The sequence below is a fragment of the Durio zibethinus genome, chromosome 17 (assembly GCF_047325235.1).
Source record: "Durio zibethinus cultivar Kanyao isolate XHJ-2024 chromosome 17, ASM4732523v1, whole genome shotgun sequence".
NCBI lineage: Eukaryota > Viridiplantae > Streptophyta > Magnoliopsida > Malvales > Malvaceae > Durio > Durio zibethinus.
This window is the reverse complement of record NC_143178.1, coordinates 22,393,062-22,465,150: the sequence shown is the minus strand read 5'-3', so window position 1 is coordinate 22,465,150 and position 72,089 is coordinate 22,393,062. Positions and strand designations below refer to the sequence as shown.

The 72,089-nt window shown below is 31.0% G+C and overlaps 3 protein-coding genes and 4 pseudogenes across 9 annotated transcripts; 3 read left to right on the top strand and 4 right to left on the bottom strand.

Annotated features, from left to right (window-relative positions):
• Window positions 1-16,829: 16,829 nt before the first annotated feature.
• On the top strand, window positions 16,830-18,968 carry LOC111289433 (geranylgeranyl diphosphate reductase, chloroplastic-like; annotated as a pseudogene).
• A 1,722-nt stretch (window positions 18,969-20,690) lies between these two features.
• On the top strand, window positions 20,691-23,671 carry LOC111283663 (malate dehydrogenase, chloroplastic pseudogene; annotated as a pseudogene). 3 transcript variants are annotated; one of them, XR_016329324.1, is made up of 2 exons: window positions 20,691-20,819; window positions 22,189-23,671. The product of XR_016329324.1 is annotated as a malate dehydrogenase, chloroplastic pseudogene, transcript variant X3 (transcript). The 3 variants fall into 3 exon arrangements; XR_016329322.1 differs by having other exon boundaries at window positions 20,806-20,943; XR_016329323.1 differs by lacking the exon at window positions 20,691-20,819 and adding an exon at window positions 20,894-21,037.
• A 243-nt stretch (window positions 23,672-23,914) lies between these two features.
• LOC111274988 (glycine-rich RNA-binding protein RZ1A pseudogene) lies at window positions 23,915-26,539 on the bottom strand (annotated as a pseudogene). The gene is made up of 3 exons (XR_016328935.1): window positions 26,396-26,539; window positions 25,328-25,869; window positions 23,915-25,212 (listed from the first exon to the last, which is right to left on the bottom strand). The product of XR_016328935.1 is annotated as a glycine-rich RNA-binding protein RZ1A pseudogene (transcript).
• A 12,628-nt stretch (window positions 26,540-39,167) lies between these two features.
• Window positions 39,168-41,067, bottom strand: LOC149514119 (uncharacterized). The gene is made up of 2 exons (XM_089746624.1): window positions 40,657-41,067; window positions 39,168-39,719 (listed from the first exon to the last, which is right to left on the bottom strand). Exons 1-2 carry the CDS (start codon window positions 41,005-41,007, stop codon window positions 39,405-39,407), a joined length of 666 nt encoding a protein of 221 aa, XP_089602750.1. The 5' UTR covers window positions 41,008-41,067; the 3' UTR covers window positions 39,168-39,404.
• Window positions 41,068-46,420: 5,353 nt separating this feature from the next.
• On the top strand, window positions 46,421-52,003 carry LOC111283638 (uncharacterized). 3 transcript variants are annotated; one of them, XM_022872207.2, is made up of 8 exons: window positions 46,421-46,580; window positions 47,274-47,581; window positions 47,930-48,001; window positions 49,967-50,034; window positions 50,305-50,461; window positions 50,913-50,993; window positions 51,075-51,164; window positions 51,563-52,003. In XM_022872207.2, the coding sequence occupies exons 2-8, from the start codon at window positions 47,291-47,293 to the stop codon at window positions 51,683-51,685; spliced, it is 882 nt and encodes a 293-aa protein (XP_022727942.1). In that variant the 5' UTR covers window positions 46,421-46,580; window positions 47,274-47,290; the 3' UTR covers window positions 51,686-52,003. The 3 variants fall into 3 exon arrangements, with proteins under 3 accessions (XP_022727942.1, XP_022727955.1, XP_022727947.1); XM_022872220.2 differs by having other exon boundaries at window positions 46,423-46,580; window positions 47,285-47,581; XM_022872212.2 differs by lacking the exon at window positions 46,421-46,580 and adding an exon at window positions 46,843-46,867.
• A 4,765-nt stretch (window positions 52,004-56,768) lies between these two features.
• On the bottom strand, window positions 56,769-57,831 carry LOC111289426 (gibberellin-regulated protein 6-like). The gene is made up of 4 exons (XM_022880466.2): window positions 57,511-57,831; window positions 57,248-57,283; window positions 57,085-57,118; window positions 56,769-56,994 (listed from the first exon to the last, which is right to left on the bottom strand). The coding sequence occupies exons 1-4, from the start codon at window positions 57,571-57,573 to the stop codon at window positions 56,813-56,815; spliced, it is 315 nt and encodes a 104-aa protein (XP_022736201.2). The 5' UTR covers window positions 57,574-57,831; the 3' UTR covers window positions 56,769-56,812.
• A 6,050-nt stretch (window positions 57,832-63,881) lies between these two features.
• On the bottom strand, window positions 63,882-64,643 carry LOC111289415 (mini zinc finger protein 3 pseudogene; annotated as a pseudogene).
• Window positions 64,644-72,089: the final 7,446 nt, after the last annotated feature.

Here is a 72,089-nt window from a genome sequence, read left to right as displayed (position 1 = left end):
CTAGTTTTGGCCCAAAAGGAAAAGGAATTAGATATATTTTCGATAAAACTTAATAAAAATCGATTAAATCTTTTTCTGAGAACAAAGTCTCTTTAAAAAAATAAATGAGATTCTTAAATACTCTTAAGATGAAAAAATATTTTTTAAGAATTCTACTATATTGATGAAAAAATCTTAGAAGCTATTTCTAATATTTAAATATTAAAATTTAATAAAAGATCATCAGAACCAAGATGATTGTTAAGATAATTTAAAATTAACTAGTATCATCTTAGAATGGGCATATGAGAGTGTTATAACTTTCACAATATGTAATTGAACTCCCGAATCCTGTTCTGAAACACAAACTAAAAACTTGTTCTTTTAGAAGTCTAGGTCAAGCTTTGGATGACCATAAAAGAATACATTAATTAGGTGACCAATCATACATTAATAAAAGGATTCATGACGGCTTTTTAAGTTGTATCTAACTATGGGTTCATGGATCTATACGTTATGATACCATCAATATCTCCAATGACTAAGTAATCTTTCTAATTTAATTTTTTAGTCTTTCACATGACTAAGCAAACTTATCACTTTAGTTTTTCAAATGACTAAGCAAATTTATCACTTACTCATCTGTAAAAAAAAATGAACAAATCACAACTCAGCAAATATAGGCTCAATTCATAATTCGTTGTATAAAAATTAAAAGAAATTTCATAATTCCTCCCTATAGTTGTTGCTAGGTTGCCTGCATATTCTTAAGTAAAAATTAGACAACTTCTCATAAAAAACTCAAAATCAACTTCTGTTTATTTCATTGAAAAGTAAATTCAGCAAGCTTTCCAATAGTATATAATACTCATAGCAACATTTTATCTCTTAATGTAAAATATTATTTTAATACACCTTTGCAAACATCATGATTCATATAAAACAAAAATCTTTCTTTGTAACCCTATCCAATTTCTATTTTCTATTTCTACAGCTATAAAATCACATTACTAAACATTCTCAACACTTCATTAAACACTAATCAAAGTCTATATGATTTGCCTAAACCAATCTTGAAGCAAATAATGATTTCCTAAGATTTTAGGGCTCTCGATTACAAGTTAAACTTCAAGACTTAACAATTAAAATTGTTTCTCCAAAATTAAAAAAAAGTTATTTACTCACTTTTGAAAGACAACTTTCTTTGTTGATTTTGTTCTTGACATTCAACTAAAATCTTTCAACTTGTCTGCTCTATATATTGAACACAGGAGAAATATGCCTTTCTTTTCTTTTAATCAATTGTCGGTCAAACGAGAAGTCTAAGTTAACCCTATTAAAAATTTGAGATATTTATTAATAAGTCATTTGACTTTCTAACTCTTTATTAAAGAATCCCTTCTTTTATAAAATACTTAAAAATACTCTTTTTTTTTTTTTTTTTACGGGTATTACATCGTTGCTTTATTTTTGCCCCATCAAAGGCATTCTTCTTGTTTTCCCTAGCCAAAAAGATAGAACAATAGAACGTTACTCAATTCAAACACAGGAAGTTAGAAACAGAAGTTTAAGTCATGTTCTCCAGAATACAGGAACCTAGCTAGAATCCTGTTCTGAGAATGAGGAAGGCAATTCAATTGGGAGACGAGAATAATAGCTAATGACATCCATATGTTTGTCACATAGGTTTCATTTACTTTTAGTATCGGCCAAGCAGATTGCATCAAAAGCAATCTAGTTTAATGAATTTTGGCTGCAAGATACTTTGTTGATCCTGTAGTAAATAACAGCCCCCCTTCCCCCGGACCAAAAAAAAACAAATGAGTTCGCAACCTACAGTAACAAAGGGTTTTGATTTTGCAGAGGCTGAAGATACTAAGGCTCCATGCAAATAGCAAAATGGAAGCAAGCAAATCCGAGAAAAGATGAATTATCTTCCAACTTTTGTCAATGCCAACCTCATCCAAAGAAGCTGATTGTTTTAGGACAGATGCATGCTTAATATCACCACCAATGTTACAAAATGAAGTCATAAATAGCACAAAGGATCAGATGCTTCCACAATCAGAATAAACAGACATGTCATCGTCTTTGTTGTGAAATTGAGTTCATAAATTTCCCACTGCTAGTTATACACGTATGGACTGACAGAAGCCTAATTTGAACTGTCATCACGTAGAAAGATAAATCCATGGCCGGTTGTACTCAAACGGAATAAAGTTGTACAATTGCCTGAAAGCCTGAATTGATACTCGAATATGGATGTCAGAATTCCATTTTATACAATGTAAAAAGGCTAACAGAGGCCTGAATTTCTAATTATAGGGAGAAACTATAGAGATAGAAAGAAAAAAAAGAAAGGTGGCAATGGGAAGTTTTTACTTTTCAATAAGAATAACATTGTGAATGATCTGAATTATAGTAAAATATTTAATATTATTTTAAATTTTAAAAATTTTTAATATGATATTTAAATTATAAAATCTATTAATTGACTTAAATTATAAATCTATTAATTGATGTAATAATTGGAGTATCATTTGTCCGTTACATATTATTATTTGGATTTAACTAAATTAGAGGTAAGTATTATATTAATTAATAAATTTATAATTCAAATATCACATTAAAAATTTTTAAAACTTTAATATTACATTGAAGCTCTAATTTAAAAATTATTCATAATATTAATCCTTTTTAATACTATACTTTAAAAAGGATTATTTATACTAAACATTTGAAAATTGTCAAACAATTAAAATACTTAGGTCAAATTATATGATTAGTCCCTATACTTATATGGAATTTGAACTTTAGTCCCTATAAAATAATTCATCAAAATTAGATCCCCATGCTAATCTAATTTAATAATATTGATCCAATTAATAACATCGTTCTTCATCTCCGTTAAATAGCTAATATGATAGTTGACCATGCTGACGTGGTTGTTGATCATGTTGACATGGTCATTGATCATGTTGACATGGCATTGACTTGTTGACGTAACAATTAAAATTGATGAAATCAGTTATTAAATTATATAAATGGCCCATATATTATTTGTATGAAATTTGAAATTTAGTCTTTACACTTGCACGAAATTTAAAATTTAATCCCTCTAATATAAAAAATATTTAGAATTTTTTTATTTTTTCAAAATATTAAATTTTAAAAATATTTTAGTTCTTTAATATATTTGTTTTTATTATATATAATTAATTATTAATAATATCATATTAATAATATTATTATTATCATTTATATTAATCAATTATAATATTAATAATTTAAATTAATATATCAAAGTTAATATTATTTTAATTAGTATAAATATATCATAATAAGAACTTTTAATTTTTTTTATCTTCACAAAAAAAACTTTTTTAAATAATTAAGTTTGAATCTAACTTAATAGTCTTTTAACAAGATTAACAACATAAAATTAAAATAGTAAAAATATATTAAAATAAGTAAAAATTTATAAAAATAATATAACTAAAATTATATAATTTATTACTAAACACATTAAATATTTGCTGAAATTAATTTTAAAAATAATTTAAAAAAAATTTAATTATGAAATTTTCTTATTTTGTGAGTATTTAACTTATTTTAAGCTACAAAATCTCTAACATTTCACAATTTTTAATGACAAAGGAAAGCACAAATTTAAAGTAGAAATGTAATATTACAACTTAGAATTTTGTTTTAGCAAAAATAATTTTCAAAAACCTAAGTTTCATAAAAAATAGCACATATTAGTTTAACTTTTTGTGATAATTTGAAAAGTTTGGGCCATAAGTATCAAGACACTTCTTTTTCTCTCTTATATTTAAGTAACTTAAGGGTTTCCAAATTGTTCCTTTAAAAATCGAGATAATACTTCACATAAATAATAACTGTTGAGAGTTCTTCTATATTAGGTCAGATCTTAAAGGCTAAATTTATTAGGAATATTATTTTATTTTTAAAATATTTTTTCTTTAAAATCTCATTTATAAAACGTATGCATGATATGCATGACATAATAATAATAATAATAATAATAATAATAATAATAATAATAATAATATGAAGGCATGATAATTAAACATGAATAATAAAATATGAATGCATGACAATTCAAGAATGCATAGAATAACAAAGTAAAATGAGATGCAAATGCATGAATGGGATCAAGGGTCTATGTTAGTGTTTAAGGTTAAGGCTTATGGTTAGTTTAGGTTTTGGGATTAGTTTAGGATCTAGGTTGAGGCTTAAGGTTAGATTTAGAGTTTTTCTTTAGGGTTAAGATTTGGTTTAGGGTTTTGAGGGTTAGGTGTAAGGTTTTGGTTTGGGGTTTAAGTTTGGGGTTTAGAGTTTAGTTTAGGGTTTGGTTCAAGGTTTATGGTTTAGAGTTTGGTTTAGGGTTTAAGGTTTAGGCTTAGGGTTTAAGGGTTGGTTTAGTGTTTAGATTTTAGGTTTAAAGTTTAGGTTTAGAGCTGGAGTTTTGGTTTGAGGTTTAGGGTTTAGGTTTTAAGTTTTAAGTTTTACATTTAGAGTTTGGTTTAAGGTTTAAAGTTGGGTTTGGAGTTTGAATTTGAGGTTTCGATTTGAGGTTTGGATAGGAAGTGCATGTGACAAAAATAATAAGAATGCCGTTAATAAAAATGCAATCTTTGATGTATGAAAAATGCAAACCAATAATATGAAATTAATATAGTAAAAATTTGTTAAAAATAATATAACTAAAATTTATATAATTTATAACTAAACACATCAAATATTTGCTAAAAATAATTTTTAAAATAATTTAATTTTTTTCTTATTTTGAGATTTTAACATTTTATGAGCATTTGGCTTATTTTAAACCATAAAATCTCTAACTTAACATAATTTCTAATGACAAAAGAAAGCACGAATTTAAAGTAAAAATATAATACTACAATTTAGAATTTTATTTTGACAAAAATAATTTTCAAAAATTTAAGTTTTGGAGATCAAAATTTTGTAAAACATCACAAACATCATAAATGATAATAATATTATTAATATGATATTATTAATAATTAATTATATATAATAAAAACTAATATATTAGAGAAAATAAAATATTTTTAAATTTTAATATTTTGAAAAAACTAAAAAAAATCAATATATTTTTTAAATTAAAGGAATTAAATTTCAAATTTCATGTAAATATTGAGATTAAATTTCAAATTTTATGTAAATATAGAGACTAAATTTTAAATTTTATATGAGTATAAAGACTATTTGTATAATTTAACAACTGATTTCATTGATCATAATTGCCACATTAGCAAGTTAATATCATATTAGCATAGTCAACAACCATGTTATCTATTTAACGGAGATGAAGTAATGATGCTATCAATTGGACAAAATTATTAAATTAGATTATTACGAAAATCTAATTTCAACAAATTATTATGTAAGAACTAAAATTCAAATTTCATATAAATACAAAGACTAATAGTATAATTTGACCCAATGCTTATTAGATGACACCAACTCCCAATTAAATGAACCATTGATAGAACGCTGGACTCGTAACTGTGACCAAATGACAAAATTTTAAACCTGAAAACTTGTTACATTACACCAGCTCATACATTAAAGGAAGGGAGCAACTTTCATAGACATTTATAGTGATCCTAGCGCCATCAAGCTTGGATCAAGCCCAGCCCATTTTTTACTTGGCTATTTAATCTGTAATTAAATGCATTATTTAAAAATGATGAATTGTTTTTTTTTTTTTTAAATAAAAGAGGTAAGGATAAAATAATTAAAACATAATGAAATTATTAATTGAATAAATTAGATATTAAAATTAGTAATTATTTAAAAAAAAAAGGGTTACTAAGAAAAAATAGTATGCTAATGGGATAAAGGGTTTCTAATTAAAGTCATACCACCACGTTGAACGCTCAAGTTTAAAGCATGTTGGGTTGGTCAGTAGCCTTTATTCAAATGGCAGTAGCCCCTGATTGAAGTGCCGATCGCCAAGTGTTCTTCCCAACTTGAAAAGTCTAAACAACATTTACAATAACATAAATTTCATTTATGTTCTCTAAAATTTAACTTTATTCAACTTTAATTTTTAATTTTTAAATTGTTTCATTTTAATTCTTAAACTTTAAAGCGATTATATGTTGATTATTTTATTATATTTTTTCATTAATAATTAAAAAAAATTCAAATGACTAGTCATATGAACAACAACATGAGTGAAGGACGAAAATTGAAAAAAAAAAAAAAAGAAAGGCTTGAAACTTAAATGAAACAATTTATAGATTAAATATTAAAATAAAACGAAAATAAAAAACTCTAGAGTAATGAAAACCAAAAAGAAATTGAATCTTAAATTTTACAATAAAAAAAATTAAATTAAATTTTAGTTTTAATTTTAATTGATGAAAATTATGTATTTGAGATAATTATGAATTATGAATATTTGTTTGAAAATTTGACCACATTTTTCATTTTTATTCAACATATTTAGTTTACTCCTTTTTTACGTTTTTGGTTTTATAAGAAAAATGGAATAAAAAAATCCACTCGGTGTCACTCACGTGCAAAAGTACATGACGTGGCATAAAATTAGCCACAAAAAATCATTCAATTCGAGAGAAAAATCAAAATCTATCCCATATTGTCCAGAACAAAATCCTCACCGTCCACCTTCCTAATCCAATTTGCCACTCATATCCCTAACCATATCCGCCATTTTATTACAAAATCACTCCAAAGTTCTTCGCACGTTGCTGAACTTTGGAAACTCTCCCGTTCACTTTCTCAAACATGAGCTCCATTGCTTTTATTGCACCTGAAGCAATAATCACAACAATACAGAAGTAATAGACAACAATCAATAATCAAATGCACAAGAAAAATAAAGCACACCAAGATTTACGTGAAAAACCCTCCAGTGTAGAGAGAAAAATCACGGGCCACCAGAAAAATCTTCACTATCAAATAATAGTTATACAAAGTTCTTCTTTAGTTAAAACTAGAGCTAATCAACAACTAGAGAAACAATTAGAGAAATCTCACCAAATAAGTGACTCAACAAATACACCCTGGATTTGTTCCTAGAGAGCTTCAAACCCGATCTTCACCGTTCAGAATGTATAACTCTGAATCATAAACCTCCTGACAAGGTTCTAACTCAATCGGACCACGGATCGACTTCCGTTTAACCAACTCTCCCTTCTCATTTTTCTCTCTCTGCTTTTTTTGGCTTTTCTTCTTTCTCTGCTTGGTTGTCGACACACACATAAAACAACCCCACCTCTTTTTTATTAAGTAGCTAGGGCTCTGTGTAAAATAAAAGATCAAGGCCCATGGCCTTTACTTGGTCCAAAATCACTTACATGGGACTGGACCCCATTTTCCTAACAATCTCCCCCTCCAGCCCCATTAGGAGGAGATTCATCACCATAGCAGTTTCATTTGGAACTCACTTTGGCCAAGAAACTCATTCCGGCCAAGTTACTGCAAAGCTCAAGCTTTTTCCTGGGAAGTATCTTAGTCAACATATTTGCCACATTTTTATCAGTATGGACTTTCTTCAATAGCATCTGCTGTTCTTCAATCACTGAACGTAACCAATGATATCTAACATCAATATGCTTTGTTCTAGCATGGTACATGGTATTCTTACTCAAATCTAAAGCACTCTGGCTATCACAAAATACCACATACTCTTTCTGATTCAACCCTAATTCAAGAAGAAAATGTTTCATCCAAAGCATTTCTTTACATGCTTCAGTTGCTGCAATATACTCAGCCTCTGTAGTTGACAAAGCAACACACTTCTGCAACTTAGACTGCCAAGATACAGCTCCTCCTGCAAAAGTGAACAAATACCCTGAAGTAGATTTCCTACCATCAAAATCGCCTGCCATGTCAGCATCAGTAAACCCTTCTAGAACTGGTTGTGAAACTCCATAAGTCAAGCACATTTTTGAGGTACCCCTCAAATATCTAAAAATCCATTTCACTGCTTCCCAGTGAACCTTTCCTGGATTAGAAAGAAATCTGCTCACTACACCAACTGCATAAGCAATGTCAGGCCTTGTACAAACTATAAGATACATTAAAGAACCGACTGCAGAAGAATAAGGAATACTAGACATAGCTAGTTGCTCTTCCTTAGACACTGGACAAGATTTTTTACTTAGGTGAAAATGGTTGGCAAGTGAACTACTAACTGATTTAGCATGTTGCATGTTGAATCTACCAAGCACTCGTTCAACATACTTTTCCTATGACAACCACAGCTTTCCAGCTCTCCTATCCCGGATAATGTCCATACCAAGAATCTGCTTTGCTGGACCTAAATCTTTCATATCAAAAAACTTAGACAATTGTTCTTTCAACCTGCAAACCATACTAGCATATTGTCCTACAATCAACATATCATCAACATATAATAATAGAATAATGAAGTTACCATTAGGGAATTGTTTAACATACACACAAGAATCCGCTGCTGTTCTTTTATAGCTATGACTCACCATAAAAGAATCAAACTTCTTGTACCACTGTCGTGGAGCTTGTTTCAAGCCATACAAGCTTTTCTTTAATTTGCAAACTAAGTGCTCTTTCCCTTTCACTTCAAAACCCTCAGGCTGATTCATATAAATGTCCTCTTGTAAATCACCATGCAAAAATGCAGTTTTAACATCAAGTTGCTCAAGTTCAAGATTCAAACTAGCTGTCAATCCCAGTACCACTCGAATAGAACTCATTTTTCCAACTACAGCAAAAATCTCATCAAAATCCATGCCTGGTTTCTGAGAAAAACCTTTTACTACCAATCGAGCTTTGTACCTCACTAGTTTGTCACCATCCTTTTTCAACTTGAACACCCATTTATTCTTTAATGGCCTCTTCCCTGTTGGAAGTTTAACAAGATCATAAGTACCATTCTTTCGCAATGACTCCATCTCTTCTTTCATTGCTTTTAACCAGTGCTCTCTATCCGGAGTAGCCTGCACATCTTGAAAGCTTTCTGTCTCCCCTTCACTAGTAACTAAAATAAAATCTGAACTTGGATACCTGGTAGATGGCCTGCGCTCTCTAGTAGATCTCTTAGGCTGAGACTCTACATCACTTGATGCCGAAGGTAGCTCCCCCTGCTCAACACTCTCAGGTAGAGAGGATTGCTCCCCCTGCTCAAAACTAATAGCATCTGGCTCATCACCAACTGTAGCTGGCTCATCCATATCCCCAAGTTCTGTTTCTGGCTCATTTTCACCATCTGTGACTCTTTCCTGTGAAATCTCTGTCGGTGTTGAAACATCACACTCAACAGTAACTCGTGTAGTCTTCTCATTTTTCTCAAGGTCTACTATGGTTTCTTTTTCATGAAAGATCACATCTCTGCTTCTGACTGTCTTTCTCTTTACTGGATCCCATACCCTGTAGCCAAATTCCTCATCACCATATCCTACAAACACACACTGTGTAGCTTTACTGTCAAGCTTTGATCTCTGCTCTTTCGGCACATGCATGAATGCTTTACACCCAAAAATTTTCAAGTGAGAGTATGAAGCATCTTTTTCTGTCCACACTCTTTCTGAAATGTTAAAGCCCAAAGGAACTGATGGTGACCTGTTAAGTAAATAACAAGCTGTGTTGACTGCTTCACCCCAGAATGGCTTTGGTAATTTTGCCATCCTCAACATACATCTGACTTTTTCCACAATGGTGCGATTCATTCTTTCAGCTATACCATTATGCTGCGGTGTTCCAGGTTCTGTCCTCTCATGCCTGATCTCATGCTTTAAGCAATACTCTTCAAAGCTTTTAGATGTGTATTCCCCACCATTATCAGTTCGAATACACTTCAAGGGTAACCCTGTCATCCTTTCAACCATGGCATGAAATTTTTAAAAATACTGCAGTACCTGACTTTTATATTTCAACATATACACCCAAGTCTTACGTGAAGCATCATCAATAAAAGTAACAAAATATCTGCTACCACCTAATGACTCAACCTCAATGGGACCACATACGTCAGAATAAATTAATTCCAATCTATTTTCTTTTCTCTGAGAACTTTTGCAAAAAGAAACTCTATGATGCTTACCAAACAAACAATAATCACATGAATCGAGATACATACCTTTGATCAAGGGAATGAGAGAGTGCCTTGCCAAAACCTGTAACCCTTTTTCACTCATGTGTGCCAGCCTCCTGTGCCACAAGTTTGCTGAAGCATCATTTTCAACGGTATTTACCTGGTTACCGTTCAATTGCATCCATGTCTTATACATTGTGCAGCATAGTTTTTCCCTTGCAACTACCATAGATCCTTTGAGAAGCTTTCACTGTCCATTTTTTTGTCGGCTTTCATATCCCTCCTTATCAAGGACATTAATAGCAAGCAAGTTCATTCTCATATCTGGAATGTGTCTGACATCCCTTAAAGTCAACATGCAGCCTGTACTAGTTTGTACACTAATATCACCAATCTCAACAATCTGCGACACACTCTTGTTTCCCATCTTGGTATAACCAAAGTCTCCTGCTTTGTAAGTTGTAAACAACTCTCTCTTAGGAACACAATGATATGCCGCTCCTGTGTCAACTATCCACTCAATATCGGGATCACTAACATGATTACAATCACCATGTGTACAAATCAAAGTAACTGAATCACTATCTTAATTCACTGCTGCAATATTGCCATCATCTGAACTCTTGCCTTGCTTATCTTTTCGCTCTTGCTTCAAGATTTTACAATTTCGTTTTATATGACCCGCCTTACCACAATGGAAACACTTCACTTTACCTCTAGATTTGGATCTATGTTTAGACTTACCACGGCCTTTTGAGTCCTGACCTCTGTCGATGTTTCTACCCCTGTTCTCTGTGACCAGAGCTTGATTCCCAGGGTCTACATCTTTTCGCCTCGCTTCTTCATTAAGCATACTGTCTTTTACCATCTCCAATATCACCTTATAATCAGGAGCTGAATTAAGAACAGTCACAACTAGAGTATTCCAGCTGTCTGGCAATGAACCCAAAAGAAATAATGCCTTCATTTCATCATCCATCTTAAGTTCCATAGTAGTCATCCGATTAAATATATCTTGAAAATCACTCAAGTGCTCTGTAACAGATCGTCCATCCCTGTACTGTAAAGTTGCAATCTTCTTAACAAGAATAACTTTATTCATACCTGTTTTTCTCTCATACAATGCTGCCAATTTTTCTCAAACAATGTGAGCATCTGACTCCTGCGCTACATGATGAAACACGCTGATATCAACCAATTTTCTGATTGTAGCCAGCGTCTTTCTACCTAGCTTCTTTCAGCTTTCATCTTTCATATCTGCTGGTTTAGCAGAATCACCCAATACTGGCTCATACAAATCTTTGCAGTATAGATGATCCTCCATCATAGGCTTCCAAATTGAATAATTTGATGCTGTCAATTTTATCATGGAACCTGTATCACCCTCCATGATCTCAAACAGAATTTACTTCTATCCTGGGTTGCTTCTGTATCGATGTCTCAAAATAACTCTCGCTCTGATACCACTTGTTGCGCCTGAAGCAATAATCACAACAATACAGAAGCAATAGACAACAATCAATAATCAAATTCGCAGGAAAAATAAAGCACACCAAGATTTACGTGGAAAACCCTCCAGTGTAGAGAGAAAAACCACGGGCCACCAGAAAAATCTTCACTATCAAATAATAGTTATACAAAGTTCTTCTCTAGTTAAAACTAGAGCTAATCAACAACTAGAGAAACAATTGGAGAAATCTCACCAAATAAGTGACTCAACAAATACACCCTGGATTTGTTCCTAGAGAGCTTCAAACCCGATCTTCACCGTTCAGAATGTATAACTCTGAATCATAAACCTCCTGACAAGGTTTCAACTCCATCGGACCACGGATCGACTTCCGTTTAACCAACTCTCCCTTCTCCTTTTTCTCTCTCTGTTTTTCTTGGCTTTTCTTCTTTCTCTGCTTGGTTGTCGACAAACACATAAAACAACCTCACCTCTTTTTTATTAAGTAGCTAGGGCTCTGTGTAAAATAAAAGATCAAGGCCCATGGCCTTTACTTGGTCCAAAATCACTTACATGGGACTGGACCCCATTTTCCTAACAATCTCCCCCTCCAGCCCCATTAGGAGGAGATTCATCACCATAGCAGTTTCATTTGGAACTCACTTTGGCCAAGAAACTCATTCCGGCCAAGTTACTGCAAAGCTCAAGCTTTTTCCTGGGAAGTATCTTAGTCAACATATTTGCCACATTTTTATCAGTATGGACTTTCTTCAATAGCATCTGCTGTTCTTCAATCACTGAACGTAACCAATGATATCTAACATCAATGTGCTTTGTTCTAGCATGGTACATGGTATTCTTACTCAAATCTAAAGCACTCTGGCTATCACAAAATACCACATACTCTTTCTGATTCAACCCTAATTCAAGAAGAAAACGTTTCATCCAAAGCATTTCTTTACATGCTTCAGTTGCTGCAATATACTCAGCCTCTGTAGTTGACAAAGCAACACACTTCTGCAACTTAGACTGCCAAGATACAGCTTCTCTGCAAAAGTGAACAAATACCCTGAAGTAGATTTCCTACCATCAAGATCGCCTGCCATGTCAGCATCAGTAAACCCTTCTAGAACTGGTTGTGAAACTCCATAAGTCAAGCACATTTTTGAGGTACCCCTCAAATATCTAAAAATCCATTTCACTGCTTCCCAGTGAACCTTTCCTGGATTAGAAAGAAATCTGCTCATTACACCAACTGCATAAGCAATGTCAGGCCTTGTACAAACCATAAGATACATTAAAGAACCGACTGCAGAAGAATAAAAAATACTAGACATAGCTAGTTGCTCTTCCTTAGACACTGGACAAGATTTCTTACTTAGGTGAAAATGGTTGGCAAGTGAACTACTAATTGATTTAGCATGTTGCATGTTGAATCTACCAAGCACTCGTTCAACATACTTTTCCTGTGACAACCACAGCTTTCCAGCTCTCCTATCCCGGATAATGTCCATACCAAGAATCTGCTTTGCTGGACCTAAATCTTTCATATCAAAAAACTTAGATAATTGTTCTTTCAACCTGCAAACCATACTAGCATATTGTCCTACAATCAACATATCATCAACATATAATAATAGAATAATGAAGTTACCATTAGGGAATTGTTTAACATACACACAAGAATTCGCTGCTGTTCTTTTATAGCTATGACTCACCATAAAAGAATCAAACTTCTTGTACCACTGTCGTGGAGCTTGTTTCAAGCCATACAAGCTTTTCTTCAATTTGCAAACTAAGTGCTCTTTCCCTTTCACTTCAAAACCCTCAGGCTGATTCATATAAATGTCCTCCTGTAAATCACTATGCAAAAATGCAGTTTTAACATCAAGTTGCTCAAGTTCAAGATTCAAACTAGCTGTCAATCCCAGTACCACTCGAATAGAACTCATTTTTACAACTAGAGCAAAAATCTCATCAAAATCGATGCCTGGTTTCTGAGAAAAACCTTTTACTACCAATCGAGCTTTGTACCTCACTAGTTTGTCACCATCCTTTTTCAACTTGAACACCCATTTATTCTTTAATGGCCTCTTCCCTGTTGGAAGTTTAACAAGATCATAAGTACCATTCTTTCGTAATGACTCTATCTCTTCTTTCATTGCTTTTAACCAGTGCTCTTTATCCGGAGTAGCCTGCACATCTTGAAAGCTTTCTGGCTCCCCTTCACTGGTAACTAAAATAAAATCTGAACTTGGATACCTGGTAGATGGCTTGCGTTCTCTAGTAGATCTCTTAGGCTGAGACTCTACATCACTTGATGCCGAAGGTAGCTCCCCCTGCTCAACACTCTCAAGTAGAGAGGATTGCTCCCCCTGCTCAAAACTAATAGCATCTGGCTCATCACCAACTGTAGCTGGCTCATCCATATCCCCAAGTTCTGTTTCTGGCTCATTTTCACCATCTGTGACTCTTTCCTGTGAAATCTCTGTCGGTGTTGAAACATCACACTCAACAGTAACTCGTGTAGTCTTCTCATTTTTCTCAAGGTCTGCTATGGTTTCTTTTTCATGAAAGACCACATCTCTGCTTCTGACTGTCTTTCTCTTTACTGGATCCCATACCCTGTAGCCAAATTCCTCATCACCATATCCTACAAACACACACTGTGTAGCTTTACTGTCAAGCTTTGATCTTTGCTCTTTCGGCACATGCATGAATGCTTTACACCCAAAAATTTTCAAGTGAGAGTATGAAGCATCTTTTTCTGTCCACACTCTTTCTGAAATGTTAAAGCCCAAAGGAACTGATGGTGACCTGTTAAGTAAATAACAAGCTGTGTTGACTGCTTCACCCCAGAATGGCTTTGGTAATTTTGCCATCCTCAACATACATCTGACTTTTTCCACAATGGTGCGATTCATTCTTTCAGCTATACCATTATGCTGCGGTGTTCCAGGTTTTGTCCTCTCATGCCTGATCTCATGCTTTGAGCAATACTCTTCAAAGCTTTTAGATGTGTATTCCCCACCATTATCAGTTCGAATACACTTCAAGGGTAACCCTGTCATCCTTTCAACAATGGCATAAAATTTTTGAAAATACTGCAGTACCTGACTTTTATATTTCAACATATACACCCAAGTCTTACGTGAAGCATCATCAATAAAAGTAACAAAATATCTGCTACCACCTAATGACTCAACCTCAATGGGACCACATACGTTAGAATAAATTAATTCCAATCTATTTTCTTTTCTCTGAGAACTTTTACAAAAAGAAACTCTATGATGCTTATCAAACAAACAATAATCACATGAATCGAGATACATACCTTTGATCAAGGGAATGAGAGAGTGCCTTGCCAAAACCTGTAACCCTTTTTCACTCATGTGCGCCAGCCTCCTGTGCCAGAAGTTTGCTGAAGCATCATTTTCAACGGTATTTACCTGGTTACCGTTCAATTGCATCCATGTCTTATACATTGTGCAGCATAGTTTTTCCCTTGCAACTACCATAGATCCTTTGAGAAGCTTCCACTGTCCATTCTTTTGTCGGCTTTCATATCCCTCCTTATCAAGGACATTAATAGCAAGCAAGTTCATTCTCATATCTGGAATGTGTCTGACATCCCTTAAAGTCAACATGCAACCTGTACTAGTTTGTACACTAATATCACCAATCTCAACAATCTGCGACACACTCTTGTTTCCCATCTTGGTACAACCAAAGTCTCCTGCTTTGTAAGTTGTAAACAACTCTCTCTTAGGAACACAATGATATGCCGCTCCTGTGTCAACTATCCACTCAATGTCGGGATCACTAACATGATTACAATCACCATGTGTACAAATCAAAGTAACTGAATCACTATCTGAATTCACTGCTGCAACATTGCCATCATCTGAACTCTTGCCTTTCTCATCTTTTCGCTCTTGCTTCAAGATTCTACAATTTCGTTTTATATGACCCGCCTTACCACAATGGAAACACTTCACTTTACCTCTAGATTTGGATCTATGTTTAGACTTACCACGGCCTTTTGAGTCCTGACCACTGTCGATGTTTCTACCCCTGTTCTCTGTGACCAGAGCTTGATTCCCAGGGTCTACATTTTTTCGCCTCGCTTCTTCATTAAGCATACTGTCTTTTACCATCTCCAATGTCACCTTATAATCAGGAGCTGAATTAAGAACAATCTCAACTAGAGTATTCCAGCTGTCTGGCAATGAACCCAAAAGAAATAATGCCTTCATTTCATCATCCATCTTAAGTTCCATAGTAGTCATCCGATTAAATATATCTTGAAAATCACTCAAGTGCTCTGTAACAGATCGTCCATCCCTGTACTGTAAAGTTGCAATCTTCTTAACAAGCATAACTTTATTCATACCTGTTTTTCTCTCATAATGCTGCCAATTTTTCCCAAACAATGTGAGCATCTGACTCCTACGCTACATGATGAAACACGCTGATATCAACCCATTTTCTGATTGTAGCCAGCGTCTTTCTACCTAGCTTCTTCCAGCTTTCATCTTTCATATCTGCTGGTTTAGCAGAATCACCCAATACTGGCTCATACAAATCTTTGCAGTATAGATGATCCTCCATCATAGGCTTTCAAATTGAATAATTTGATGCTGTCAATTTTATCATGGAACCTGTATCACCCTCCATGATCTCAAATAGAATTTACTTCTATCCTGGGTTGCTTCTGTATCGATGTCTCAAAATAACTCTCGCTCTGATACCACTTGTTGCGCCTGAAGCAATAATCACAACAATACAGAAGCAATAGACAACAATCAATAATCAAATGCGCAGGAAAAATAAAGCACACCAAGATTTACGTGAAAAACCCTCCAGTGTAGAGAGAAAAACCACGGGCCACCAGAAAAATCTTCACTATCAAATAATAGTTATACAAAGTTCTTCTCTAGTTAAAACTAGAGCTAATCAACAACTAGAGAAACAATTGGAGAAATCTCACCAAATAAGTGACTCAACAAATACACCCTGGATTTGTTCCTAGAGAGCTTCAAACCCGATCTTCACCGTTCAGAATGTATAACTCTGAATCATAAACCTCCTGACAAGGTTTCAACTCAATCGGACCACGGATCGACTTCCGTTTAACCAACTCTCCCTTCTCTTTTTTCTCTCTCTGCTTTTCCTGGCTTTTCTTCTTTCTCTGCTTGGTTGTCGACACACACATAAAACAACCCCACCTCTTTTTTATTAAGTAGCTAGGGCTCTGTGTAAAATAAAAGATCAAGGCTCATGGCCTTTACTTGGTCCAAAATCACTTACATGGGACTGGACCCCATTTTCCTAACAGCTTTTAGACATTTCACAGGCCTCCGCCGTAGCTCCGCCGTGCCTGCAACCACTACCACCTCCACGACCCTCTCCAAACCTGTAATCAAATTCCATGTGTCAGCTGCCAAAACCTCTCCAAGACTAAGCAACCGCAACCTCAGGTAGCGTCATAGGCTGTGGTCCGGCGGGAGGATCAGCCGCTGAAACTCTCGCAAAGAGTGGCATCGAAACGTTCCTCGTAGAGCGTAAACTCGACAACTGCAAACCTTGCAGGGGAGCCATCCCACTTTGCATGGTGGGTGAATTTGACCTGCCATTGGATATCATCGACCGGCGAGTCACCAAAATGACGATGATTTCTCCATCCAACATAGCTGTTGACAATGGTCAAACGCTGAAGCCGCATGAGTACATTGGGATGGTGAGAAGGGAAGTGTTGGATGCTTACTTGAGGGAGAGAGCGAGGGAGAATGGGGCAAATGTCATAAATGGGTTGTTCTTGAAGATGGATATGCCCAAGCCCAAGATTTGGATGAGCCTTACATTTTGCATTATACCTGCATTATACCGAGTATGATGGGAAGAAGGGTGCTATGGGTGAGAAAGTTACTTAGGAAGTTGATGCTGTGATTGGAGCTGATGGGGCTAATTCTCGTATTGCTAAAGCCATTAATGCTGGCGATTATGATTAGCCTATTGCATTTCAGGTTTATATTTTCACACATAGGTTTTCTTTTTAATACAATTTTCCCTTTTTTTTTTGGGTTATTGGTTGTGTTTATTTTTGCAGAGAATATATAGGTGGATGGACGAGTAGAAATTACCATCATAATCAAACATCCTTTAACACATAGTACTAATTGAGAAATTGGAAAATAATTGAATTTAGTAATCTGCATTACACGATAACGATTGACAAAAAAAAATGAAAGCATCACTATTTAAATTTTTAGCAAAAACTGTATATGAATTTAATAAAAACTAAAAAAAATATATGTTTCATGTTTAACTTGTAAACACAAATTTGATATGATAATCGTCTTGTATTTGATATGAAATGACATAGATTGTAGTGCTGCATATAATTAAACAACATCATGTAAGGTGGGGGTTTGAACAAGAAATCTAACAAGGTTTCCCCCTAACCATTGGAATGTTAAAGTATGTTTTATTAGGGGTAATATTATTTGATTTTTTTTTTAATTTTGAAAGGATATGATAGATCTCATCAAATAATTTATGTGCTTGGTCAAGGACTGAAAGAGTTGTTGGCAAAGGGAACAAGGGTTTTTACTTGAAATATTACTATTCCACAGAATTCCACTACAACATCGACTGATTCATAAAATCTCATTGTAATCGCAGGAGAGAACTAAAATCCCTGATGACAAAATGGTGTACTACGAGAATCTTGCTGAAATGTATGTGGGAGATGATGTCTCACCAGATTTCTATTGTTGGGTCTTCCCCAAACGTGATCATGTTGCAGTTGGAACTGGCACAGTGACTCACAAGGGTGACATCAAGAAGTTCCAGCTAGCCACTAGAAACAGAGCAAAAAACAAGATCCTTGGAGGTAAGATTATACTAGTGGAGGCACACCCAATTCCTGAGCACCCTCGTCCACGCAGGTTATTAGGAAGAGTACCCTTAGTTGGGGATGCAGCTGGATATGTGACCAAATGCTCAGGTGAAGGTATCTATTTTGCAGCTAAAAGTGGGAGAATGTGTGCCGAGGCCATAACTGAGGGGTCACAGCGTGGGAAGAAGATGGTGGATGAAGGAGACTTGAGGAAGTACTTGGAGAAGTGGGACAAGACATACTGGCCTACTTACAAGGGACCGGATGTCCTGCAGAAGGTTTTCAACAGATCAAATCCTGCAAGGGAAGCTTTCGTGGAGATGTGAGCGGATGAGTATGTGCAGAAGATGACATTCGACAGTTACTTGTACATGACAGTGGCACCTGGGGATCCATTGGAGAATCTGAAGTTGGGTGTGAATACCATCGGGAGTTTGGTGTAGCCAATGCACTTACGAAGGCAATGGAAAAGCTAAACGTATAAGATAAACATCATTAGTTTTCGATAACTGGTCTTCCATTCTGTTAAAAATCATGGTTTGTTCTTACTTTGAACTAGTAAAACAAATCACTAAATATTCCTTGGTAAAAACGAAAATACTTTATCTTTAACAAGATTTTCTGTAGCAAACAATACTAAAGATTTTCTGCAGCAAACAATACTAAAAAAATTTTGCTTTTAATTGAGAAAGGATTGGGAGGAAGAATGGAGCTATTATGAATTGAGTTGCATTGTATTGTCCAAATGAATTCACATCAATTTTTATTTATAAAGATTAAATTTTAAGGTTGTGATCTTTTGATTATATTGTTTCAATCAAAGATTACTTTTTTTTTATTAAAAATGTCTTTTTGAAATATTATAAATATATTTATTCATTTGAATTTAACATAAAGAAAAATTATTACTCCTTCCAATTTCTATAAAGATTCTAATGCATTTGACACATATGTAGTCAATTGCTTTATGAAGCCATTACTCCTTTCAATTTCCAAAAAGGTTCTAAATCCAACCCCCCGTAGAGTAATGGATTCCTCTTCAATGACAGTCGATTATTATGGTATAAATCAATTTCCAAAAGATTCTATAAATATTAGCAGTCGATTTCATTAGTGTTTGAAATTGGTTCTACTTACTTTCAGCTCTAACAATTGATTGTTTTAGGTTGGCAGTCGACAGTTATTTATATAAAATTTATATTTAGTTTATATTTGTCAAAACAGTTGATTCAATGTCTCTAGCAATCGACTGCTTTCCTTGAAAACTTCAAGCAACATACTCTTCTAAATATGACAATCTGACTTTTTACATATATAATTTTCTTAATATAATTCTTTTAAATCTAGAATCATATCATTAATCTTTGAAATTTTATCTTAAATCATCGTATAGTTTAATTAGATTTTTTTTTTATTAAATTTATTATTTAATCATAGTTTCATATTTTAAAAATATTTTTTAACAAAAAGTGACTTAATAAATCAATCTAAATTTGTTTAAACTTTGGATTCATTCAAGCTTTGTATCAATTGAAGGGAAGCTATTGCTACATTATAATTATATATTAAGTTTCTTTTAGAAAGTGACTTGAAAGTTGAAAATGGTTAAATAACATAATTAAATAGAGGAAAGAACAACCACATCAATTATGTGGTAAATCTTGGTGTCACCCATGTATGCAAATGTCATCTATTACGATGGCTTAAGTGTGGGGTGAACTTAGCATTGTCCTCTCAAATTCATTTTTATGTTAGTAATAATTGAAAGAAAATACCAATTGGTGATCTCATCCTTTTCCTTTCAAACTTTTATTAATGTTAGTAATTCAAAGAATATTCCATTATACCATTAGGATACTATAATAAAATCTTAATTTGATTTTAAGATATTAAATTGCATGAATCCAAATTATATTTTGATTGCTTATACGTAAACATATATATATATATACTTTATATTTGATATATTAATGTAAATTATAATATGATAATTTTATATTTTAATATAAAATAAACAATATATAAATTTCAAAAGCTGCACCAAATAAAATCTGATTTTCTGATGTTAAGTAACCTAATTACCGGACAAGGGACAAGAAAACAAAACAAACTACCAAACGAAAGATCAATTAAAAAGCGTCGGGAAAGGCAAGCAAAAGCGAAAGAAGCGAACTTTAATCTAAGCCGTAGAAATCATCGTTTCAACTATCGGCCACGATTTCTCCTTGGCAAACAAAACGTGAAAAAAAAAAGAAAAAAAAAGAAGAGAACAAAAACAAAAACGACGCTTTTTGTAGGTTCTTTCCACACAGTGGCGGCGTACTCGGAACACAGAAAGAAAAAAAATCGGGAAACAGAAAATATTGAAGCAAAAGGAGTAGGTGAGGTTGAAAATTTTGGTGAGTTGTTCAAAGCTCATTGGTGGAGTTTCCTATAAATAAAAAAGCGGAAAAAAAGACCAATTTTCTTATGTATTGCTTGTTTCCTTTAAGCTAGCTCTCTCTCTCTATTCAGATCTCAAAGGTTTTTTTTTTTTAATTTTATTTTTGATCTTCATTTGGAGTTATAATTCTTCAAATCAAAACTATGAGTTTTGTTTCTTTGTGCAAAATAAAATGTGGGTTTTGTTTATTTATCTGAAGTATGATCTGGTTTGGTTTTTTTTGTTGTTTCTGATTGTTATTGTATTATTTTCTTCTTTTTAAGATGTTCATTTTCCTTGTAATCTTTTCATAGTAGAGGACTAAGATGCAATATTGATTAGATCTGTTGCTTTCGATTCTCTATATGATTTGTGTTTCTTTCATTTTCAGCTTGGAACTTTGGATTCTTGTTTCTCTTTTTTGCTCATTTATGATTAGTTTATGCTATAATTTTTTTATAGATATGTATGCCTTGAGGGTATCTCGTGAAAAATATGCTATGTTTTTGGGGAAAGTGTTTGTTGATTTTTCTTCGGTTGCCTGAGTAAATGTTTGGGAGCAAAGAGGAACTTGTTTCTTAATGCTACCCGGCTATTATTTTCAATGATTTGTAAAAGTGGAAAGATGGTCTTGAATAGTGAAATTCCAGGATTCAACATTCGAGATTTGTGAATTATAGATAAGGGATATTTGATCCCATTTACATTATTGTTTATTTCAAGTTTGTGAAAATGATATTTGGAATATGATTAAAAGAAATAATATGTTAACTAAAACCAAGTTAATGGGAAATGGCATCAAATTTTATATAGTGAAGAAGCATGGTTGTCTTTTTTAATAGCTTTGTTGACCACTAGACGTGCTGCAAAAGCAATGGAATCTCATATTTTTCTCTATGGTTTCTAGGATCTAATTTTCTCGAGTGCAGAAGGATTTTGTGTAGGATTAGGATGGCTCATTTTTCTTTGAAATGAAAGTGAATACGAGTTGATACCTTTGGTTGCATGGAAGGCCCCTGCTATTGCTTTCAGTCTTTGATTTAAAGGCATAATGGATCTATTAGTTCCTTTTGCTTTTAGTTCTCTTTAAATACTCATTCTCAATTATTAAGATAGAAGTAGATGCTTACTTCTCTGGTTTTTATTTTAGAATGCAAGCTTGACTTATATATGCATTTCATGTTTATTTCTTTGGCATCTATTTGTTTTTCTGTCACGTCTGCTTCTCTTTACTTTGAAAATGAGAACATGCATTTTGGATACGAGTCATTCAGCTTGTTGATTATTTTACTTGATTTCTGGATTTACCAGTAGGCTAGGCCTTGACAATTTTTCCTCTTTTATAGTGTGAGATGGCAACAACATCAACAACTATCTTCTCAATTGGATCAACTGTCTCCTTTGGAAGCAGGGGGAGCCCTCTTTCACAAACAAAACCTTTTTCTGTAAGGTTCACCTCCCAGAATTCATTTGCAAGTTTCAGTGGCCTCAAGGCAGCAACATCTGTGAACTGTGAATCAGGATCTTCCTTCCTAGGCAAGGAAAGCTGCTCAGCTCTTAAAGGCTCTTTTACACCAAAAGCACAGAAAGCAAACCACAGGTCTCAGTATGGCCTACAGCCTATGGCATCTTACAAAGTGGCTATACTTGGAGCTGCTGGAGGGATTGGTCAGCCATTGGCACTTCTAATCAAGATGTCCCCGCTGGTTTCAGCCCTGAATCTCTATGATATAGCAAATGTCAAGGGAGTTGCTGCTGATATCAGTCACTGCAATACTCCTTCTCAAGTTCTGGATTTCACTGGTGCTTCTGAATTAGGAAATTGTTTGAAAGGTGTGAATGTAGTGGTTATTCCTGCTGGAGTTCCAAGAAAGCCCGGTATGACTCGTGATGACCTATTCAACATCAATGCCAACATTGTGAAGACCTTGGTTGAGGCTGTTGCTGATAACTGTCCTGATGCCTTCATCCATATTATTAGCAATCCAGTTAACTCCACGGTACCAATTGCTGCTGAAGTTCTGAAGCAAAAGGGTGCTTATAATCCAAAGAAGCTTTTTGGTGTTACCACATTGGATGTTGTCAGAGCCAACACATTTGTTGCTCAGAAGAAAAACCTTAAGCTCATTGATGTGGATGTTCCAGTTGTAGGGGGACATGCTGGTATCACCATTTTACCCTTGCTGTCAAAGACAAAACCCTCTTTTAGCTTTACTGATGAAGAAGTGGAGCAACTAACTGTCAGGATTCAAAATGCTGGGACAGAGGTTGTGGAGGCAAAGGCAGGTGCAGGGTCTGCCACCCTGTCCATGGCCTATGCAGCAGCAAGATTTGTTGAATCATCCCTTCGTGCTTTGGATGGAGATGGGGACGTCTACGAGTGCTCTTTTGTGCAGTCAGATCTGACTGATCTTCCATTCTTTGCATCTAGGATCAAGCTTGGAAGGAAAGGGATTGAAGCTTTGATTCCATCAGACCTTACAGGGTTATCTGAGTATGAAGAGAAGGCTTTGGAAGCTCTGAAGCCAGAATTGAAGGCCAGCATTGAGAAGGGAATAGCATTTGTGCAGAAGCAACCGGTTACTGCTTAAAACTCAAGTTTTTGAAGCACTAACCTTGTTGACACCATGGTTAACAGAGAGATAACTAAGTATGGTAATTTTGTTGTGGATTTATCCTTGCATCAGCACATTCAGTTTTGTAGAATGGAAGTTTTTTAGTTTCATTTTCCAATGATATCACAGAGTACCAAACTTAAAAGGGCATTTTAGTGTTGTAGTAGTTGGACGGTTTTTGAATAACACGGCCAGTGCACTACATTACTTTTTATTACTGTGTCAAATGAGTGCTAAATTCAACTTTCTTTTTAATTTTTGCCAAGATGGTCCCTGTTATTGTGCTTTCTCCAAAAACTTTATACTATATGATAAGATTTTTGTTGTTAACTGCCGAAGATTATTGGTTACCATTTTCATATTATGAAGAAAATGATTTGTGCACAAATATGTATGATTCCAGGGACCAAAATTCAAAGATTGATATAATCCAAAAATATCTGGCACCAACACAACAAGAAGAACTTGAAGAACTTGAATACAAGTTGAGAGTACGTATAACATGAGTAGGTCCTAGGACAAAAGAAAGCACGTAGATATAATCCAAAAATAAGAACTCAACAAACAATTCATGCATGTAGGCAGCAACACAGGTAAACCAAGAAAAAATTCCATCATGCCTATAACACACTCCCATTATATTGAAGGACAGAGGTTCAGGACAGACTTCCAAGTTGCAGTTGGAAAAATAATAAAAATTCATGTCCCTGAAGGAACCGAAGAACAATTTCCTTTCAGCCAGATTTCAGAAAGATCTAACAAGAACGCACCAATCTCCTACACAGCGAGAGGCAAATCAACCCTCAAAAGTCAGAAGAGTTTTGACATTAGGAAAGCACGATCTGAGCTGAAAGAACAATATTAACCACTTTCCTCAATTTTAGCCAAAAAGATTAAGACGCTAGAGCCCAGTACACAAGCAAGGCAAGAATGGCAATCTGCACCCGAAAGAGCAATATAAAATAGACTCATGGAATGAATAACAGCAGTTGCTGAACTCATCAAATAGCTTCCAAACAACCTGCCATGTGTTTTAGAGGAAATGGAACTCTTCCATCAGTGCACCATGACGAACATGGGGTGTGCTTACATTCAGTTAGTATGCAGATCCCTTGTTGCGCTCACAAAAACTTAAAATTTTGAAGTTTATAAAACCATGTCCAATTAGCAAAACAGAAACCCAATCAAGTATCCACAAAGGCCACAAATGGCCGAGCATCCTGCCAAAAGGTTAACAGCATTAATACTGAAAAAACTATTAATTAACAAAACTAGCACAGAGCAAAGCAATATGTAAGAAAAATAAATTACCCGCTTGACACTTGTTTATTTAGTAAGATAATGAAAACAAGGCAGCCAATTTGGCCATTTACTTCTAAAGAAAGATTTTACTCAAGTGAGAAGATGTAAAACCTAAATAGTGGACTCCTTACCATCATTCTTCGACCAAACCATCTTTCCATAATTGGGCATTTAAAAAAGTCAAAAAGAAGTCAGACAGAAGTAATGCCAATTGTTGTTGACAATGCATGAGTCACAAAAAATGGAGCATTCAGTTCATGTCAAGAAAGCACAGGACTATATCGGACCAAAACATGGAACACGACATTTTAAGAACACAAAAATAGTTAAATATTTTTGCCAAGTTTCACGCTTCAAAGGCTATGCACCTAGACAACAACAAAGATAGCACATCCCATTAAAAAGAAATTTCATGATTCGCAGAGAATAATCGCAGCAACCTCACTTCATCAACTGCAATGAAAGTGTGCTTCCATCAATACAACGATAATTACAAATTTGATTTCAAAAGAGAAAAGAATATAAGAAATTAGAAAGCAAAAAGAAAAAGGAAAGTAAATATGCATACCACAAGCAGTCATCTTACCTGGACCAAGGACCTCCAGTTCCACGACGCTCATAAGGTCCAGAACGATCACGATTGTATCCATCACTTCCCAACCCCACGTGACTGCCCACATCCCTGCTGCGCCCACCAAATCGATCTCCATTCCGATCAGGACCATAACGGCCACCGCCACCACCACCTCCACCATAACGATCTCCCCAACCACCATACTTATCCCCGCTAGCCCCATCACTAGGACACTCCCTAGCAAAGTGTCCAGGTTTCCCACACTTAAAACATTCCCCACCATTAGATCCACGGCTGCCATCATAGCCCCGGTTACGATCGTGGTCACGATCATGTCCACGTCCGCGATCACGGTTATGGTCACCATCATAATCTCTCCCTGTTCCTTGTTGAGGCTTAGCTCTATCAACAGTTATATTCCGCCCATCCAAATCCATTCCATTCATTGCTTGAATAACTTCTTCCATTGCTGCTTTCTCATCAAAAGTGACAAATCCAAATCCACGAGAACGGCCAGAAAACCTGTCAACAGCTACCTGAAACTAACAAAAGTTTTCTCAGTCAAATGTTGTTGATGATTAATTAAAACATTATAAAATATAGTAAGAAATGCAGGCTAAAACCAGAAAAATTAATGCCATAATGCATTCAAAAAATAATAAAGTTTCATAACAGTTTATCAGAGTTATAATGCTTTCAACAAATAATGCTATTATGATAACTAGTTTTATTCCGTAAAACATATTGTTGTCATCTGAAGTAATTAGGTTTTTCAGGTTTTGCATTGCCTTCACTCTAAATTGGAGGATAAACTGACACCAAGAGGCCGAAAGAATTGTTTTCAAAAGGGGGAGGCGTCATACATTTAGAAATGGAAGGTGGAATCATGGAAGGAAAAACAAAGACAATGAAAGAGCGTATGAACTAATGAAAACTGTACCTTGTGTAAAATATAAAATGAAAGAAAATAAAATGTTTGATAATCAGTGAATTCAATTATTTAAAAATAAAAAATGAATAAGAGAAGAGATGACACGAAAAGAGAGTTTCATGATTCATTACCTTAGCCTCAAGAAGATTTCCAAACTTTTCAAAAGCATCTTTTAGACCCCTATCTGATGTTGACCACGAAAGGTTACCAATAAAACAGCGGTACGCTATGTCTTCAGGCACACTGGAAGCTGCAATTTTTTTTTCAGCAAAGAAATATCAACACAAAATATCCAACAGCACATGTGTGTTAATTTGATATATTTTATAAAGATCAAAGCCTAAAAGATGGAAACACTCTCCACCATAATAAAGGTCACACTGCACATTTAAAAGCAATCACTAATGAGAAATAAAAATGGTTAAAGATACCAAATTTTTTGGTGATAAGATATTAAATGTATGACATAAAAAAATCACTCCATTGCATTCACTTAGAACAAGTTTAATATAGAAAACACTCTGCACTGTTTGTTTGTTGCCTTTTTGCTTCCACAATTGTTGCTAGAAAGGAAAAGCAAATGATAATAAAAAAATCATATTCAGTAAAAACCAAGCTTTTAGGTATTTTAGAAATTTTAGTTTTTAATTTTCAACTATTCAAAAATATTAGTATTTGCTTTTGTATGGACAAATGCACTTGTTACGTTTTGCTTCCGGTAGCAAAAACAATAACCAAAAAGACAGGCTTCACCTACAATTGCCACAAATCTCCACTCTACATTAATCACTGAAATTAAGATAGCCCGATTCGCATATCCTTCAATACACAAAACAAAGAAAGAAAATATCCACTTTCTTAATCATCAATACTTTCATCCTAATAATATTATCAACCATGTCAATGTGTCATATGTCGAAACTCAACCTCTAAGCTTGTGTGACTCCAAGATTTGGATATGCACTCATTCGACATCCCAAATCAACCTAACGGTCATGGTTTACATCATTGTGAGGTATTGTCTACTTTGACCCCTCTTTCTAATACCACTTGTCACGGGTCGAGACTCAACTTCTAGGTTTATGCAGCTTCAAGACTTGGGCATTCACTCATCCTATGTCTCATATCAGCTTAACGATCACTGTTCAGTGTTGTCCGTTTTGATCTCTCCAACCTCACAATTTTATCTTACAAAAAGCATTTCATAAGGAAGGAGAAAAGTGTATGAACCCTTATATCCTAAGATTAATTTTAATACTTAACCAATGTAAGATTCATAATTCTTTTCTAGAACCGTAACAAATGCACTTACTTACCAATCAACAAGTTAACTATCAATACACATTCAAATTCATTCAAATTCAAATTTTGAATCAGTTCCACCTAAAACGAGTCGACAACAAAATATATTTATATAGTTTATAAACATTAATTATAATTCCAAAATTAACTTAAAAATCAGAAATTAAAACTCATAATCTGCAAAATATATTTATATAGTTTATAAACATCAAATATAGTTCCAAAATTAACTTAAAAATCTGATAATTAAAACTCATAATCTGCAAACTGATTAAAGAGAACAGATTGTGTATAAAAATATTATAAAAGAATTCAATCATTCAGATCTGAAGCCAACAAGCAATTGAGCAAAAACGAATCGATAGAAAACAACAATTACAAAGATGGCTGAAAAGAAGCAGATTTAATAGAAAAAATTAAGGATTAAGACTAGCAGAGATAGAGAAAAAAAGCGTAACAAAGAAGCAGAGGCGAAGGAGAAAAAGAGAATCAGCAGCGGCTGCGTAGCGTAAGTCCCCACGGTGTTAAAGCTTCAAATCTTGTTTCAGGGATTTTTGTTTTTGGGTAAAATTAATGAATAGTCATCATCCTATATGGTTTTTTAAAACTATTAAAATTTTCAATTTTATCACTAATGTTTAAGTAAGTGTATATTTTTGTCACTAAACCATCAATTTCTAATAGAATTTTAACTGCACATGCCACATATGATGTCTATGTGATCAAAAATATCACATGACTAAAGTTGACATATCATTAATAATAAAAATTAAAATATATATATAAAATAATTTTTTCTTTTTATTTTTTCCTTCGATAATAAAATTTTTATTTATTTTCTTTTCCTCCATTATCCTTACCTTTCTAATTATCACTTTTCCTTTACTTCTAATTGTTAAACTAAAGATTGAGATAAATAAAATCCTTATCAACAGTTAAAACACACCTACCTATTGAAAACCGATAATTACCATCATCTTTACCAATGGAACCACCCATTCTATCATTTTTTATCATTAATAAAATAAACAACTGAAATAACTTATGAGAAAACAAAGCAAAACCTAGATAATCCTAAAATTTTCAATCTTTTCAAGTTTATCCACTATTTTTAAAATCTTAAAATAAAACCCAAATAATCAAAATCCTATAAAAACCTAAATAACCAAAAACTTTAAAATAACCACCATTATCCCACCTAAACCACCTTTTATCACCACAAAAAAAAAAATCTTATTTTTAAAAAATCAATTAAAAAAATATTAGCCTCTTTAAGAAGAAGAAGTAAAAAAAAGTTCACAAAAACCAAAAAAAAAAGAAAAGGTTCGAGTTTGACTTGTTCCATAGGATTTTTAGACTTAAAAATCAAAGAAAAGAAAGTTAAAGGTAGAGAAGAAACAAAATAAGGTGTGGTTTGATTTGGAGTGATAAAGGTGTGCATTTTGGATTTGAAATCACAAGACTAAATCCTATAGCTAAGCTTTTTCAAGATTTTTTTTGAAAAATTTAATTGAAGTGAAAAGAAAAGAAAAAAAAATTAAAAAAGATAAATTTTAGGGCATTTTTTGCACTGACGAAAGGCGATCGGCATGATGGATATGGACCAAAAACTAGGTTTCTTAAGTTTTTCGATAATTATGTCTATATTTTAAAGAGAGAAAATAGAGAAAAGGAAGGGAGAATGGAGGAGGAGAGAACAAAAGAAGTAAAAAGTAAAAAAAAATTGACTTTTATACATAGTCATCTAATGTAGCATGTAACAATTGATATGGCAAGTATTGTTAGCATTCTGTTAAAAATTAATGGTTGAGTGACAAAAAAAAACTTATTCAAAAGTTTGTGATTAAATTGAAAATTTTAATAATTTGATGATTATTTTTAAAAGATTCATATAATTTAGTGACTCTTTGTGTATTTTACCTTTTGTTTTTTAGGTTCTGGGAAGAATCACACGAGGATAGTTCAATGATAGGAATCAGCCTATTAGTGATATTAAAAAAATTAAAATTAAAATAAACTTTTTAATTTTACCAAAAAAAAATAAAATTGCTTTTATTCATCCATAAAAATGTAACTTATTTATTAGTATTATAATTATATTTATTAAATTTAAAAATTGATGAATAAAATTCAATTACAATTATTCAAATAAAATTATTTTAAACACTTATCATTTAATTGATTTAAATAAAATCAAGTAAATAGTTTTAATATATTAGATCAACCAACTAAAACAGATTTAACATAATATAAATTATTCTGTAACTTTAAGATTTTGATTATAATAAAACAAAATTTTTTTAACATTAATTTCAAACAATAAAAATTGTAAGGTTTATTTTTATTGAAATTTGATAACTTATTTGGTGTCATCCCTAAATTAAATTTTACTACAATATGTTTTTTTAATATGCAATTTTTTGGTTGTATAAGATTAGTTCAATGTGTATTAATGTATAGACACACGAAATTTTGCTTTTAATTTTTTTTAATTTTTAAATTATTCTTTAACCCCTACCATTATATTTATTTGGTTAAAGAAACATTATAAGCATCTAAATGCTAACTCTTATGTTACGGCAACATATTAAAAAAATTGCTTTTACACAACTCAGTTCTAACAAATTAATTAATAGTCAACTATTCAAGTAAATATTAGAGTAGTAATTGACATTTGCATTTTGGTTTTTTATTTTTATTTTTTAATTTCAACTAATAATAATAATAATAATTAATATTACCATGAATCCCTTAAAAATTTTGGTGATGACAACTGGCATTGTTTTTTTTAGGCTTTGATTTTCTACTCAAAGACTCTATTTTTTTTCTTTTTGGTTTTGCTGTTCTAGTTTTAACTATTTTTAATTATTTTTTATGTGTTTGGAAGCTTCCACTTTCTTTTCACAACCCCTAAGCTTCATTATATTATTTTCTCTTTCTTTTTCAAATTTTACATTTTTACATTTTTTTATTTTTCTTTCTTTTGCTTTTTTTTTTACCAAATCATTGGGTTTCAATGTCGTCGATTGATAAGCCTGTGATTTTTTCACAGTTGCTGAAAAAACCTAATTCACATTTTTTCTATCATCAATATTTACTTCTTTAATCAAAGATGTTTTTTTTTAAAAGCCCAATTTTGATTAAAAATTTGTTTGTTTTTTATTGCTATTAACACGATTTTTTTTTGTTTTTATATATAATGGTGTGAATTGTACTTTTATTTTTGGTGTAGGGAAAAATAGTGATCTATTTGAGAAGTTTTGGAGGTGAGTAGCGGTTTCAACTAGAGTGACAAATTAGGTTTTTTGTACAACTTTATTACCATTGAATTTTTAATTATTTCTCTTTTTGTATCATTTTAGCACTAAGGACAAAAGATAACAACCTTTCTTTTTCCAAATTGGTTTGCATGTTGGTTTATTTAATGTTAATTTGTGATATTTAGTTACCATATTATAGAGTTTTATAAATCTTTCATACAATTTTTAAATCTATTTGTTTCCTAATTTGTTTCTTTTTTCTCTTTAATTATTTCAATCTCATGGGAGATTTTTTTTTTTTGCTTAAATTAAACAGGGTACATAATGAGATTACCCATATTTACTCTTTATTGGGTCATTTGGATCTAGCAAGAAAACCCTAATTATGGCTCTTTCTAAATAGATCTTTGGTCATAGTGTTGAACAAACCTAATTTTTTCTTTTTTTTTTTTTGTAAAGTTTTTCATATTTTTCATCCTATGACCCGATTAGGATTTTTCTTTTTATAAATGTTTGGTTATGTGGGGAAATTTTTAAGTGCTATGATAAGATTTGGGTTTTTTTAATTTTTTTTACTTAATTGTTTTAGAGCCAAAATTGTGTATTTTCTTTTTGCCATTTGATTTGAGTTAAATTTTTCATAAAAGGGAGAAAGTTTATTAAGTTGTTTTCAATTGGACTAATATTTGTTTTTCTTTTTTGGTTTTCTAATCATTCAACATAGAAGAATCATTTTGTCTATTTAGTTGCAAGTGAAAGTGGAGAATAGTAATTAAAAAATTGATGTAAGTTTCAAATGTTGATGTAATTTTCATATCAAAGTTTCTTGATATTGTGAAATGTAATATTATGCTCTATGCATGTACTTTTTGATGGATAAAAGCTTCATTAAGCTTTCATTGTAAGAATAAGAATTTCAAATGATAATTTACATATAAGAGCTCTAAGATTGATTTTTTTATGTCTTTGATCTATCAAAGGTATATTAGAGGTTTCTTTTATCCTCAATGTTTAGGAATCTTTTATACTTATTTTTACATTTTCTTTTAGTAACTTTGAATTCTACAATGGAGCTTATTGATTTATTGAGCTTTTATGATCTATTATTGGTGCTCTCTAATTAGAATCTCCTCTTATTTTAATTTATTTCAAGGTGGAAGTAGAACCATTGATTTGGAGTTAACCATGTTTTCAAGCACCAATTATATGAAGTTAAGTTCAAATGATGTAGGTTTTCAGGACTAACATATAATTCAATAAATAATTAAAGAAATGGCTAAAAATATACTAACTAACACCAAAAGGAAAAGAGGATAGAAAGGTAATTCTAATATTATTTTTTTTCCAACCTAATAAATCCCTATCAGAAGCATATCTCTCTTTTAGAATGTAGTATTAAAAAATGTCTTCAAAATGGCATTGCGTATGTATCTTTAGTATTTAGTTTTCTAGATTTAATGCTAGAACTCTGAAATTGGTATATCACTAGTTTTTGCCAACAAAGAGTCTTTATTGTTCAAGTCTTCAAGTTGCATAGACTAATAAAGGTAAATCGATCATTATGCTATTGACTTACTCAACATTTCAGTAAATAACTATGCAATCTCATTTTTTATTTTATTTTACTATAAGATGATGAATTAACAATATTGGATATTCAAAAATTTAAGCCTATTCATAGACTCATGTTGTTACGAGGTATTGTTAAGTTTATACCAATTTGCTCTCTTCTTTTTTGTTAATTTTAATCATTATTCAAAATGAGAGTTTTGGAAAACATATTGATACTTGCATTTGTGCTCTAATAATAGTAAAATATGTCTAAGTAATCTCTTTAACTACAAGTGTGTATAAATATATTATTTTATTTGTTTAACATCAATTTAATCTAAAATTATTTTGAATGTAGGTACATTCATCTTTCAATACAATTTCCCCTATAAAATGTAATGCATTAGTCATGATTGAATGAAATTATATGTTTGTTTTATACAAAAGAATATTCAGATAAGTCGAATCCATCCAATGAATGGTTTAAGCAAAGAAATTTTGTAAGTTAACCTATAGATTATCTGTTTTATCTTCTAGACTATGCCTTAAAGTTCTTTATTTTTTACTTTAATTTGATTTGGTAGGTGAAAACTTATCTAGTTGGTGGCACTAATGAGAAAGCTAAAGTTTCAATTTTTGGACTAACCATGGGAGTTGGCTCTCAAGCCTTAGGTGATGTTTTTAGGTAAGTACCTTATTTTTTTTAATGAAAAAACATCAATGTTTGAGCTTAATTTGGCTTGAAATTTGATGGTTGCTTACTTGTTTTTGTATAAACTTAATTTATATGTGTTGTGGTAGGATTTTGAGGGATTTAATTTAGGTTAAAATAGTGCAAGAAGTAAGGTGTTGGACCAAATGAGATAAATATCTTGGTTCGGCACCTAGATTTCCTTATAACACCAAAATTTTCAATCTTTTCAAGTTTATCCACTATTTTTAAAACCCTAAAATAAAACCCAAATAATCAAAACCCTATAAAAACCTAAATAACCAAAACTTTAAAACAATTACTATTATCCCAACCAAGCCACCTTTTATCACCACAAAAAAAAAATTCTTATTTTTAAAAAACCAATTCAAAAAAAAAAAAAACAAAATTTTAGCATTCTCTAGAAGAGAAAGCAAAACAAAATTTTTTAAAAAAAAAATCAAAAAGAAAGAGAGGGTTTCAGGTTTGACTTATTCCAGAAAATTTTTAGACTTGAAAATTAAAGAAAATAAAATTAAAGGTAGAGAAGAAACAAACTAAGGCGCAATTCGATTTGGAGAGATGAAAATGTACATTTTTTGTTCGAAATCGAAGGGCTAAATCATATATCTAGGCTTTTTGAAGATTTTTTTTTTGAAAATTTAATTGGAATGAAAAAAGAAGGAAAAAAAAAGAATTAGAAAAAGTAAATTTTAGGGTATTTCTTACGTCGACTAAAGGTGGTCGGCATGGTGAATATGGATCGAAAACTAGATTTCTTAAGTTTTTCAATGATTGTGTCTGCATTTTATAAAGAGAAAATAGAAAGAATGAAGAAAGAAAGGGAAAGAGAAAACAACAAAAGCAAAAAGTTAAAAAAAAAAATTGACTTTTATACGTAGCCATCTAATGTAGCATTTAACAATTGATATGACATGTCTTCTATTAAAAATTAATGATTGAGTAATAAAAAAAATACTTATTCAAAAGTTAGTGATTAAATTAAAAATTTTAATAGTTTAGTGGTCATTTTTAAAATATTCATGTAATTTAGTGACTATTTATATATTTTACCTTATGTTTTTGTAGGTCTCACGAAGAATCACATGAAGATAGTTCAATGATAGTGAATTAGACTATTAGTGATATTAAAAAAATTAAAATGAAAATAAACTTTTGAATTTTACCAAAAAAAATGAAATTGTTTTTATTCATCCATAAAATTTTAACTTATTTATTAGTATTATAATTATATTTATTAAATTTAAAAATTGATGAATAAAATTCAATTACAATTATTCAAATAATATTATTTTAAACAATTGTCATTTAATTCATTTAAATAAATTCAAGTAAATAGTTTTAATATATTAAATCAACCAACTAAAACAAATTTAACATAATATAAATTATTTCGTAACTTTAAGATTTTCATTATAATAAAACAAAATTTTATTAACATTAATTTCAAATAATAAAAATTTTAAGGTTTATTTTTATTGAAATTTGATAACTTATTTGGTTCTCATCCCCAAATTAAATGTTACTACAATATGTTTTTTTTTAATATGGAATTTTTCGGTTGTATAAGAGTAGTTCAATGTGTATTAGTGTATACACACAAGAAATTTTGCTTTTAATTTTTTTTAATTTTTAAATTATTCTTTAACCTCTACCATTATATTTATTTGGTTAAAGAAACATTATGAGCATCTAAATGCTAACTCTTATGTTACGGCAACATATAAAAAAAATCTGCTTTTACACAACTCAGTTCTAATAAATTAATTAATGTTCAACTATTCAAGTAAATATTATATTAGTAATTGACATTTGCCTTTTGGTTTTATTATTTTTATTTTTTTATTTTTTTAATTTCAACAACAACAACTACTACTACTACTACTAATACTATTACTGCTAATAATAATAATAATAATAATAATAATAATAATAATAATAATAATCAATATTACCTTGAATCCCTTAAAAATTTTGGTGATGACAATTAGCGTTGTTTTTTTTAGGCTTTGACTTTTTTACTCAAAAACTCTTTTTTTTTTTGGGTTTTGTTATTCTATTTTTAACTATTTTTAATTATTTTTATGGGTTAAGAAGCTTCCATCTTCTTCTCACAACCCTTAAGCTTCATTCTATTATTTTCTCTTTCTTTTTCAGATTTTACATTTCTCTATTTTTTTTCGTTTGCTTTTTTTTTTATCAGATCACTGAGTTTCAATGTCGTCGATCGATAAGCTTATGATTTTTTCACTATAGCAGAAAAACCCTAGTTCGTATTTTTTCTATCAACAATATTTACTTCTTTAATAAAAGATGTTTTTCCTAAAAGCCCAATTTTGATTAAAAATTTGTTTGCTTTTTGTTGCTATTAACACAATTTTTTTTGTTTCTATATTTTATGGTGTGAATTGCACTTTTATTTTTTATACAGGAAAAATGGTGATCTATTTAAGAAGTTCTGGATATGAGTAATGGTTTCAACCAGAATGACAAATTGGATTTTTTGTACAACTTTATTACCATTGAATTATTAATTATTTTTTTGTATCATTTTAACACTAAAGATAAAAGACAACAACCTTTCTCTTTCCAAATTTGTTTGCATGTTGGTTTATTTAATGTTAATTTGTGATATTTAGTTGCCACATTATAAAGTTTTACAAACCTTTCATATAATTTTTAAATATGTTTGTTTCCTAATTTGTTTCCTTTTTCTCTTTAATTATTTTAATTTCATAGGTCTCAAAATCCTATGTGCCTAATTTGTTTCCTTTTCTTTATTTATTTCAATTTCATGAGGGATTTTTTTTACTTAAATTAAATAGGTTACATAGTGAGATTGCCCACATTTACTCTTCTATGAGCCATCTAAATATAGCAAGAAAGCCCTAATTATAGGTCTTCCTAGACAGATATTCGATTATAGTGTTGAAAAAACCTAATTTTTTCTCTTTTCTTTTTTTGTAAAATTTTCATTTTTTTCATCCTTTGATCCAATTTAGGATTTTTGTTTTTATAAATGTTTGGTTTAGTGGGGAAATTTTTAAATACTATAAGAAATTTTGGGTTTTTTTTAAATTTCTTTACTTAATTGTTTTAAAGACTAAATTGTGTATTCTCTTTTTGCCATTTGATTTTTGAGTTGGATTTTTCATAAAATGGAGGAATTTTATTAAGTTGTTTTCATTGGACTAATATTTATTTTTCTTTTTTTGGTTTTCTAATCATTCAACATAGAAAAATCATTTTGTTCATTTAGTTGTAGGTCAAAGTAGAGAATAGAAATTAAAAAATTGACGTAAGTTTCAAATGTTGATGTAATTTTCATATCAAATTTTCCTAATATTGTGAAATGTAATATTATGTTGTATGCATGTGCTCTTTTATAGATAAAAGTTTCATTAAGCTTTCATTATAAGAATAAAAATTTCAAATGATAATTTGCATATAAAAGCTCTGAGATTGACTTTTTTATATCCTTAATCTATCAAAGGTATAATGGAACTTTCTTTTATCCTCAATGTTTAGGAATCTTTTACACTTAATTTTACATTTTCCTTTAGTAACTTTGAATTCTATAATGGAGCTTATTGTTCTATTGAGCTTTTATGATCTATTATTGGTGCTCTCTAACTAGAATCTCTTTTTATTTTAATTTTATTTTAGGGTGGAAATAGACCATTGATCTAGAGTTGACCACATTATCAAGCACCAATCATGTGGAGTTAAGTTCAAATGATGTAGGTTTTCAGGACTAATAAATAATTCAATAAATAATTAAAAAAATAGCTAAAAATAAACTAATTGACACCAAAAGGAAAAAAGGATAGAAAGGTAATTCTAATATTACTTTTTTTCCAACCTAATAAATCCATGTTATAAGTAGGTCTCTCTTTTAGAATGTAGTATTAAAGTATGTTTCAAAATGGCATTACGTATGTATCTTTAGTATTTAGTTTATTGGATTTAATGCTAGAACTCTAAAGTTGGTATATCACTATTTTTAGCCAATAAAGAATTTTTGTTGTGTAAGTCGTCTAGTTGCATAGACTAATAAAGGTAAACTGATTATTGTGCTATTGACTTACTTAGCATTTCAGTGAATATCTATGTATTCTCATTTTTTTTGTCTTATTTTACTGTAAGATGATGAATTTACAATATTGGATGTTCGAAAGTTTAAGCCTATTCATAGACGCATGTTGTTACAAGGTATTGTTAAGTTCATACCAATTTGCTCTCCTCTTTTTTTGTTAATTTTCATCATCCTTCAAAATGAGAGTTTTGGAAAACATATTGATACTTGCATTCATGCTCTGGTAATAGTAAAACATGTCTAAGTAATCTCTTTAACTACAAGTGCATATAAATCTATTTATTTTATTTGTTTAACATCAATTTAGTCTAAAATTATTTTGAGTGGAGGTACATTCATCTTTCAATACAATTTCCTCCATAAAATGTAATGCATTGGTCATGATTGAATGAAATTATATGTTTGTTTTAAATAGGAAAGTATTCAGATAAGTTGAATCCATCCAATGAATGGTTTAAGCAAAGAAAATTTGTGAGTTAACCTACAGATTATCTGCGTTTTAGCTTTTAGACTATGCCTTAAAGATCTTTATTTTTTTACTTTAATTTGATTTGGTAGGTGAAAACTTATCTAGTTGGTGACACTAGTGAGAAAGCTAAAGATTTAATTTTTGGACTAACCATGGGAGTTGGCTCTCAAGCCTTAGGTGATGTTTTCAAGTAAGGTAAATACCATTTAAAAAAAAAATTTATGAAGGTTATCTTCAAGAAATTATTATTACTTTTAAATTTTTTTCATGATTAATTCTGATAAGTTTAATATTGGTTTTTTTTAGTGAGTTTAATGAAAAAACATCAATGCTAGAGCTTAATTTGACTTGAAATTTGATGGCCGATTACTTGTTTTGGTATAAACTTAATTTATATATGCTGCGGTAGGATTTTGGGGGATTTGATTTAGGTTGAAATAGTGCCGGAAGTGAGGTGTTGGACCAAAGAAGGCAAATATCTTGGTTTGGCACCTAGATTTTCTTATGTCTCACTTCCAAGCTTTAAGGTCCCAAATGATTCTCACCTTGATTAAGTATGATCCCTTCTACAATTCCAAAGAAAGCATAATAGCTGTAATTTTCATTCTTCGCTTTTTTTTGTTAAAAATCAAGTTGGACATCTTTTAAATTCCTTTTAATTGTAATTTTGCATATGTATTTTGCTTATTGATTTCTTTACTTTTAAAATTCAAAATTAGTATCTCTTAAAGTTTTACTATTTTATCTTGAAGTTTTAGTTTTGTTCATGTTAAAAGAATGATCAATAAGCTTCCAATTCAATAATAATACTAAAAATTATTATAATAAATCGTGCAAAGCCGAGTTTTACACACTAATGATAATAATAAAAGCTTCAATAACTCCTTTTTTAAAATTTTGTTTTATTTCATATAACATAAGATATAACAATTGCAATGATGAAAATAAAAAATTCAACATTTTTAATTTGGCAAAAAAATAAAAAAAAATCCATGAATTAAAATTTACTAAGCATCTACATCTTTCTTTTTTATAATCAATTAAATCTTCAAATATATATTTTCATAAATTGAACCATTGTTAAAGAAAAAATAATTAATTGTTTTTGTTTAAGTAAGAGTTTAATTGAGTGAAAATATATGTATAATAATTCAATTAAGTAAAATAAATATTTAAAGGTTCAATGAATTTAAAATAAAAGATTCACAATTTAATTAATCATAATAAAATAAAATAAAAAACTTAAAATAATTATTTTATTTTTGTTTGAAAACCTTTTTTACCCTTATACCTTTCAATTTCTTATAATTATGTTACATCAACTCTAAATTTGATCTATTTTTAATTTCAACGTAAACTTATTCTATTTTTGGTTACAATGTAAATTATTCAAAACTATACTTAAGTTATGTTCAGTTAGTGCTTTGCTTTTTTTTTTTTTTTGTTATTTATTCTTTATTTTCAATTATTTTTATTTTTCATTAATAAAAATATCAACCAAACAAAGCCTTAATTGGGCTACCAACATTCCATCACATCACCATGTATAACATTAACAGGTGAGATGAATAATCATAGATGGTTTTAAGTTTTAACCAAATTCCTTAGAACGCAACACAAATTAGGAAAAAAAAAAAAAGCAATAAATGATATCAGTTGGAACTTGTGGCCAGATATAAGAAAGATAAAGCAGTTTTGATTATATAACAGAGTCGAATGCAAACTCAACCCCATTTCAAGTACCACTGCCTTAGTTTCTTGACTTACCACCTCTTCCACGGCCTCGTCCACCTCCTTTTCCGCCACGGCCTTTCCAACCCCCACTGCCTGCTGCCCTGCTTGCATCAGGTTTTATCTTCTTCTCTTCTGGCAGGGGAAGTATATGATCAACACACTTCCTAAAGCTAAAATCCTCAACAGTTTCATCATCCCTAATGACAAAGAAACATTTACTTTTCCACATTGGATGATTTTGAATTTGGAAAGCTTTGATCCCAACACCAATCTTTTTATCAGGCTCTGAATGACCTTTTTTGAGCAACTCCAGCAATACCATGTGCTCATACTGTAATACAAAGTCAACCATGAACATAATATATCAAACAAAATTTGAAGTATTCCAGTGCTCAAGTAACACATTTGACAATACAAGATTGAGGTGACAAAATTTATGTCCATTCAAGGCGTTTTAATGCATTATATCATTCACTAGTGATATCACTTGGAGAGAAATCATTGTTTATTTATTTATTTATCTATTTATTTTGATTTAGGGAAAGGAGATTTGAACTATGCTTTGAGAGGAACCATTGGTTAATATTATACTATGTTCCAGAAACACCAAAATTTTGTCTAAAAGTACTATGAAATTCAAAATGTTATGCAGCCAGTGATCAGCTTACATCATTGTCTACAACTTGCTAGTTTAAATATAACTTGGAGGATAAACTCTTAAAAGAAGCAGCATATTAAGGAAAGTACACGTTTAAAACCTAAAGAGGATCTCTTGAAAGCAAAGGTGGATTACAAGCTCAGAACGTAAGAGTTTGGAAGTTAGAGAACACATGCAAAGGCCAAATTTCAATTTGAAATAGACTAAGGCTCCATTTGGGAGCATGGTGGGACTCCTCCCATCACACCGGAGCAATTGAGCCTAATAAAAGAGGTTGTGTTTCTTCATGGAGCCACCAATACAAGTATACAACCATAAGCAGAGTTTACAGTAACCAGAGCTATTGATGCAATAGTCCATAATCGATCACTAGAATTACAAATACAGTAAAACAATAAGAAAAAAAAATAGTAACACATAAGAAATCATTAATCAAGCAACTGACTAAGCTCCATTAACGCTAACAACATGAAGCATCAGATAACTAAAAAGCCTACTTCTTTATGCAATTCTCTTCTTTCTTCACCATGAAAGCTATAATTGTAATACTAGTAAAAAACAAAATCAAAGAAAACTAACAGCAAAAACAGATATTGAATATTTTAATTACCTTGTTAAGGTTGAATTGAGTAGGCCAATAATGAAGCAAATTGTAAAAGTAATCCAACATCTCCACCGACGACCCGAACTCCTTAGGGCCGAGCCGGACACGACCCAACTCGGATGACACTGACTTCTTCTCCAGCCTTTCTTCCTCCACGGACTTGTCCACCTTCTGTTTCTTGGATACCTCGTCGCTTTCTTCGCCGTCTTCTTCTCTCCCACGCTTCGAGTTTGAGTCGCCGTTGGCGTCGCCTCCATCATCGAGATTCTGGGCAGACGAACCAAGTGTTTCGAGATCCATGTCTTCAGTTGGTGGATTGGTCTCGGTGAGCTCTTCCGATGCCACTTTCTCTGCCATTGCGGAAGCTAAAACCCTAGGTCTGGCGACAATGGTATTAGCATTCAGTAGCGGAGGGGGTTTAAAATAATTAAAATATTATATTTTGTGAATATTAAATTTGATTAAATTAATAAGCAAATATGTTATGCAAACAAATTACATTTTCTAGACATTATAACAATATTTTAATAGATTATTATTTTATATTATCAGTGAAATTAAAATTTACAGGTGTGATTATAATATTATTATATATTTTTTATTTATTATATTAATTTATTAATTATTTTAAATATATTTTAATAAAAATATGACAATCGAGTAAGTTTAAAATTTTCGTAACGAAATAAAAAACATATATTTATTTATTTTAAAAATATAAATATATAAAATTTATTTTGAAATAGATATATATATATATATATGTTATGATACTCTTAGATTTCTATCAATTAATACAATTAATCTAATTCTTTTTCATGCATATAATTACTAGTCATTATGTCCCAAAATTTTGTCTCCATTTAACTTTCATATAGATTAAAAAAAGTTTTAATTTTAGTGTATTTTATATTAAATACAAAATTGATATTCTATGAATGATTTTTAATGCTAGAAAGTATAAAATTGCCAATAAATTAAATAAAATCGACAATTCTATAAAAAAAAGATTAAATAGATAAATTCAGCATAAAAATTATATAATTTTCATATTTATTTTAATTTGTAAATTTTTTACTATTTTTGTGTGACATATGGTCACTCTTTCAACTAAAGATGCCAACCAACGAAGATAAAATGGGTAGAGCATTACCATTTATGTCCTTTTTTAAAATATTTTTATTCTTGCATCCGTACTTATTTTAAAAAAATTTGTGCCCATTCTTGTCTCTAATAAGATTTAATGAATACAAAAAATCTTCATATTTGTGATTTTTAAATTCAAAATAAACATTAAAATATTTAATACTAATTAAAATAAATAAAAACTTACAAACAATACAGACATTAAAATAAGTTTAAACAACAACAATTTAACATATGTAAAAATTTATATGAATTTATTAACATGACATAACAAATATATTATATATATATATATATATTAAAGACGTATATACATACGATTACAGGTACAATAACTCTACTCATGGGTTAGATCAGGTTAGATTCAAGTCGAACATGATATAATATTTTAGTAGTTTTAGTAAGCTTAAGTTTGATTCGATCTGATTTTTTGAGTTTTATTATCTATTAAACATGTTCTTACATATAATAATAAAGTCAAAACTCACCCAAAATATTGGTATTTAAAATTTTTAAAATTTTTTTATAAATTATTAATTTAACTAATTTAATTAATTTTAATTAAATTTATAAATTATTTGGGCTTGATTTCAATTTAATTTTGTTGAATGTAATTTAAAATTAAATTATTATTTTGTATAAAAAAAAATAGACTTTATGATATCATAAGGAATAAAGCAAATAAGTCTTATCTATTATAAAAAATAAAGCAAATAAAATTTGTTTCATTATGATAAAAAAATATTTTTTTAATTTTCAGGTCAAGTCGAGTCGGGTTCAAGCTTTAAATGATGAAAATCAAATTTGACTCTATTTTTTGATCTGATCTTATATTTTTGTCCAGACACGTTTAATAAATTTAATATTCTTGTCAAAACTCTTCAAAATTTTGGGCATGCTTTCAAGTTCAGAGAGGCCACCCTTCATAAACAAGTGTAAGATATAGGGTTGATACTATATTATCTGTCATTATATTGATGAATATTTCAAATCTATCATTGAAATTTAATATCCATATCTCTCCTCATTTGAGTAAAAAATAAGATTCTCTATAAGTTATAAATAAAATATTTTGCTATAAAAAAAGGCTACAATTAATGGATAGGAACGAGTTGTAAATATTGAGATTTGAACTCTAAATCTACATGATAACACTTCTTAAAATGATTGCAAAAACTAATTTAAATAAATCATTGATTCAAATATAAATAAAATTAGGCTAAATGATAAAAAAGCTTTTGAATAAAAATTTAATAATCATTTTAGGTCCTATCATTTTATTATAATTAATTAAGTTTTTAAATATTTATTTGCACCAATTGAGCTTTGTTAGATAAGAATAGACTAATCGTAAACATTAATTTTTATCTAATAAAAAACTTAATTAAGGTGAAAATAAATATTTAAGAATTTAATTTGGTTAAATAAATGTTTAAGATTTAATTAATCTAAAATAAAAAAATTCAAAATTTAATTAATTATAAAAAATATCAAATATTTAAATAATTATTAAATTTTTATTTGAGAATTGTTTTTTACCCTTTTATGCTTACTTTAAACTATAAAATTTTCACATAATATTTTTTAATGTGCTTTGTACCGTTTAAACCATTCCCCTCCGTCAACCATTCCCAATAATAAAAATTGTAAGTTCTCAATAATACCAAATAATACATATATAAGTTGTCAATATTTAAGATCAATCCACATATAAAAAAAAATAAAATAGTGTCACATTATTTTTATCAATGAGATTTCAATTTAAAAATTTACTGTGCATGAATTTATTTTAACTTCATGTTAAATTTATTTAATAATATTCAAATTTATTAATTGATTAATATATTTATTTAATTATATAATACTTAATTATAATTATAATTTATACTTATAATTTCATCAAACAAAAATAGTGTCACATTAGTTCAAGAACAATCACATATACTTTTATTTATATTGTAAGATTATTATCCTATAAATTTTGATATATCATTTAGCTTGAATCATCATCATCATCATCATTATATCTCATGACAAATTCTACAAAATTTCCATCACATGGGGCCTCTTAAATATCACGTTTGTAATGATAATGTTTGTTCAAAAGAACAATCCATAAAGTTCATACATATGTCTCTTTAAATTATTGCTTAGGGCCATAACCAAATTAATATCAATTGCAAGAGCTTAGCGACCCACCACAAAACAATATCTAACATTACCTTCCTTATCTTATTTCAAATTTTCAAGAATTATTATTTCTTGATGAAAGTTTCTTAGATGGATTTTTAGTTCCATTTATTTTTGTTCTTGATGAAAGTTTTTTAGATGGATAATTGAATTTAATATGGATGTGGTGGGTGGATAGGCACAAAAATTTTATAGTTTCAAAAAAAAAAAAAAAAGAAAAGAAGAAAGGCTGGTCAAAGTTAAGAAAATGGAAAATGTCTTAATCCTAATTCCCAAAAGAAACTAGTATTAGAAAAATCTAACAAAACCTTGGTGAGTTGGTGGGTTTCAATGAAGCTTGTAGGAATGAGTCAATGTTCACGGCAAAATTTTAATTGTGTTTGACGTATTCAAAATTTTAATTATTAAAAATAAGTTTGATAATTTTAAATATGATATGATTATATGAGATAAAAATATAAACATAATAAATTTAAAATTTTAGTAAAAATTATATATGTATTTAATAAAAATAAAAATATATGTTTTATTTTTAATATATTAACATGAATTATAATACAATAATTTTAATATTTTATATATATTTGATATGAAATAAATATAATACAAATATATAAATTATTAAATTCAATTAAAAATAAAAATATAATACTTTATCAATAAATCATATGATTATTAATGTATTAAATAATTTATCAAGAAATTACACGGTTATCAATATATCCACATCTTTCACTCTTATGGTGTTTTATATTTATATTAAAAAAGTTTTAGATTTAATTCAATCATAAAAAATAATGTTTTTATTTTGCAATGGAAAATACTTTTAAAATATATTCTCGACATCATGTAAAACACAATTTGCATTTTAGTAGACAATTGTCTATGCTTTGGGTTTTTAAAATATTTGTATTATTTTTTCCTTTAATATAAAATTATATAATGAACATATCATAATAATCCTTATAAATTAGTATATTAATTTACAAATTATTATTTTATATACTAATGTTAGAATTTATAAATTTCACAAATAAAATGAGATGAATTTTTTACGTGTATTTAATAATTAATTAATATTTATGACTATATTTGAATGGAAGATGTATAAAATTTTTAACCCATTTATGAATTTAAAAATTTTACTTTGATATATAGAATAATTTTTCTGAATTTATTTCATTAGAATTTTTTTTCTTAATTTATAACATTTTAAAATCCATACAACAAATTATAAAATTATGAGTGAATAAATGTTATATAATGCTCTAAAAAGGATTTTATATAGTGATATTAATGGGTTTTCTAATTCAAATTTTATTTGCTTTAATCTTGACAAAAAAAAATAAATTTTTTTAGAATTTTAGAATTTTATTTAAATAAACTTTTATATTTTTATTATATCTAAATAAAATTTTATTTTTTATTTTGTATTCAAATAAATTTTTTAACTGTAGTTTGTATCAAAATAAATTTTTTTCATTTAATTTGTATATAAATAAGCTTTTAAAATAAATAATTTTTTATTTGATATAAAGTATGCTTGGATACAAATAAAAAAATTTATTTAGATATAATAAAAATATAATATAAAAAAAATTTATAAATTTTTTAATATTTTAACCTCCAATTGTCAATCAAATTTATTTAAAACATGTCTAAAGGGTCTTAAGAAAAAAAGTTTTAAACCTGGATCGGAATTTTTTATACAAAATTTATATCTTAAATTAAGAAAAAAACAAATCGAAAAAAAGCTGTGTTTCGATTGAGTCTCAGCCAAAGTCAAGCTTGATATAATTGACTCACCATTTCATTGTTTCTATCTCCAAGTCACCCTTAAATTCAATCATATTTTTTAGAAACAAACAAAAGAAAAAAAATTTCATCTTGTTGCCCACCATAGCTTTATCCGAAATTTAGTGAATGGGGTCTAATATGGAATTTCCAACCCTAACCTTTGACTTTTTATTTATTATCAAAAAATAAAATCTAATAACTTATCTAATAATTAGTATATTTGTATTATATTTATTTTATATTAAATATATTTAAAATATAAAAATTATTATATTATAATTTATATTAATATATTAAATATTAAATATAAAATTCATATTTTAATTTTTATTAAATTTACATATAATATTTACTAATTTTAAATTATATTATCTGTATATATATATTTATATTATATAATCGTATTATATCTAAAATTATTGGTTTATCGTAACAGGTCTAGAAATCAAAAAGCGACAAACAGTGAAAATTTACATAAGAATCTTTATCTTGTGACGGACGTTAAACTACATGGCTTCGTTTAAACCGAGCCACAATGTCATTATCGAAATAAAATTCTTATCTTTTTTATATTTTCTTGGTTTGAAATTAATAAATTATAGTTTAATAAGAAAGGGCAAAAGTACCAAAAAATTATATATATAAAAAAGGAAAAGCAAAGCTCTTCTTTTGTCAATTTGTTTCATTTCCAAGCAAAGGAAAAGAAAGACCTTAGACTTTTAATTAAATCTTTATAAAGAGAAGCAAAAAAAAAAAAAAAAAAATTTCAGACTCCAAAATACAAGCGCCATTGTCAGGTAATTTTTTTATACTATTATGTTTTGGTTTTTAATTATTGGGTTTGTTCAATCTGATCATGATTTTGGCTTTTTCTTTCTTCTTCTTTCTTTTTTTTTTTTTTGGGTTTTGCATTGATTCTCTTTTAAGTTTGGAATTTTGGTTGGGTTGGATTGGGTTGCTTGGATGCTGAGAAAATGAAAGAAATAATTTTTTCTTCTTTTTTATTTTCGGTGGAAAATTAAAGAAAGCTGAAGATTTGGAGTAAAAGCTGAATCTTATGATAACTGAAGCTGAAAATTTTGTGGTACTTGGTTTATTTTTTTTTATTTTTATTTTTTAAATTTCATTTTGATATATTTTTGTGGGTATAGCCCATATGAAGAAAAGTTTAAAAATTAAATAAAAGAGAAGATTTTGAATTCTATATGCAAATAAATAATAATAAAGAAAGATAGTTACAGAGAAAGAGAATTTTTACAGCATGTGATGTTCATATGCGGTGGTTTCAGCAATGACACCAAAAAAATAAAAAAAAAAGATTTTGATTTTTTATATCTTTCTAATTTATTTATGTTGCAGTTAGTTGAATCTAGTATTAGGTTTTATAGTCAAAGACCTGTATTTTAGTTTTGCAAGTACATTTTGCAGTTACAGCCTCACATATTATTCTGACTTTAATGAGAATTTTTGCTGTATTGTTGTGTTATAAGAACCATTTTAGATAAAAATGGGTGATCATCTGGTTTTAAGCGTTGACCGTCTCATAACACCTGAAAGTTTGCAATCAATACAACAAGCTGAGGCTGCAGGATCTTCTGGTGAAGGTTCTTCTCAAGTTGCTGAGCCACATGCTTGTGCTATTGTTGTTAAGGAAGTGGAAGAACACGAGGAAGTGGAAGAACATGGCTCGTGTGATGAAGAAGAACCACTTATCCAGACAGTTGAATGCCGAATCTGCCAGGAGGAGGACAGCATTAAAAATTTGGAGACACCTTGTTCATGCAGTGGCAGTTTGAAGGTATTAACTGTTTGGAGCATTTTGAGACTTACTCCCTGAAGCTTTCTCTTTCACTTTATTCTATAAAACTGTCTTGTCTGCCCCAATTATGGCATGCTATTAGCTCTAATAGTTTCAATTAACATTTGCTCTAAGTACTGTAGAAGTTCCTTTTTTTGTGAAAAAGATATATGTGAGCCATGCTTGAGTGCCACCATGATGTGGAGAAAGGGTTTGATGACTTTTTCTTTCTTTTTTTATGTCAGGTTGCCTCTAATTACTTCTGTCTTAATCTTTATATGGTTTCATTGGCTCGTCTTCATATTTTTGTAGTGTAATAGCTTTAACCGACAAATTTTTATCATCCAGTTTGCCCACAGGAAATGTGTTCAGCATTGGTGCAATGAGAAGGGAGATGTAACTTGTGAGATATGTCATCAGGTAAACCTCTGCTCTGGAAATGGTGCTCTCTTCATCAGTTCGTTTAGGAGGGAGAAATCTGCTGCTCTTTATATTTGCATTTCACCCACATCATTTTGCATATCTATGAATATAAACGAGTGTCTGATTTTAGAGGGTAACAATTTTAATTTCCTTTCTTTTTGTTGATGAGTCACTTATTAAGTTGTTGATTAACAAAAATGGTGTAAAGTTGCACATTTACCTGGTGGCATGATGTTTTTTATCATGTCCTTAAAAAAGGGGAAAAAACCTTAATATTGTGGCAGTTTTCAATTTCAGAGGAGGAAAGACTGAACGCTGGTCATATGGTAGCTTTAGCTTTATTTTTCCTTGATTTTCCCTAATCTTGAAGGGAGCTTTTCAACTTCACCTTTTTTTTTACTGTTTGTTATGTTGACTTGTCATTGCGTTTCATCTGATGGTTTTGAATTGTTTGTTGTAATCGTTAGCCTAACAACATCTTAAATGCTCAAGGATACTTTTCTTTGCTCTTTGTTATCCTAGGGGAATACTTTTAGTGGATTTTTTTTCCATAAGAAAATTTTGGTCCTTTATCCTGGTTGCATTTTTTCCTTTCTTTGAGTGATTCTATGCTTCATCTTTTAACCCCAAATGTAAAATAAGTTATGTCACTGAAGAATTTTAAGTGTAAAAGCTTTACCTTTGATGTTTGGAACATGGATAATCTTTCTGTTTCAAGGTGTTGGGATGAAACCATTTAAGTACATGCAGCAGTAGTTCAGTTGTTTTCTTCTAGTAAAATAACAATAATATTAATCAAAGGTTGCTCTAAGTACCCTGGTCCTTAATTCCATAAGTGAAGCTGGTATAGTCTAAGAATCAGTTATCATATTATGTTGTTTACTTGTTCTTTCTCATATAACTTCATCTACTTAGTTTTTGTCAATGGCTAATTTATACCCTCTCTGTGAGTCAAGTCTTCCTGCCTCATAGGCAGTGAATTTATTGAATACGATGTGGCAATATTAATGACCTATATGTTATTTAAAGTAATTTTTTTTTCTCAAGTGGAAATGAGATGTACTTCAGCAGCCACCTTTTGAGCACCAAGCTTGTGAAAACCATGATTTGATCTGAAATGGCTTGAGTAACAGATTGCAAGCTACCTTGATGCAAGAATCGATTGTTATAAACATCTTGTTTAGCACTGTTTTTCTGCGTACTTTGTGCTCAATGTTGGATGTTGGTGATCTACTTCTTCTAAGTTCAAGTTCAACATGACATAGGTTTGGCTTTATGTGTTGGGAACTGTGTGTCAGGTTTAAAGTGGAGTTTTGCCTGCTAATTGATATGGGCTTATGCATCAAGCTTTTGATAAAATTGCCTATTTCGATGTCGCATGTTTTCAAATGACAGAGGAATGTTTTCATAAATATTTGAGCCATAATGCTTTGTGATAAAGGTTGGATGTCGCTGATCTACCTCTTCTATTTTCAGCATGATGTAGGTTTGGCTTTATGTGATGGGGACTTAAAAATGTGTGTCTGGTTCAAAGTGAAGTTTTGCCTGCTAATAAATATGGGCTTATGGATCAAGCTTTTGCTACAATTGTTTATTTTGATTTTGCAAGTTTTCAAATGACAGAAAAGTGCATTCATAAATATTTGACCCACAGTTCTCTTGTGCATGTTATCAGATGCATTTGATAGTACTTTGCTACTAGCTCCTACTTGGTGATTTTTGCTGTCCATATGATATACCAAAATATGTGTGATTATGTGTGTAATTGTTGGAAGGTTCATATGATAACCATTATGCGTGTATTTGTTGGAAGGTTCATATGATAACTATATTTTACTTAACTTTTTTTTTGCGCAACAAACACTGTCGTTAAATATTTCATTAACTGAAATAGATTTAGTTTTGAGTTGAATTATCGGGCCAATTTACTAACTTTTCCTGCTAAAAATATTTGATTTACAGCCTTACCAACCGGGATATACTGCGCCGCCACGTCCCCCGCAGTCGGAGGATGCTACAATTGATATCAGGCAAGTCTCAAGAGTGTGCACTTACTTAACTAGAAGATAGACATGACAAAGATTAGTGCTGCTCTAACTTTGCTCTCTTTTTCTTTCTTGGTTTTGTTTCAAAGATGCTCTTGTAACCTCAGTTGAAGTTTTGATATGTCTAAGACCCTTTCCTGTTTTATTTATGCCCAAAGCTGTTTGGTAATCTGTAGGATGGGTTGCTATTGTATGCTCATCACCTTTGACCTCTTGTCTTCCCTTTTTTTTTTTTTTTTTTTCATATTGATACAGTGAGGGTTGGACAATCTCTGGTGCTCCCTTGGATTTGCGTGATCCTCGAATTTTAGCAATGGCAGCTGCAGAACGCCATCTTTTGGAGGCAGATTATGATGAATATGCTGATACCAATGCTAGTGGAGCTGCATTTTGCCGCTCTGCTGCCCTAATTGTAAGCTTTTATTCCTCCATAAAACTATAACAGTTCATTAGCTGTCCTAACTTTTTGGCATTAAGTTAAGAAAAAAATCTTGGTGGTTCCTTACTTCCTTTTATTTACTTTATGAATTTGCTGCTTACTATAGATTTGAGTATCAATGTTCAAGGCTTCTTGTGTGCTATGCAATGCATTATTCTTTTATCTGGTTTGCCCATGTCTTTTTGAGCTGGCAGTGTACTAGTCATCAGCCTCACCTAAACTTGTAGTTTAGGTTATTGAGTTGCATCCTAAGTCCTGAATTACTAGTTTTTGTTTTAAAGGGAAAATATAGTCACACTTTTGGTTCTCAGTTCAATGAAACATGTTTTCTGTCCTTATTCTCCCTCCCAACCAATAACAGGAATTGCTGTTAATTTTCTTCTTCTAGTTCTGTTTAGATCTTATTTTCTCTGTTTATTTGCAGCTAATGGCTCTTCTACTCTTGAGGCATGCTCTATACCTAACCAATGGAGATGGGGACGATGATGCATCTACAATTTTCTCTGTAAGCACAGCATGATTTGCATTAATCTTTTAGTAGTTTACATTGTTTTGTTGTTTGATTCAAATTTTTTATGCTTTGTAGCTTTTCCTGCTTCGTGCTGCCGGCTTTCTTCTCCCATGTTACATCATGGCCTGGGGCATCAGCATATTGCAACGCCGAAGGGAGAGACAGGTAAGGGCTCTGGTGTTCTTAATCAATGGCCTGCACTATTTCACTTAATCATGTTGAGGTTAATCTAGATAACAGAAGAAGAATACTGAAAATATATTTTGAGATGTGTACTCCATATACTTGAAAAGGTTTGAGTCTTATGAAGAAACTATTGCATCAAAACTGTTTGGCTGTTGGTAGTTTTATTCATTAGAGGCCAAAATTCATTTAAGAACTTAAAACTTAAAGTTTTCCATGTTTGATATCTGCTGTCACTCCTAGTAGTAATTGTATGCATGCTGTTTCCATAAACAAAAGCTAAATTGGCTTACGCTGTTTTAGCTGGTTCAAGTTATTTATATTACTTAAAAAGTTTGTTTTAGTAATTAGTTCTATGTATTTTTTCCCTATTGAAACAGGAAGCGGCAGCTCTTGCAGCAACTGAAGTTGCATTTATGATACAGGCAGGGCAACGTCGGGGTGTACAGTTCAGTATAGCACCAGAACCTGCAGAGACTCCTCATCAGGAGCCACTTCAATAATGTGACAGTCCTTTTCTCTGGTAAGAGGCAATGGTGGTGAAGAGGGTAGGTTAGTAATGAAGCTATGGGTAAATTGTTTTACTCAATCTACTAGCAGTGAAAGAACGATGTGGTTGTGTTCCTTGCAGTTATTTTGTTGTATTGTTTTTCAGAAAACCCTGAAGGCCTTCTCTGTTTTCCTCCTTATTTGAAGGCATTAATTTCACTGTTTATGTTTGTACTCACATCTTGAATCTCATTGCCTCATATTCTCTGCATGAGGAACTTGGATTACTGGAGTTGTTGTCGGAGAAATATAAATCCAAACTTTCTTGGATACTCCAGGTTTTCTATTTAATATGTACTCACTTCTACCATTTCATATTTAACTTATCTAATCTTGTCATAATGCAAAATGTTTTCCTTAATATATCATGATTATGGAGTTGAATGCACCAGTTGATTGCTCTTGTTACTACCTTCTGCTGGTCAGTAGTTGGAACTGTTCGAAGTCAAACATTTTATCCAGGTCTTATTATTATTATAGGATTTCCCAGACACATCAGTTACCCAGGTCTTATTGTTCTAACTCTGCTGGTTGGTTGATGATGTCTTCCAGGAATCATGAGGGCTTTAGGTTTTGATATTCTGTCACATGCCAAATTTTATAAGTGCTTTAACCTGAATATTTGAAGATGGATAGACCATATATGATGCATGCATGAGCATGCAGATGGGAGTGAGATCCTGTAAGATGGGTTTTAAAGAGAATATGAGTGATGGTGAATATGATGATTTGGGAAAGCAACAACTCATTCAAAATTAGTTTTGTTTCTTCTTTTGCTTTATAAATGGAACTAAAGAAAAAGGCCCACTCTACTAGTTTTTATGTTAAAATAGTGTGTATTAGGTTTGGACCATCACCTGTTCCCATCCTTCCAACGAACAACACGAGTATATTCTTCTTCCTTTTTCTGTCTTTAAAATCACAATGCCAAAGACACGTTGGAAAAAACTGTATAATTTTGCCAATAACCCTGTATTTTGGTGTTCTTTGTGCTCCCCCCTAAAGAAGGTGACGATGGTTTAAACCTGGGATCCAAAGTAACATGGATAAAGAGCAAAGACCCGATAAATTTATTATTATTATGTAACTCTAAGCAGTTATGTTCTCGATTTTTTGTTTCAAAATTTTCTAATGTGAGATTTAATTTTGTTGATTCATGTTATAAATTTAATAAGTTTGATATTCAAATTTTAATATTTATAATTTTTTTTATTCTCAGAGTGATTATTTTGAAAAAAAATTATCTAAACTTCGGCAACTAACAAAGGATTAATGTAATTTTTTATTAAAGAAGGGTCCCTTACATACAGTATTAATTTAAATTTGAAGGGAGTGAGGGCTCTTCATGGATACACGAGAAAAAAAAAAAAAAGAAAAGCAACTGGGAGACGAGAGGAGGTCAAATAAGGGAGAGAAGCCCTGACTTGGGTATATTCTTTGGAACTTTGAACGGAGGGCAAGCGTAGGGCAAACCAAAGAAAAGAAAGCATAGGAAAGAAAAGCATAAAGGAAACCCATTAAGCACAAGGAACCAAGACTATGATTTTTGTTGCATGGAGAGAAGAGCTTGGAATTCTAAAGTTGGGTTTAGGATAAAGCAAGTGATTGTTTTTTGTTGAGATGTTACTGTTCCCCATTCCTCACCCTTCCCCCAACATCTCTACTTTTGATGGCTTTCTTGTTACTGTACATATCTGAATTCTGGCTGGCTCTAGGCTTGCTTTGGCAACCCAAACTCACTTTAGTTTTCATGGCTAATAAAGCAATTAACTCGATATATTTCCTCGCATATCAGACCAAAAGAAAATGATCCTTCTTAATGGTTCAATAATTTTGTTATCCTGGAAAGAAGCAAAGGAGCACAAGGAAAAAAAATGAACATATTGAATAATATGATGTCAATTTTGTTATCTGTTAGTAAAGTGTTAGACTCTTAATTTTGGTGATCAAAATTTAAATCCTGGCAGCTCAATTATAAAAAAAAAAAAAATTATACTGTCATGCATTCAAGGGATTGATTTATTAAGACTTGTAAATTGTGCAATATGAATACATCAGAGCGCTTACCAAAGTATTTATTAGAATGGAAGCTATTAGCCAAGCATAGTTGAAGACATGGAGCAAGAACATGTCAGCATGGTCGGATGATGTGGCAAGTCGGCTGAGAGTTCAAAGTGGTTTGGTCTTTGTTTGGTAAAAAAGAGCAAGGCAAATGATAGGGAGATGTAGGGAAACGAAAATGAAAAGATACTTGTCTTCCCAAGGATAGTGTTCCAACTATAACTTTTTGTTCAAACCTGTCAGAGTCTTCTAATACAGCCTTTATATTGCTTCTGTGGCAGGCTTATGATTGAGGTGAATCTAAAACTTCCCTACATGTTCTGGACCCCCTTCCTGCTTTATGCTTTTAGTCTACAAAATCCCATAAAAGATAAACTCCAGGCTAATTCCTGCAGATATAAGCCCTAGGATGTAGGCTGGTGCTGTCTCAGACAACATAGTTAATTTTCTCATCATTGTCTCCAGCAAGAGATACCTCTTGTCTTCTGTCTCCCTTGTTTTTCCTCTTTGGTATAAACATGGTTTTTGCAGTTAATAGCGGGTTCATTTTTATTGCTTGTATTGGTCTCTTGGTTCTTCAACCAGAGATGGTTTCTGGCCTGAGAGGCATTGATATTGCTTTCAGATGGGACAAAGGTTTGTTACCAATTGTTCAAAATTCACGCATTCTCAAGGCTGTTGCTGTGGACTCTTTGCAAACCAGACAAAATTTGGCACCTGCACCTTCAATTATGTTTGATCCCAATCAGTCAAACAAAAGAAGAGTTAAAAAAGGATCCGACCCCATTCACAACAAATGTTGACATCTGATGCTGTTTTTTCATTTCTCAGACAGAAGTGGTGAAGCAGTTTGTCACCCAAGGATGTGATGGCTTGAGGCTATAACTGACGCAAAGAAAAGCAAATGGATTTCTGCTTTCTCAGTTGTTTCTCCATGCGGGTTTGTTGGATTTTCTACATTTTTATTTGTTTCAGTAGAAAGTTTTTTGCTTGAGCAGAAGAATTGCAGCTAAAATTCCATCTGTTAGCCAGGATTCTCTCTCTCTATTGTATAAAACTAGGTCCTAACCAATAGAAGAATACCTAAGGATGATTGTACTTTCTATTATAGAAGTGTAGCATGGTTCGTAATTGGTTCATGCAGTAACCTTAAGAATTGACATCCAGCAGGTTTGGGGTTCAAATCTCGGCATGTAACCCCTTCCTCTTTCCATAGGCTATGGCCTCCTTGATTTCAAAAAAAAAATAAAAAATTGTAACATGCTTCCTAGTTTTCTGAGGATTTACTCACCTTGGTTAATTTTAGTTTTTGAATTTGGCAATGAGATACTCAATTTCTTTTGTTTTTGTTTTTTTATTCTTTTGGTAAGATGCAATCTTCTTCAAATTTTCATCTCTTAAAACTTGAAAGTAATGTATGATGTAATTCTCAAAACTTCAAATTATGAGCTCCAAGCCAACTTAGCCTATACAAAATGTTTTATATACTCAGTTGTGCTATGCTGTTGGGTTTTCAATTCAGCTTGTGCATCAATTTCAGAGAATGAAAGGAATAAGCTGATGGACTTTTTCATTTTTGCTTCTCTGAACAATTGAACGATGGAATTTGTGTACTCAGAAGCAATATGGACCTATAATACTGAAAGTGACGAACAATTTCCTTCAAAATTTCCCACATCTTGGTCCACTGGTAGTGGTCTCTCTTAATTCCTCTAAGAAGATTCAGTAGATATCCCTTCTTTACAGCATCTGATGCACGAACAAATATGGAAAATTCTGAGTAGTCGATGACATCTTCAGATGGTAGCTCAATCTCGTTACTTATAATCACAGGAACATAATGGCTGACAATAGCATCAAAGAGACGATTTCAGGAAGGCGTATCACCTGCAATATTGAGGCAGAACTGAACATTGGACCTCTCTTTTGGGAAAAAGACTTGGCTACTAATTACTACATTCCTTTTCCAAAAACTGAAACAAAAAATAGCAGTAACTAGAGTACCCTGTTTCTAACGTATCCCAAGGGACAAAATAAGCTTAGCTTTCGCAGTGCTAGATCTGCTATAATGCTGCTTTATCTGATTTACACTGCCCTGCCTATAATCAATTAATCTTCTGAGAATCCTGAGCCTAATGCACGATCCAATGCTCACACTCAGTATGCCATACAAACTAATATCTCCTCTCTCTCTCCTATCCCAAACCGAATCTCCCTTATCTCCACATCATATGGTGCATTGAATAGAATTTTTCATCGATGATTCATACTTCTCTATATTTGCAGAGAACTTAATCAAGAATTGTAACTTTTCAATTATGTTCGATTTGTTCAACCAATTCTTCTATTTATTGAGTTCAACTCTCTTGAAACTCAATAGGAGTCATTGGCAATTGAAAATATTTAATTGCTTATGAAACAAAACTGTCCATTGTTGTCCAGCAGATACAATTTACACTTGTTTCATACTTTATGGATTTCTTAATCTTTCTTTCACTTCATTTTACAAATTTTCCAACACATTCGAGTTGTCAATGGTACATTTTCTTTATCATTATTCACAACCATTAGTTTGCCTCATATTGAGTTTCCTCTAACATGTTTGGTTGTTTGCTTTCTTGTTTCTGTTGCATAAATGGCAGTTTCAGCTGAATGAATTATATATAGTTTCATTTACCAAAAGTTCATGCATCAAACTTGATCAAGAAATTCGTTTTCGGGTTTTCTCGGAGTGCTGTGAATTTTGCTAACTATGATTTTATCTTATTGATATCATAATGATACAACTTTAAAGACCATAGATTGTATCAGTGCTGTAGCTCTGCTTTTGATTCTACAAAATCATATATAATTCCCATTCTTGTATTTAGGGAAAATAATTGGTCATCAAAATTCATGACCTGCTCAAATGAAGATAGCTTATAGATATATAGGACACACAATAGCATTGCTAGATCAGATAAAGCTGCATCAGGAGGGGGCAAAAAATAAGTAATAGTCTTATAAATCAACAGAGTTGATCAAGGGCATTTGGGTCCTCCACGCTTGGTCTTCCAGTTGTTGTAGCAAGGGCACATGGTTTTGTTGCCATAGTAGCCAGGAGGGACACAAAGGCACTTGGCACAGCATTTTTGACAGTAAAACATGCATGGTTTACGGTACTGAGTCTGGCTACATCTCCTTGTACACTCCTTTGGGCATTCTGTTCATTTCATTCCAAAAATACATAAAAAAAATGTGATATTGAGATTATGATGGAATGAAGAAATGTTGTTGAAGATTAATTACTTACGGTAGCTCTTAAGACTTCCAGGTCCATAATTCCCCTGAAGAAGAAAGTGAATTAGTTTGCTTTGTTAATATAAAATAAACATTGAAGTTCTCAGCAGGCAGAGAACATAATGAACATTCATGTAGTGATTAAACAATGAATTAAGAAAGAACCAGAAACTTACACCATCTGGATGGTACTGGGTTTCTTTTGCCATAACCTACAAATTAAGAAGCATTTATCACAAAATTTATCACTAGAAAAGCAGTGGGCCTACTACTATTACTATGACAGAAGATTTAGAGTAATAGCGCTTGTGCGTGTGCGTGTGCGTGTGCGTGTATGTGTACGTGTATTTCATCGTGTGCATACACATGGTATATACTTTTTTCGACCTTTTAACTAAGATCAAGTGCTTTTTTTTTTCTTTTTTTGAGAGGAACTTACTGTGGTTGCAACCATGGAAATACCAAGGAGTGCTAGGAGCAACAAGGAAACAAGCTTAGCCATGGCCAATTTGATACAAGGCAACCAAGTCTCTGTCAGGAGAGGAGAAAGAAGAAACAGAGAGGCTTGATTGAGCAAGAATTGAAGATTGTTCTGATTTTCTTTAGTCAGAAAGCCAAGGAAGTGCTGGCTATAAATAGATCTCTTGGAGGAGTTAGCTGGTTTCGGCTAACTGATCTGTTGTGACCATAAGCTACTTTAAACAAAACAATAGTAACTGATTTCACATGTATGTATCATTATTCATTTTCCCACTAAGCCCATCATATCTTGGTTAGAGTGATGTTCGATCTATACATGTTTTTCACCTAATTTTTAAACTCCTATTAGCTCTTATTCTTCCCTCTCTTTCAGCCAGGTTATCAGTCCCTGCTGTAATAAACTAAAAAAAGACTTAAATTTTGTGATTGAAATAATGAGGTACTTCCATGCATTCAAAACATTAAAATGAACTCGTAATTTAATTTAATTAATTTATATAATTATTTTTAAAATATAATAGTTAACACGTTTGATATTCAAATTTCATTACTTATAATCATTTTTTTTTTCAAATTACACCTCTTTACCAAAAAAAATAAAAAAATAGAAGGTTATACTAGTAAGTTCACTGTAATGCCGGTGCATTGATACCGGGTAAGTAACATGGGTAGCTAGTTATATGTATGCCTCAACAACAGTCAGCAGGCGACATTAATTAGATCACATTCATTACAATTCCCAGGAAAAAAATATTCATTTTAAAAAAATCTGCCCCAAATGAGTACCCAAGATAGCATTCTCCATCAATCCAGGAACCAAAATTGTGAGCCTAGATCTTACATCAACCGTTGGAATGCGATCAAGAGTTTCGACATGGCAAGATCATAGAGTGAGTGAACATAAAAGGGCTTTGGAAAGTTCAAGTATGGGATTTGTGCTAAGGAAAAATGATAGGAGCTCATAATTGAATTGGAACTAGAGTCTCATCCGTGTGCAATTATCTGCATCAAGCACATGACCAAAAGATGCGCCCAAACGACAGCAGTGCATACCTTAAGCAGTAAACCATGCACTCTTGTCTGTTTGTGATCTCCAAAATTAGGGGGCTAAGTCTCTATCCCTTGCTCGTCTGGTAACTCTACTGGCTGTCCAAATCTATAAAAACGTTGTTTCTAATTATGAGTTGACATGAAGAACTGGGATTCCACAATGGTAACATGCGCCATATCTCTTTCCTATCTTCTTCAGTTAATTATATAGTCTTTGAGTATTGTATGATTCGGACCATTTACCTATCATATGGCTAACTGAAATTTGTAAAAATTATGGTGGAACTGCATGTGTTAAACTGGTAAAATATTATTTAATTAAAAAATTTAATAAAATATCTCTTAAGTATAAATTCATATTTTTATATCAAATTTTCACAATATCTTATATGAGATTAGAGTATTACATATAATTCATTCAATTATACAATATGCGACAAATAACCCTTCTTCAATTTCTTATATATAAAATTATTTCCAATAAAATTCATTTAAAATTCTATTTTTAGATACAAGAAGATGCTAATCTTCATTTAGTATTTATTACCTCTACAAAAATCTTGTTCACCTCGTACTACCTTAGCTAATATCATTTTTTGGAATCAACTTAGGATAGAAACAATCGGTGATTTAAGACATTTTTCCTAATTCTACCAAAGGGTAGTTGAAATTGGATGCTGATAGTTACTTTTTTTTTTTTTTTTGTAGCTCGGAAGTTGGAATGCAATTACTTACACCTGTCCAGTACTAACATGGCTGAGAGGGACCCGTTGATGAGTAAAATTAGCAAAACGTACGAAATCGAATAGCAAGAAAACGAGGAACAGGTTGACGAAGTGATGCTTCGACGTGAAAAAAAGCAGATGATCCGATGTGGATAGTCACTTCATCAGTTTGCCTTTATTTTCGGTTTCTGGTCGTCTTGCCTGCCTGTAAGAGTATGTTTAATGAAGGCACGGGCACCGCATTTCTGGATTGAGCCCATTGAATTTGTTTTTGTACTTTGTACTGCATAATTTATCCTTCAGAGATTCTCTTCTCCTTTTTCTGTCAGTTTGTCCGAAAATTTTATTAGCTGTGAGATAATATTAGTTTAATAAATTTTTATCATTTTTAAACGTTAGATATAAAATAATATTGTTTTAACATATCTTTTGATCACGCATAATAAAAAAAAAAAAATTATTACGATAAATTTAAAATGAATAATAAATTTTTTTATTTGATATTATATTAAATATTTTATTTAAAATCAATTAAAAATATATAAAAAAATTTAATTTAAATATAAAATTATAAAATATTAAATATTTATTAAATACGAAATAACATCAAATTAATTTCTAATGACTTTGGACCTTGAGATTGTTTCACGGTTTTTTAAGTTAGAGTAGCCATGTGAACATAGCAATTTCACCTTCCCTCATTCACTTGTTCCCACACAAGATCAGAAAGACTAGGATGATTCTTGGGATTGCGTGATTTCCCAGCTGGTTCATTCTTCTTCCTTCAATTTCCCTGGTATTTTATAATCTCCTTGTACTTCTACAAAATCTCCAACTGGAGACCATATTGGGCTTCGTTTTGACATTACATACTTTCAGGCCTAAAATCAGGAGAGAAAGGGCATGAAGCCATTTAGCCCAGCAAATATAAAATAATTAAGGACTGGCTCAGAATTCAGCGCACCTCCGAGATGCTGCAGGCAGGCAGGCAGGCAGCCAGTTCATTGCTGAAGGAATAAATTAAGGTCACATAGTGTTTTATCTGTAGTTGAATCATGGTCATAAAATAGCTTTTCTGAAACCAAAACTGGTCTCAACTCCTAGTATATACATTGAATTCCAAAGTGGAAGGGAACATATTTAATGTGATAGTGCATTATTCACTCTTAAATAAATTAAAATTGAATATGAAAATTAATAAAAATTAATAAAAAAGGTAAAAATGATTAAAACAAATAGCAACCATGGATTTAAGTCATCCTTAAATACAGTAGTGGAAACTTCCTTTCCCAAATAAAATGACCCACTGATCAGTGTTCAAATTTAATCACAATTCCATAATGAAGCTTTACTTGAAGGAAAAGATAAAAAGAGTAAGAATGAATAAACTTTTGGTTAAATTGAATCACAATTCCTTCTATGGTTCTTACCAGCAAAGTAAGTATCAAAGCAAAAAGATTTCCTAAGTCTAAAAAGTACTATTGATTTTGATGAACCAATAATCTTCTGTAAATAAGAAACCGATCATAATGTATACCATCTGCCAACAAAGTTGGATCTACAACATGTGAGAACCTGAATATATATATATATATATATATGTATGTATATATTTATTTATATATTTATATATATAAAGTTGCTCCTAGGGAAATAGCCAATGAGATCTGATTAATCGCAAAATTAATATTTCAAGAGAAGGTTAGGCAACTAGCAAAAGGTAGGAGTTGCTCTTGGGTAACCTTTTTCTACTTTCATTTATAAATCAATGTAGTAGCTCTCTATCTGCAGTTAAAATCAATTCTCCTTCATTCTATGAAAGATAGATCTTCAATCTCCACTCTGATTAATGGTCATACCAATATGATCCATGTATATATCTAGATATGATCATGCTATCAGCTTGTCATTTTCTGAAAGCCCTCACTTTCACTTTAAATGCCATTTTGAACAGTTTGTTTTCTCCTAGAATTTTATCACATTTCACATTCATACACATGCATTACACACAAAATACTTTGAGTCAAGGAAAAGATTTGGCTGTCATCAATAATCTTAGTATATCAACAACGAGCAGATCCACAGTGAAGTTCATGAGATGGGCGCTCTTTAGATTCTTTTTTTTTTTTTAAACTTGAAAGCAATTATTATTAGAAAAGAAGAGTTACAACAAAATCCAAGCTACTTAGTGTTTCGAAGACACAAGGCTTACTGAGGGAATAGCGAAGTGATTTGCTTTCCCAAGAACATTTAAGCTAATATTCAGCTAGAAAGTGAATAGTATATATTCTGCTGTGTCATTGAACCATTTAAGCTTTCTTAGCTTCTTTACTTATTAGTTCCTTCAATTGTCCTTTCGACAAACATTTCATATGGACAAAATGAGATGAGACCCTTGACAGCATAGAACCAAAGGGAACAAAAAAGGAAACTAGGCAAGCTCACACCCCGGGCCAGGATGATATATCCACATTCATGTGTAGGGACATCCAATTAATAAGGGCAATGTAAATTATTTTTTATAGTGTTCTCCATGCTGGATATATTGTCCTACAATACTTCAACAGGATCAGGATCAAGATATCGTATGATCAGCATTCTGGTTGAATAATTGATTCATCACTAATTAAATAATGGTTCAAAGTTTTTGAGATTCTTTGACTTGTAATAATAGAAAAGAAATTTTTAAAAATCGAGTTGCTTGTATGATTTAGAATCGAAAGAATATAATTAAGAAAATATTATCCTTAAACCAGCATAGCTCATAAACAGTTTTCATTGTCTACTGGTCAAGTTCTCTAGCAATATCACGCTCTTGTACCGATTCTGTCCTTGGTATAACTCATTCCTAGTGCTGTATGCTAAAATATACTTTCTTTCTTCAAAGTACTAGTTTCAACCTCTAGTAGACTTTATGATAAAAGTTCAAAGAGGGTTTACCAAGCAAATCTTATACAATATATATGACACTTGAAAATGTTCTTTTGCATTATATGGACAAGACATTCATTCTAGACCATTAAGGCTGCAAAGATGACTTCCAGATTTGACAAAAATTTGATTAATTTTTATATTAGCAGAGAGTAGTGCAGCCTAGCTAGACATATCTTTTCCCCCATATATTACAAATTCGAAAATGAAAACACCTGAAATCGGATGGCTCCTTTCACTTGTTTAAATTATATTAGTTTTCTTTGTAATATCCACTCTTATATATTCTATGTTCTTTCTGTCAAGTCCCACCGACCCCAAAATAGAGGAGGCCACTTTACATATTCTGAAGTTTAAAAGCTATAGTGACCTTTAAGGAACTATAAAAAAATGATTTTAAAAGAACAATTGGAGATAACATGATTGGATATATGTGGGCCTCTGAAACATAAAATATTCCAAATGCTAAATGATTGAAGAAGAATTTGAGACTTTCTAAAAGAATTCCTTTTATTTAAAAAAATATAAAATGAAAAAAAAAGGTAAGGATAGGGACTCTCTTTATCAAGACTATACAATTATATATAACTATATGTAACCTGTTTCATTGTCAAAAGAAGATTGAAGAAGAATTTTAGACTTAATTAATTTATATAATCACTCTTAAAAATGGTATTCAGCAAATCAAAAGTTCAAATTTCAGCACTTATAATCTCTGTTTCTATCCCTAGATAATAGCTTTCCTTGTAAAAAAAATTGAAGAAGGGTTACATTTTTCTATATAAAAATCGCCTCCTATATATATATATTAAAGAAGTGTAATACGAGTATGTCTCCTTTGAAGTGAGTGAATGAAAAGTTTAATTATGTTGTGAATGAAGCTAAGAACATGAAGCAAGAACAAATTAGAATCACTAGAATTCCAGAGTATAGATCATGAACAAAAAGTTTAGGTGTTTGAAAAATAATGGTTCTAGAATCCATTGAAAAGGAGTCTGAGCTGTTTCTACAACAAATGAAACTAACACGTTTATAGCTTGACTTTGTCATTTCACCTAATCAACTATATGAAAGAGGTTTAAAGCTAAGATACATTCATTCAAATCAATTAGCTTCTTTCTTTTCCTCTTTCCGCGAGGCAGTCATTGCACTGCATGTTGATACTTCCGAGTTGCAAAATAATTAAAGAACCATCCTCATCAAACTGAATATTTAAACATAACTTGCAATAGATTGCCTGGACGGTTCATGCTTCAGAAGCAAGAAAAGAATTAAAATTCAACATGAACTGGGCCATGATAAGCATCCAGCTTTCCATTGTTTTCTACACATATGTAACACAAGATTCAGATTGATAACTTTTATGAGTGTTATGTTGTAAGGATAAGTGATTTGCCCATTTTTTGCCCTTCCTCCATTTGCATCTTAATTATTTTAGTATAACTAGAAACTATAACCTTTCTTTTTCTCCTTATGAGTACTGTGTTCTTGATTCCATATTGCCTTAATAACTCCAATAAACAACTAATACTTTTAAAATTAATTCAGGTGGAAATTATAATGAAAATTTTGAATGAAAATGAAAATTTTGAATGAAAATGAAAAAGGGAATTGAAAACTCAAATCAATCTCTCAACCTTTCTGCAAGAACACAATTAATTATATGTTATTAGATATTTTGAGTTTGATATAGCTTACATCTTCAATCATCCACATTTCAAGAGCACAGTACTTGAAGTTTGAGATTCTTTGATGATCAAAAGAATCCAGTACAACAATATTAATCTACAAACAGCAATACTCAGCTAAATTCAAAGGGATTTTTACTCTATTTTTTGTGTTCTTTAGTTGATCATATTAAGAATTAGGTGGAGTATACTCACAGACTACCTCAGTGTTTACTTCCTTTCTGTGGAAGTTCCTGTGGCAACCACAAGCCGCGCATGTTAGAGCCCCAGTCGTCCCCTCCGCGCCGCTTGCCATGAACTCTCGGCAGCCATCCACAGCATATCCTCCGATATTGGCCGCGTGATTTTTCTGGCACTCCCCGTATCTCACGTTTCTAATCGTCGAAGACGAAGTAGTAGAACTTCTTCCACTTTTCATCACTACTTGACGTTTCTTCATCCCTTGGAAACCCTAGTTCCTCCCTACTGTGATGAAAATATTGAAAATATTGGAAATGGTTTTCGCATCCAACACCAGAAAGAAAGCTAGAAGAAAAAGGTAGCTCTCCTTGTGAATTAAGCTACCATGGAAAACAGAAAAGAGAGAAAAGAAAAGGAAAAGCTACCTAGCTTTATGCGGTTTGATGACTAACCCTAACCCTAGCATATGTATATTTATAAGGTTCAGTGGCATAGCTCAAGTCCATGGAAAGTGCCATCATCACCCCTTATCTCACCATTACTTTCATGCCCTTTTGGTAACACTAGGAAGACTCACAAAAGATATGTTTACTCCTGTTTATGCTGTACACTACACCAATCATTATTAGCCAGGTCATCATAAAGAAGGGCATATATATATATATATATATATATATATATATATATACACACATATATATTTATATATTGAATTATTCAATATGCTGCTTCGCTGCCCATTTTGATCCATTGCATAATAAGCAAACAATTTCCTTTCAAGCTTACAACTTTTAGCACTCTGATTCTGACTAAGAATTAGACAAAGCTAAATGGGAGTGATATAGGTGAGTGAAGGAAATTCTTGTCCTTTGACATAATCCGTAGTGTCCTAGAATTATCTTTAGATATGATATTTCAACTGCCTTTGAAGAAAATAGGGGGATATATATAATAAATGGGAAATTTGGAATATGGAATATTGCAAATTTTGTGCAAGTAGGAAGGCTCTAATTGGATGAAAGGCGATGGCTTTATGACCAAAACAGTGATGAATTATTAGTCAACAAAGGAGTAATTAATTAAAATTGTTGCTTTGTTTTAATTAATTTGAGTGGGTCAGAAGTGATGCTCAAAAGGCAGGTTGCTATGGCCCTTTAAACTAAGGCAGCAAATCCTGTCTAATTACCTGAGACTCTAATAATTAGGATCACTGCCCAGCCCACCATGCATCTATGAACCACTCTCGATTCCCTCTCCCTTTGCATCATATCAAAGATAATCATAACTTTGCAAAATCTTAACATCAATAAGATGCTCTTCAAATGCTTTGGTTCGAAGTTTGGGAATGGATCTCTCATAGTGCTCTATGGTCTTGAGAAATAACAATAAGAAACTAGAAAGAAAATTGTGAGTGCATGAGAAGAGAGATCTAATTGAGACTTTGGCCCACGTTCCAAAAGAAAGAATAGAATTAAAATGTGTGATTTCCCATCATACTGTCTATTAGCTAGTGGAGTTTGTTTGCTGTTGTGCATGACAAAAACAAGTGACGTAATTAAATAATTGAAAGGGTAATAATGTTGAAAAATCAACACGCATGCGTAGCATCTGCATACAAAATAGCAAGCTTAAAATAAGAACAAAGACACACAAAGTATTTGTTTAGGTCCGACCTAAAATGATTTATTCAAAACCTAATCTACTAACAAATAAATTTTTATAACTATGAGGCTTTCGAAATAAGAAAAATCATTAAAATCTTTTTACTTAAAACTTAATCCAAAATATAATTATACTATTTTAATAGCCTACTCAGCTATTTTTTTTTTTTTTGGTGTCTTAACCATATAAGATTATTAATGTAATACCCCAGCCCAAATAATAATTGGGCTAGACTAATACTAAAGTCCATCAGTTTATTAAGACATTATTTCGTAAAAGAAAAATGACTGAAGTATTAGATGAAAGAAAACCTAACTATTATGAAACAGAAAGAAAATAGAATTCTTATTCCTCATCTTTTTTAGGATTAGAGAATATGAAAAATCAAGTTAGAGATTCACAATCAAAGGCTACAATCAACCTAATCCTTTAAAGGTGAGTACATGTCCTCTTTTTATTTGAAAAGAAATATCAAGTTGATTGCTATTATTTGGAGTTGAAGTTTTGAGAGAAAAACAAAAAACAAAATCATGAAATCCTTTATTAATCTTGATGATCTATTTGAGTAAATTACTGGACTTTGTTTATTTCATGTTCTTAAGATTTATTGATGATTATTGAATGGAGTTTGAAGGCTGAAAGTAAGGATTTGAGTTTTTAAATATTGAAGGAGAAATTCTATTTTTGGATGAGATGTTGTGATTTGTAATAATGAATTAAAATAGAATTTTGCATTAATGGATAGATTATTGCTATGATTATTATATATCATTGGAAAGCATGTTGAATCTAGTTTCTAATGAAATAAACAAAAGTCAAATCCGAGTTTTCTATGAAGAGTTGTCCAATTTTAATTTAAGGATATGCAGGCTGTAAGACAACAACATCAGGGTTGAATTACGAAATTCTTCTTAATTTGTATACAAGGATTTACAGATTAAGCCATATATTTTTGGAAAGCTTATTGAGTCTACTTTCCAATGAAACAAGTGGAATTGAATTTAGAGTTTCCTGTGAATAAATATATAGTTTTTATTAGAAGGTATACAGGCTGTTTGGTGGCAGTATATGATGTGGATTTCAAAAATTGTTATAATTAATATACAAGGAATTACTAGGTTTGTCATATATAGTTAGAAAGCTTATTAAGTCTAGTTTCTAACGCATTAAAGAGATTATAATTTTGATTTGGATATGTTGAGATATGACTGTTTTACTGAAAAGAGGTCAGGCTGCCAATATTAATTAGTTAAGTTAACCCTTTGTGTAATTTAGTTGATTTTTGTATAAATGGTCTCAAAAAGGGTTGATTAAATTCTGATCTATTGAAATGATCTTGGATAGGCCATTAATTATTTTGGGGAAAAAACTAAGTGGTGAAATCGAATGGAGGTAAGTAGAATCTCACACACTTTGCTTGTTTTTGAAACTATGTATATATGTATGTTTCTAATTGAATGAATATTTTATTTCATTATTTTCAATGTATGAAAATAGGATCAAGCATATGATTATTTTGTGTTTCTTTATATAAACGATGGATCATACTTATGAATGAAATGAAAAAATGATTTATGTTTAAAGAATGATTTTATGATAGCTACGTTTTTATATCCCTGGGAAGTGGGATCATCAACACCAGAACTAGTTTTACGACCTTGGCTAACGGGTAATAGTAGTTACCAAAGACATGATCATACGACCCTGGCTAACGGGTAATAGTAGTTAGCGTAAGCCCTAGCTAACGGGTTATAATAGTTAGCAATGATCATGAGGATAAAATTGTCGATACGGCCAATGTCACGGGTTATAGCAGTGACCATAGCTAACGATAAACGATTGATAATGATGATTTATGATGATGATGATTTACGATGATTTTTAATGATTGATCCATGATTTGGTTTGATTATGATATTTGAATGATAGCATATTTTACAATGATTTATGAAGTGACATATTTTGACATTGATTTATGAATTTATGAAATATTTGATAAAACGATGATCTTGAAATATTTTGATATTATGATTTGATGAATGTTTTGAATGATCTATACGATGTGTAAGAAAAGGTGTGTGAGCCTATACTTACTGAGCTGTGATTTGCTCATTCCCTTTTACTTTTTCTTTACGGATGACTAAGTGATAAGTTTAGTTAGTCTTATGTGAAGCTATAAGATGAAATGAAAAATATTACTTAGTCGTTGGAGAATATGTTGGCCAATGAGATCTTAAGAGATAGTATTGTATTTTATATGGTTTGTATTTGGATATATAAAGATGTATTATCAATTTGATTAAAGATATAGATTTTAGTTGGTAGATTGTTTTATTGAAAAATTTTAGAATATTTAAGAAAAAAGGCTTTGTATTACTTTGAGATTTTCTTCAAGGTAATACGGCTGTGTTACGTTTTGATCTCGGGACGTGACAAAAGTGGTATCAGAATTTAGGTTACGATCTTTGGAGAATTTTAAGAGGTAGATTATGATTTGTAGATTGTGTTGAGATTTTCTTTAAAAGCTTAAGTTATGTTTCTTGAAGATTTTCTAAGAGTTCAGGTTATGATCCTTAAACTATGTGAGATGTTAAGGAGCTTATAATATGATTTTAAGGATTTTCTAAGAACTATGATTATAATCTTTAGAGATTTTTAAAAAGTTAATTTATGATAAGTAGATTAACGGTGATTTTCAAATAATATAGTTTATGATCCTTGGATTGAAAGAGATATTCTATGAATATGGTTACAATCTATATATTATGTGAAGATTTTTAAGAATTAGATGATGACCTCTGGATAATGTGATAATTTTTTAAGGACATAACTTTGATCCATAAGCTATAGTGGTGAGTACAAGTAAATGATTCGATGAATTTTGGAGTAGTTAAAGTTTCAATGAATTTTGAAGAATCAATGATTCAATGGATTCTTGGTGTAGTTATTTTGTTGATATTTATATATTGCTTTTGGATCTTGTAGTTAAGAGAAAGTGTAATTACTTTGATATAGTGCAATTTTATAAGTTGAAAAGATTTTTGACGCCACTTATAATGAGATATATTTTATAAGTTAAAGGATTATTTAAAAGAACAATTTGGTCATTGGAGATCCTATGGGTTTGAGAAAAGACTTTTGACTTAATGAGGTTTTGAAATTATTTGATAAGTGTTAAGTGAATCCTTGATCAAGGATGAAGATTAGAATAAGAGTATACATTGTTGGAATTAAAAGTATAGAATATTAGAGTTATAATGAAATGATTTGTTGAAATTTTGATGCAATTATTTATAGATTATAATGTTGGAGAATTTATTTTGATGGATTTAGTCCAAAATGTTATAATTGTGGTAAATAGCTTTATATACGTAAAGAAGGATGTTCACTTGATTTGGTTCTATATTTTTACTAAGAAAGTATTTAAGGTTTGATCATGCGAGTTGGATGTTTGTATAGTTAATTTAAAGTTTGATCATTAAATTCCTATTTGAGGTGTACTGATATTTTTAATGGCTAAAGTGATTAATTTGTGGTTATAATTTTTAATTGAAGCATACTATTAGATTCTTTCAAATTTTATATTTATGGAGAACATGGCCTATTGTGGTATAGGATTGTGTACTTAGTAAGGAATTAAAATTGTGGTTATCCAAATGATTTAGTAAAGAAGTTGGTTGTAAAGGAGTAATCGATTTACAAAAAAATATATATATGTTTTGATTAAGAATGATTGTTTGAAATCTTACAAGTGCAAATGATTGTTTGAATTTTACAAGGGCAAAAGATTGGTTGAACTCTTACAAGTGATGATTTTGTGTACTTGGTGATGTTGAACATGTATTTGATTTTAGAGAAATTTGAGAGAACTTTTGAAGTAATGTGATGCATTTGGCTATTGTTCATAATTATACTTTTGGTGTGAATTCAAGTGTTTGGAGTTCTTATTGGTTCAAACTTTATAAAAGAATTTTTTTTTTTTGGATTATGATGCATAGTTTTAACTTTGACGTGAAGATGATAGCAATTTATTTGGTAAAAGGAGTACTTGAGACATTATGATGTTTGTGGGAATTATGAAGAATCAATTGTTATATGATAATTGGTATATTAGAAAGAATAATATTCACAATTGAAGACAACTTTGATAATTAGAGATTTATGTTTGAATTTACATGGTGTAAATTTATGGATATGATCTATTGCATTGATGTCATATGTATTCTAGTGGTTAATTGATAGAAAATATGTTGTCGGTGGAAAAGAAAAGAAAATTAAAGTATTATGTGATATCTTTTTGGTGACAAAATGATTTGTTGATATTGTTATTCAAGGTTGTTATGGTTATAAAAACATCGTGTGAAGCATATTACAAGGAATTTTGTGGACACGTGTTTTTCTTGTTACAAAACAATGTTATAAAAGTTAATTTGTTTGAATTTTATTAGAAAGAAATATCAAAGTGCGTAGTGAAAGCCTGAATTGATTTTAAGTTCTAAATTGTTGTGCTATTATTAGTTGAGAAAGTGAAGAATCTTTAATAAATAAAGAATATTGTCACCTTTGATGTTTAGTGTATATGATGAATCTATGTTAAGAGAATATCTTAGTAGATGCTATGTGATTGGATATGAGTATTTTCAAAGTTCAATGAAACAATCATACGATAAGAGATATGATTGCAAAACTAGAGGAATGAGATGTGAATGTAAATCAAGTTTCGAGGACGAAACTTCTTATAGGGAAAGGAGAATGTAATACCCTAGCCCAAATAATAATTGGGTTAGACTAATACTAAAGCCCATATGTTTATTAAGACATTATTTAATAAAAGAAAAATGGCTGAAGTAAGATGAAAGAAAACTTAACTATTGTGAAACAGAAAAGAAATAGAGTTTTTATTCCTCATCTTTCTTAGGGTTAGAGAATATGAAAAATCAAGTTGAAGATTCACAATCAAAGGCTACAATCAAGTTAGTCCCTTAAAGGTGAGTACATGCCCTTTTTTTATTTAAAAAGAAATATCAAGTTGATTACTATTATTTGGAGTTGAAGTTTTAAGAGAAAAACAAAAAAAAATCATGAAATCCTTCATTAATCTTGATGATCTATTTGGGTAAATTATTGGGCTTTGTTTATTTCATGTTCTTAAGATTTATTGATGATTATTGAATGGAGTTTGAAGGCTGAAAGTAAGGATTTGAGTTTTTAAATATTGAAGGAGAAATTCTATTTTTGGATGAGATGTTGTGATCTGTAATAATAAATTAAAATAGAATTTTACATTAATGGATAGATTATTGCTGTGATTATTATATATCATTGGAAAGCATGTTGAATCTAGTTTCTAATGAAACAAACGAAAGTTAAATCCGAGTTTTTTATGAAGAGTTGTCTAATTTTAACTTAAGGATATGCAGGCTGTAAGACAACAGCATCATGTTTGAATTACGAAATTCTTCTTAATTTGTATACATGGATTTACAGATTAAGCCATATATGTTTGGAAAGCTTATTGAGTCTACTTTCCAATGAAATAAGTGGAATTGAATTTGGAGTTTCCTGTGAATAAATATATAGTTTTTATTAGAAGGTATACAAGCTGTTTGGTGGCAGTATTTGACGTGGATTTCAAAAATTGTTATAATTAATCTACAAGGAATTACGAGGTTTGCCATATATGATTAGAAAGTTTATTAAGTCTAGTTTCTAACGCATTAAAGAGATCATAATTTCGATTTGGATATGTTGAGATATGACTATTTTAATGAAAAGAGGTCAGGTTGCCAGTATTAATTAGTTAAGTTAACCCTTTGTGTAATTTAGTTGATTTTTGTATAAATGGTCTCAAAAATGGTTGATTAAATTTTGATCTATTGAAATGATCTTGGATAGGCCATTAATTATTTTGGGAGAAAAACTAAGTGGTGGAATCGAATGGAGGTAAGTAGAATCTTACACACTTTGCTTGTTTTCGAAACTATGTATATATGTATGTTTCTAATTGAATGAATATTTTATTTTATTATTTTCAATGTATGAAAATAAGATCAAGCATATGATTATTTTGTGTTTCTTTATATAAACGATGGATCATACTTATGAATGAAATGAGAAAATGATTTATGTTTAAAGAATGATTTTATGATAGCTACATTTTTATATCCCTAGGAAGTGAGATCATTGACACCAGAACTAATTCTACGACCCTGGCTAACAGATAATAGTAGTTAGCGTAAGCCCTAGCTAACGGGTTATAATAGTTAGCAATGATCATGAGGATAAAATTGTCAATACGGCTA

Coding starts and splice junctions, on each gene's coding strand:
- LOC149514119 (XM_089746624.1), bottom strand. CDS start 41,007: ATGGCAGAGAAAGTGGCATCGGAAGAGCTCACCGAGACCAATCCACCA. Junction 39,720..40,656: donor CTCAATTCAACCTTAACAAG/GTAATTAAAATA, acceptor TTTGTATTACAG/TATGAGCACATGGTATTGCT.
- LOC111283638 (XM_022872207.2), top strand. CDS start 47,291: ATGGGTGATCATCTGGTTTTAAGCGTTGACCGTCTCATAACACCTGAA. Junction 48,002..49,966: donor CTTGTGAGATATGTCATCAG/GTAAACCTCTGC, acceptor TTTGATTTACAG/CCTTACCAACCGGGATATAC. Junction 50,035..50,304: donor GATGCTACAATTGATATCAG/GCAAGTCTCAAG, acceptor ATATTGATACAG/TGAGGGTTGGACAATCTCTG.
- LOC111289426 (XM_022880466.2), bottom strand. CDS start 57,573: ATGGCTAAGCTTGTTTCCTTGTTGCTCCTAGCACTCCTTGGTATTTCC. Junction 57,119..57,247: donor CCCAGTACCATCCAGATGGT/GTAAGTTTCTGG, acceptor TTTCTTCTTCAG/GGGAATTATGGACCTGGAAG. Junction 56,995..57,084: donor TGGAAGTCTTAAGAGCTACC/GTAAGTAATTAA, acceptor TGAAATGAACAG/AATGCCCAAAGGAGTGTACA.